The sequence below is a fragment of the Camellia sinensis genome, chromosome 15 (genome assembly GCF_055761805.1).
Source record: "Camellia sinensis isolate YWXY chromosome 15, ASM5576180v1, whole genome shotgun sequence".
Lineage (NCBI taxonomy): Eukaryota > Viridiplantae > Streptophyta > Magnoliopsida > Ericales > Theaceae > Camellia > Camellia sinensis.
This window is the reverse complement of record NC_138975.1, coordinates 104,683,764-104,755,852: the sequence shown is the minus strand read 5'-3', so window position 1 is coordinate 104,755,852 and position 72,089 is coordinate 104,683,764. Positions and strand designations below refer to the sequence as shown.

Here is a 72,089-nt window from a genome sequence, read left to right as displayed (position 1 = left end):
CTAGTTTCAATGCCTTTGATTCCAAGCATGTCTTGCATGCATCATTTGCATGATTTTAAGTCATTTAGCATACTATTTTAGTGATGGAATATATCTCATTGCACTCTATTGTTTTAATCTTTCATTCACCTTGAAAGTGGTCTTAAGCCCCTTGTTGGCTTGAACATGGAATTGAGGCTCATGCCTAATAGTTTTAACCTTCTCTTGAGGGTTTCTACTAATCAAAAGCATGAGGCTTCTTTCATGCTCATGGTGCTTGTGACTGAGGCCATCTTTCCCATTAGAGGACTTATCACATTGGACTTAACCAGTTAAAGAACTAATTGGTAAGCTAAAATGTGTAAACAAGAATTGAACCAAATAAAACATGTGAAAGATAGGCATGTTGTTTGCATTGCATTTTGTTTGGATCAAATGTTAATCCAAACACAAGAAATGTGAGACGTTTCATACTCCAAGTGATGAAACGTGTCACATTTCTTGGTCGCCGACCCTCTTGACCATGCATGATAGAGGTGGAGGTTCTTATGTGTTGTTTGTGCATTCACTAACATTGTGCAAGCTTGACTCTTCAGCCATCATGCATTGAGATGCGTGGTTGGTGGCTTGAGAGCCGAGTACTACGCTCCTTTGAGCTTGAGAAATGATAAGGAGAGTAGTTGCACATACATTTCCATGCAAATGCATTGATGTGCCTTTGTTGATCTCTGTTGCAATAAAATTGGGATTCTGGAAAGGGAAGTGGCCGGCCAGCCGCATGCACTAGCCTGCCGACCACTTGTACTGGTCGGCCGACCAGTTGAGGTAGCCTACCGACTAGTGGAGGTGGCCGGCCGGCCACCTGTGGAAAAATTTTCCAAAATGCTCCTGTTTTTGGGCAGATGCAACCTGAAAGTCCATATGATGTCCTGAGATCACTGCGAGTGCAAACAGAGGCAACTCATGGCAAGGCAGTGCATTTCCGAGCGGAAGAAAACCGAGAATGCATGTCTCCCTCCCCTCGAGGCCATTTTACTACTTTATCTAGCTAGTTAATTTGCCAGTTTTGTAATTAATTAGTTAATGTGCTTAGCTAATTTGTTTCATCTTTGTAAAATTCTAATTAGCTTAGAATAACTAGTTTCAATTCGGTTTGCAATTAATTAGCTAGATTAGTTAATTGTTTAATTTGTAATAAGTAGCTTAGCTTAGCGTAGCTAGCTTAGCTTATTTATTCAGACCCTCCATCGAGAGGGCAAATGTTGTAATAAGTGTGCGTGTGTGTGTGAATGTCTTAGATTAGGGCACGTTTTGATTAGCATACCTTATGCTTTGCATGTTTGCATCATTCATATGTCTTGCATGCACCGAGCTCGGCGCATTATACAAACTGCATTGTATTTCAATACTTATTTGAATACACGTATCAAAGTATTGCATTCATATGCCATTTTAGGTAGCTGAGCCTATTTAGTTGCATTTTGCATGTATTGCATTAGGTATCTTAACATAGTTAGGATCATGCATATTTCTAACTAGTTTTCTGTTTTAGCTCAGAGTACACTGTAAGTGTTTACGCTTTAGCATCCTTGCATAGGTGTAAGTGATTGCCATGATAGTGTGATTGCCATGAGGTTATGTGCTTATATGCTAAACTGCTTGAATGCCTGTGGATGAAGGCTTCATTACTTTAATTGGAACAATTCATCAAAATGTGAGTTTTAAGCCCACTCGGAGTGGCAAAACATCATGTTTTAAGCCCACCTTGTTTGGTGGCAAATCCGCATTTCTAAGCCCACTTGAGGGTGGCAAATTCAAACCACTTTCACAAACAAACATTGAATTGTTTTGTTCCAATTCTCGTGATTGAGTCTAACTGGAATAAGAACACATGTGTTTATGAAATCAACATATCATGCTTAGTAGAGGCTGATCCTTCGATCGGGCGAACGGGGGTGCTCATTACAGGACCTTCCCCTCTCATACCCAAGTTCCCGAGCCGAGGCAACTTTGGTGATGATGGAAACGTGGCCTTAGGCACGAGTCAAGGTTTCCTAAATTTTTCAAATAAAATATTTAGGTGGCGACTCTGAAATCTGGAAAAACAGTCCATGTTTGGCGCTTTTTGATTAAAATCGATTTTCCAAAACGATTTTCCGGATTTGGACTCTTTGGTAATTTATCAGTCTTACATTGCACTTTGTGAGATTAGATTCAAAACCGTGACAGGAGTCCGAACTGTAGTAGCTAGAACCCAATTCACGCCGTCTCCGAAAAAGGGGGCGCGCGGAGAGAGTTCAGGCGGTCTACAGTACCCAAATGCTTTTAACCAGAACAAGGTGTTCCAAGGACAATAATGATCTTACCCAGAATTCCTCTTAATAAACTGTACATACAATATCGTCTGGTTGCACCAGCTTCAAATGAACCGTACATACAATATCGTGCCTGCACAAGAAAGAAACTTTGACAAGTACAATACAACAGGAATGCATGTTCTATGCAAGATGAATAACCATGACACAATGCTTAGAGTGGCATGCTTCATGCACATCATGCGAGGAACGAAACAGAAGCATATTCTATGCAACAAAGACTGTAGCATGTTCTATGCAACACTGAATACATGTTCAATGCAACAAGTATGGACAATTTCTATGTGAATGTAAGGGCATGCAATATGCAATAAAACGCGACATGCATATTCTATGCAAACATGACAACATGTGTAGCGCAATGTAATGCAGCATACACATTTTGTGCACAATAATCAATGCATATTCAATGCAACATCAATAACATGTTCGATGGAAAACACCGAATAAAGAAATGTGGGTCTTAACATGACCAATTCAGTTGTAGCCTCCGATTTACCTCTCGGAGAAGTTGCAACAAGTTAAAACGATACACCTCATACGTGCTGAGCATCACATACTAAAAACACAGTCCTGAGCTTCCGTGGAGGCCACTTGAGCTTAAAAATGTACTTCCCTTGCATTTCCTTTGAGGGATCAAGGCACAAAACAACATCCAAGGAGAGCATCAGAGGCCTGCCGGCCACTCTGGGAAGCCACCGGCCACCGATTGGCCAACACTGGTGGCCGATCGGCCATCGATGACAGATTCAGGGCAATTTTGACATTTCACCATGGGTCTTTAAATATAGGGTTCCAAACCCTATTTCTTCACTTCTCTCTTGCCGAAAAACATTCCCCTTTTGCTCTAGACCATTTTCCCCTTTCGATCCAAGCTTCAAACGCATTTTCCAACGTCCCAAAAACATTTGATTCGATAAACCCTCATAGTTTACAACACTTTGAACCAATTGAAAAGTGATTTTGGTGTTCTCTTCTTGATTTCTATCACTCGGGGTTTGTTTCCCCCGAGTTACCCTTGATTTTAGTGCCCTCTCCCGAGCTCTGACCTTTTCTTTCATTTTTCCTCCCTCGAAGTTGACTTTTTGTTGACTTTCGGCATTCCCGCCCATTTTCCACATTTTTGACCATTCTCTCATCCTTTCTCGAGATGGCGGACGACATCCCATACGACGGAGCTCCTCCGGGGATGGAGATACAACTAGAGTTCGAGCCATTACCGCTCAATGTTCAATCGTTCGACCCGGCGATGTACCATCTCAAGGTACACGTGCTACCTCCCGATAGCATCCGCCAGTTCAGGGGGTTTGCGCGAGGTGCACTAGAGGACCTCCTACTACGCAAGCCGGAGTCACATTTATTCCACGGCGCCTCCGAGGTTTACACTTTCTCTTTATTTTCCACAATGTAGGTTACATTTCTTGTATAGCTCACACTGTCTTTGACCTGTTCATCCCAAACACACTTGCGCACTGTATTTCTTACACTGTCTTGCATCTGCTTGCCCTGAACATACCGTTGCACTATATTTCTTACACTACCTTACATCAGCTTATCCTGCATACAGGGGGATTCACATGCCTTTCGCGGATGCGGGACCACCTCCGCAAGGGAGTGGTATATGTGGTATATGGAGCTTCCTGATGTCGTCCGTCACATTGTCGACAAGGCTGGCTTCGGCGCATTTTGCATGGGGCTCTCACATCTCATCGCGAGCCGGCCTCTACTGGGCGATTTAGTAGAGAGGTGGTGGGATACCACCGATTCCCTCCACTTCTGTACAGCAAGGAAGATGACGATGACTCCCTTTGACTTCTCTACGCTCACCGACATAGCAATAAGGGGTCATTCAATTCCTTACGACACTGACATGGGCGAGTGGGAGGCCGCTCAGATCTACCTGCTAGGGATTCGCCCAACCATCTCCCAATCAGGGATGGTGCGATATACGTGGTTCGCTGATCATTTCAGAAGGACGATGCCGACGACTCGTGAGAAGACTGAGTACGACGCCCGGGGTTTCCTCATGTTCTTGTTTGGCACTACCCTATTCGCCGACCAAGCGAACACCGTTGGGTTCTACCTCATGAGTGCTCTGGTGGACCTGTCTCGCGTCCGTTTCTACGACTGTGGCGGCACAGGCTTGGCCACACTATACGGGTACATGAGCTCCACCTCCTGTCGTAGCGAACATCTGCTAGGAGGCTACTAGAGGGCCTCGGAGGTACGCCTTACCCTTCTGCTTCACATTTTTGCTTCGCATTTCCTGTATACTACACACACTGTACACTGCACTGCACACAATCTGCTTTCTATTTTACCTATACTCATCTGATATATACGCACTGTTATCATTTTGCCTTCTACAGCTATGGGTGTATGCCTATTTTCCGAGGCTCCCCCCAGAGCCAGAGGTGGAGATACCACCTATGGTGCCGTACTCGCACAGATACGACGGGAGTTGCCAGCGGAGGCCCCGAGAGTCATTCTCATTCTTCCGCCGATTCTTCGACACCGTGACCGTAGCAGAGGCAACTCAAACCTTGCAGTTGTTTCATCTTTACTTCATATTGCATCTCTGATAGCAACTGATAACCTGTATATTTACTATTTACAGATCACCTGGTAGCCGTGGGCAGTGATGCCTGACGGGGTCAGATCAGTTTGCCAGTGCTCGGGAGGCTTCCCGATTTCGGATCTTGCTTGAGGGCCCAGCTTGTCGTGCATGGTTCTTAGGGGAGTGATTCTTACGACAGAGCCTCAGCTTGTCTGAGCTGATAGTTTCGATGCTGCCTCCCACATACATGAGGGTCACAGAGAGGTATACCATGCAGGAGATGATCGACTTCACCAGAGGTTGGGACGCCGACTTCTTCAGGCTTGAGGGCGATTGCACTGCCTTCATTCAGATATACCTCATGCCGCCACTAACTGGGGCCCGTGGAGGTGAGAGTGCTAGAGCTCTAGCTATAGGAGAGAGAGCGGGATGATCCAGGGCATCCCGGGCTCATGATATGAAAGGTTCTCAAGTGAGGCAGACGGGACGATGGCCAGAGCTACCTACTTCACTGACTTACTGGGGACATTTCGGGGAAACCTATCAGATTCCTATTGAGCCCGCACCAGTTGGTCACGAGCTTGTCGGAGTTCAAGGCCCAATCCCGGTATGTTCTATACTTTACATTTTGCGCATTCAATTCATTTCAGTTATGCTTTGTAGACCACTGATCATCTCAACACATTTGCAGGTTTCCATAGAGTACATCGGACAGGCCCTCGAGCTGGCAGCTTCTCTGATGGAGATGGTTCAGACGAACCTGAACCTACTCAGTCTCTATAGGATTTCAGTAAGTTTCCTTCAGTCTGCACTTCATGAAATTTTCTGCTAATACATTAGCATTTCAACTGCAATCTGCCCCATACTGATCTGAATTCATTACATTAACAACATTGCATTGATACACTGTTTCCACATACTGCATTTAACACTATACTCATCTTTGCATCCAATATATACCATAGCTGATGTATTTGACAAATTGTCATTTTCAGGTCCCTTTTCAAATGTCAGCCCCATCGGGCATCCCAACGGGAGCTGCAGCAGGACCTTCAGTGCCTCGTCCGACAGCAAGAAGAGAGAGACGAGGGACTCTAATGCACAACCGAGGCAAAGCTAGGCATACTCATGATGAGAGCAGTCCACCAGAGCCTATCCTTGATGATGATGAGATAGATGAGGACAAGGAGCCAGCGAGCCCACAGTTTGAGTCATCTGAGGGTGGAGACGACGACACTTGCTCGGGTTTTGAGGGCGGTGGCGATGCTGAGGATGGCTCCGAAGTGGGGAGCGGAGATACTGAAGAGGGCTCCGGCTTAGATTCAGATAGTGGTGCTGATGGCGATAGCTCCGAGTCCATGCCCAGGAAGAGGACAAAGAGGGCCTCCCGATCCTGAGGTGGCTGGCACCGATTCAAATGTTTTTTGCTTTATTTCTTTTCTTTTTGTTAGTTGTTTTAGCACATTGTACAGCCTTAGGCTGTTTTATTTTCTTTAAACTTGTACTCTCTGTAAAAAGAAACCATGATGGGAATGAAAACAGTTTTTTGTTTAAAAACGTGTTGCATTTTACATTCTCAGTATTCATCGCATCGCACCATTTTACACGAAAACAGGATTGATGGAAATTGAAAATCGTATTGGCAATTGCTTAATCAGGTAGTGAACCAACCAACACATAGCAAACAGAGTAAAACAACTCAATGATCAAAACAATGAATCAACAGTCAAAACAAATACAACTCGATAAACAAAAGAACAACTCGATAAGTAAAACAACAACTCGATAAGTAATTTGACAAAATTCTTAAAGAGAGACCGAAGAGATGCACCAAAAGTGGAACAAAACACAGGTTCTTGGCATTTTCAACACATGGATGGACCAGAGAGCCAAATAAGAGGCAACCATCCCTAAAAAGATGCTGTCGGCCATCAAAAGTGGTTGTCAGCCACTAGTATTAGCCGGTCGGCTACAAAAGTGGCCAGTCGGCCACCAGTGTAAGGAACCTCCAAATTGTTGCCACATGTTTTCCACTCAGCACCTTATCTTCTACAAAAGCTCCAAATTTGTTGTTTCTTCATTTCAGCTCTGTTTTTGCTTCAAATGGAGCCATTCATTACCGAAAAACTTTCGGCTTGGATTGCGAATTTAGATGGCTCAAAAAGTTAAATTTTCGAGGTTTGGGGTAAATGCACTATTCCTGCTGAGTTGTACGGTTAGATGTTGGAACTTGGTTACGTATGTGTTTAGCTTCGGGGGACAAGAGATATGCCCCACAATCGAAGAATTTCAAGTTTTAATGGAATCTCGGCGTGACGAGGAAATCTTGCCCTAGTCTCGTTTTGGCCACATCCAAGCTTTAGGACAGATGTGTGGACTCACTTTACATGATGCTCGATCTTTAGTTCACAACGGAGAACTTGACATTCCCAATCTCATTCACCGATTTTCTGACGTCGGCAATCGCGGTGACCATCTTTGGCAAAGTTTTCGACAACATGCCCTCTGTTTGTGCACGTTGGCCCATTTTTTGTTTTCTCTTGGCTTTGAAGGGTCTAGCATTCGCTTGATCAAAGTTGCCCAAGGCTTGAAAGAGGGCAAGAGCTGCATTGGTTTGACACTAGACGAGACTTTGATGGGTTTAGATGCTTTCCATCGCCGAGAGACGACTAGGTTCACAGGAAGTCCACTACTCTTATAGGCAACGTTTCCCACCCTTCTCACATGTATTTCTCAAGTCACTCGGCCCTCAGGCTCTGTTTTTCTCTCAAAACCCTTTTCTAACTTTTCTCTCCACGTACACCTCTCTATTCTTTAACCTCTCTTATTTTCCATCCCTCCCCGGGTATGGCTCATGGCCAAGTTGAAGGTAGTGGACTCTTGTCCTGCATATTCAGCGTGCGGCTATTTCTTTCGCCCACGGCTAGTTGATTTCCCAAACGAGGGGTGGTGGTGCCAATGGATGTGCAACAGGTCTGCTGTCGACATTGCCTGCCGTTGCCCCTGGTTTGATTTGCCCGGGATGAGCTACAGCTTGTCTCGACAACCTAGCATTTAGTTGATTGGTTTGACACACTACGTCTTCTACTTTTCATTTTGGTTCCGGTGTCAATTTGGACATAACCAGACTTGCCTAGAAAAGGGAATAGAGTACCCAGCTTCATTTCCAATCCGAGGCTCACAGCTAGCTCGGTATTCCACTGCATGGAGGACAAGAGAATTTCTGACCCCTGCTCCCAATTTTAGTTGTGCCCTTTCTGGCGAATGCATAGCTTGGCCTGAAGATGAGGCACAAACCGGGCCCACTTTGGCATCTGAAGCTTCCACCAGCTCTGGGAGGGAAGGCAGGAACACCTGACTCAACTATGCCCCAAGTTTATTGCTTTAATCTATACTTTCAAGTTTTCCTTTTGAATGTAATAAAAAGCAACTTCGATTTGTATCAAGAGTTGGAGAACTTTGTATTGAAATCAATGAAATTGAAGGTTGCGGGTATTTAAAATTTCCTTTTGGTCCAAAAATAGTCTAAGTTGTAAAAAGATTATTTTGAAAAAACTCAACTTTTATTAAAACTTTTCAAAACCATATTCGATAAGGATCATAACTGGACACACTCGGAATCTATCCTTGAGATGAACAACCCCGAATCTAATAACTGGAAAGTTGCCCTTGTCTGAATAACACTGCACTGCATTGGAACCAGCTTTGATAGCAAAGATCACAACCGAACTCTTGGATGCAGAAAAGACAAAGATAACCAAAACAATCACACGGGCACAGCTGATTTGGAAGTGTTTATGGCTGGACTTCAGGATGAAGTTGCCTACGTATCCCAAAGATAGGAAACAAGCCTTACGTAGTTCGGTGTGGGTTCACTCGGGTTTTAACACTCTTCATTTGCGTTCTAACTTTTGCCAAGGCCGCCCTTTCTGGGTTTTCAACCTTGCGAGCCCAGTTTTTCTCATTTTAATTTTTTTGTGCTCTAACTTTTGCCTAGGTTACCCTTTCGGGATTTCGGCCTAGCGAGCCTCTCAAGGGTAGTATTTCTTCAACTTGTCCATGTTGATTGGTTGGAAGAATTCGAGGCCATCTAGGTCCACAAGAATGATAGCTCCACCCGACCAAATTGATTTGATGATGTAAGGACCAGTCCCATTAGGTCTGAACTTGCCCCTAGGGTCATGGATAGAAGCTCGGTTGTCTTTGAGCACCAAATCCCCTTCTTTCAGATTCCTGGACTTAACTTTCTTGTTGAAAGCCCTGGCAATCTTGCGTTGATAACCTTGGACGTGGTACAGTGCTTTCAGCCTCGTCTCGTCGAATAGCATAAGTTCCTCAAACCTACTCTGTTGCCAATCTACTTCCGCTATCTGGCACTCAGCCATAACTCACAGAGACGGAACCTCAACCTCAATCGGCAGAACAGCCTCCATCCCATAAACCAGAGAATATGGAGTTGCCCTAGTAGAAGTTCGAATTGATGTTCTGTAACCCCAAAGAGCAAATGGCAGTTTATCTAGCCAGTCCCTGTAAGTTTCCACCATCTTCTATAGAATGTGCTTGATGTTCTTGTTGGCGGCCTCAACAGCTCCGTTGGTTTGCGGCTAATATGTGGATGACTTATGAAAAGTCACGTTATATTTCTTCAACAAGTCGATCACTTCCTTCTTGAAGTGGGAACCATTATCCCGAAATTATCTCATTCGGGACCCCATAACGACAGATAATGTTATTCCTGATGAACTTGGCTACATGCGAGGTTTTCAACACTGCGTAGGATTGGGCCTCGACCCACTTTGTGAAGTAGTCTATTGCCACCAGGATGTACTCATGCCTGTTTGACCCATTCGGAGTAACTTCCCCAATAACATCAATTCCCTAGACTGAAAATGGCCACGGTGAAATCATGTTGTATAGCTTCGACAGCAGGATATTCATGCGATTTGCATGGATTTGACATTTGTGGCATCACCGAACAAAACTGATACAATCCTCCTCCATGGTTGACCAGTAGTAACCCTGTCTGAGAATCTTCGGCGCTAGCATGACTCCGCTCATGTGCGCTCCGCACTCTCCTCTGTGGATGGCCTCCATTAGGCGCTTTGACTCTTCAGCATCAACACACAGCTTGTGCATTCCCAGATGGCCCTATTTGTACAATTTACCCCCACAGACGATAAACTGAGCAGCCATTCATTGTATTACCCTTTTATCTTTGGCATTTGCCCCTAGTGGATAAGCCTCATTTTCTGAGAAGTTCCAGATGTCATGATACCAGGGTTTCTGATCTTGTACTTCATCTATTGCGGCAATCAGCTCGTAAGTCGGCACATACCTCTGTTCAATAATGATTGGACGCATCCGGACTCCCAAAAGGATGTCTATCATGGAAGATAGAGTTGATAAGGTGTCAGCAAACCTGTTGCTCTCTCTTAACAGATGCGTGAAGGTTAGCTTCTCAAACTTGGGAATTAGAACGTCCAGGGTTTGGTGATAGATGTTCATCCTTTCTTCTTTAACCTTCTAGTCTCCTTTCACTTGAGGCACAACCAGGTTCGAGTCCCCAATGACGTCCAACCATTTTGCCCCTAGTTCCAGGCCGGCTTCCAAGCCAGTGATACATGCCTTGTACTCTGCTTCGTTGTTTGATACCTTGAACCGGAGTTTGAAAGCTAAAGGAATGTGGGTATTGTCAGGTGCTATCAGCAGCACCCTTATCCCATACCCATACTGGTTAGACGCTCTGTCAAAGTACATAGTCCAAATCTCTTCTTCAACCTGCAGAATAGCCTCATCTAGGAACAGATACTCTACTGCTTCATCTCCCTCCACTATGTGATCGGCTAGAAACTCCGCTACCGCTCTCCCTTTTATAGACTTGCGAGTCATGTACTTCAAATCAAATTCAAAGAGAGGAAGCAACCAACGGCTAGCCTACCCGTACGCATTGGTTTCTCGAAGAGATATTTAATGGGATCTAATCTCGAAACCAGAATTATGGAGTGAGCTAATAAGTAGTGCCTCAACTTTCTGGTAGACCATACCAAGGCCACACAAGCCTTTTCCAGCGGCGTGTAATAGGTCTCATATTCCAGCATCTTCTTGCTCAGGTAATAGATGGCCTTCTCCAGTCTGTCCTCAGATTATTGTGCAAGCATGCAGCCCATTGTCATGTCAGTTACTGACAAATATAAAATCAACGGCTTCCCCCGGCTCTGGCGATAACAACACGAGTGGGTTCTGTATATACTGCTTGATCTGCTCAAAAGCAACTTGACATCGGTCATCCCATTGGAATTTCTTTCCTTTCTTCAGGAGACCAAATAGAGGTTCACAAGTCAGGGTTAATTTTGCAATAAACCGTCATATGAATTACACTTTACCCAGAAAGCCTCGCACCTCCTTTTCAGTCCTTGGTGGTGGTATTTCTAAGATGGCCTTGATTTTGGAAGGATCGACTTCAATGCCCCTTTGTGTAATCAAGAAACCCAGCATTTTCCCTGCTATGACACAAAAAGTACATTTCTGAGGATTCAGTTGCAACCAATACTCTCTGATCCGTTGGTAAAATTTCTTCAAGGCGGTGTAGTGGCCCTATCTTTCCTTGGACTTGACAGTCATGTCATCTACATACACCTCAACCTCTTTGTGGATCATATCATGCAAGATTGTGGTTGCAGCCCATTGATAAGTAGCCCCAACATTCTTTAAACTGAACAACATCACCCTATAGTAGTAGGTTCCCCACGGCGAGGTGAAGGCAGTCTTCTTCCTATCCTCGAGTGCCATCAAGATCTGATTGTACTCGAAAAACCCATCCATAAAGGAGAGCAGCGCATGCCCTGCGGTGAAGTCCACCAATTCGTCGATGTGCGGTAGAGGAAAGTCGTCCTTCGGACTAGCTTTGTTCAGATCTCTAAAATTCACACACACCCAAATTCTGCCATCTTTCTTTGGCACCGGAACAATGTTGGCCAACCAAGTAGGATACTCAAATACTAACAGGAACCCTATATCTATCTTCTTGGCGACCTCTTCCTTGATTTTCAGAGCCCAATCTGGGCGTATTCTCCGAAGCTTCTGCTTGACGGGTCGGGCCTCAGGGTCAAGAGGGATCCGGTGCTATACAATCTCAGGATCGATTCCAAGCATGTCTTCGTAGGACCACGCGAAAACATTTTTGAAATCTTTTAATAAAGCGACTAAGCGCTCACGTTCCTCCAAAGACAACGTGGACCCGATCTGGACCAGACACGGATCCTTCTTAATACTAACATTAATTGAAGTGATTTCATCAACCAAGGGTTTTACAAACCTCTACTCCTCTTGATCAATCAAATGTTTCAAAACCGGAGGAATTTCTTCGTCGTCATTTTTATCAAAGTTTTGAAAGTCTTGATTAATGCAATAAACGAGTGGCACAAAAAAGTACTCAGAAATAACAGTGGTGCCATTCTCATTCACAACTTCCAGTTCATCCAATTCCTCAGTTACAACCGACTCAAAAGAAAAGGAAAAAGGCGACCTGGACAAAACAATGGCCTCCGGGTTATCAACCCCACAAATACCGGACTCTGACTCAGAAGAACTAGAATCTGATTCCGACTCCACAGACTCTGTGCAATCAGATTCTGGTTCACTACCTGACTCAGAATTGTTGGACAAAAAGCCTTCCTTGTACTGCCAAACGAGGAAGGGCGCGATAGATGCATCCAGAATGCCAGAAGAAAGGCCCACAGCCGATTGATCCCTAATCATGCAAACAAAGAAGACACCCCCCAAGCTCTCTAGTGTGATCTGAGGATCCGAGAGAAGACAAGCCAGCACTACTCCCATCTCAAGTTATGGGCCACCGGACTCATCCTCTTTGCACTGTTCAACCTCAGCTGGTAGGTCAGTTTGCTCTTCTGCAACTTCATCCCCTTATAACTGTAGCTCGAAAAAGATCTCGAAGCCGGGCAAACGCCACTTCTCAGAATTCAGCAATGGCTCAGGAAAGCCACAAAATGGGAAATCCTCCCCCTTCCGGACAAAGCGGCCGTTCAGGGTTCCTTGAATAGGTCTATGCACCAACTCATAGTGCTTCCCAGCTTGTTTAGCCTTGGTCGTTCCTGCCATTTCCTTTCCCTTTCTTACCCAATCCTCTTTGGTAGGTGTGTAACCTTGACCAAAGGTATAAGGGTTGTGTGGCACTTTGGCCAACGCAATGATGCCCTTCCGGCTGCTCCTTCCCAATCCCATTTCGGGTACATGTTGCAGCTTATTCATGAGGTAGACGGATTGCGCATTAACATACAGTCCTTCATTAACAGCTAGAATATCTTGCACTACCCAAGCCTCGGCCAAGGTGAATCCAGACAAAAAGACTTCCTCATCGCCGTGCACAATTTCCAAGACCGATGTAGTAACCTCCAGCAGCGGATGTATGGAAGAGTTCCCAAAAACAATAGATACCTCCATTCCTATAGAGGTACTTCAGCATCTGATGCATAGTGGAAGAGACAACTTTCACTTGCTACAGCCACGGCTGTCCAAGGAGTAAATTAAAGGTGGCTGGAACGTCCAGAACATGGAACTCAATGTCCTGTTGTGCCAGGCCAACCTGAGTTCTAACCCGAACTGTCCCCATCACTTTCCAACTGGTATTGTCATAAGCCCGAATCACCTGGGTCGTTGGTACGAAGTCTACGGGTTACAAACCAATAGCATAGGTCGTACGCGACGAACACATATTAATTGCAAACCCGGTATCAACCAAGAAAACTAGTATCCACTTCTGTTTACATTCCATAGAGATATATAGTGGCTTGTTGTGCTCAGAGCCCTCAGGCGACAATTCTTTATCTGTGAACGTCAAAGTCGGTGAAGCGCCACCCGGGAAAACCAGTCCCACTAATTACTCAGGGGTTATGTCAATAGAAAGCGTAGCCTTATCCATTGCTGATAGGACAGTTTGTCTATGCACCCATGAGGCCATAAGCAATGCCCAAATGGAGATGTCTGCTTGAATCTTCTTCAGCTGCTTCAGTGCAGCTTTGTCCTCAACAATTTGTCTTTCTGTTTCTCTGCTTCCTTGTCTTTCCTTGATGCCTCTAGTTGGTCCAAGTGTGGGGGCTTAAAGTACTGCCCAATCCGAGTCATGTGATTGACTTCTTCGGTATAACATGTAGCATCCGGCAGATTCTGTCCCCAGTCCTTATCAGTATGGGCAAGACGCAAATCATCGTCTTCCCACCACATTCCTTCGACAACCGACAAATAACTGTTTGGTTCCGCTGTAATCGTTCCTGTGTTCACAACACATTCTATCTCCACAGGGCCTTTGGCTTTTCTAGCCTTTTAACCAGTCTTGATTCTTTTTTGTTCGAACCGCTTCAATGCGGCCTCCTATTCTGTATCGACTGTACAAACGCTACTCAATTCCCGAGAAAAATTCTCAGTACCGATGCTCTCCGGCAACTTCCTCTTGTCGTCGACCGTTCCGGCTATTACAGACGTTCCTATTTCCAATTGTCCCTGCTTTGGTTAAGACTCCTCATCAATATATGGCTCATCACTAAGCCACCATGTATTATCCGTTGATACATTCACATTAAACCAGTTGATTTGTACATTCCCCAGATCATGTTCATCAAAGAATTGTAAATTACTGATGTCCTCCTCAAGATCAGCTACGTCATCCAGTCCCTGGGCTGGCTCATCCTCCCGGACTACATTAACCTCTATCCCCTTCGGCAATTCCACCATTGGTTTAGCCTGATTAGTTGGCGCAATAAAGCGGCAAGGGTTGTATGCTTCCTCAATTAAGCTCATGGTGCCCTCAGGCATACCCTCTTCTATCACAGCCACCACCATGGGTTTAGGTTGGGATACGGACGTGCTCATCATGCACAAGTCTATGCTTTCTGGGATGAACAGCGCCGGTTTAGACAGGTGGGAGGGAGTGATGTATATGTTGGGGTCATATGGGACGGCCATTGTTTGGATAAGGTTTACTTACCTGGGTGGTGGAGGGGGTTGGTTATGTGGTGGGAGAGGATTTGTAGTGACGTTAGGCTTCTCAGGAGGCACTATCACTTTGTTGTCAATGAGATCCCGAATCTCATGACGGAGTCTAAAGCATAGGTCGGTATCATGACCATGCTACTGGTGGAAGGTGCAATACTTGGCCGGGTTGTGTGTAGGAGGGATGGAATTAAGCAATGGGCACGGTTCTAGGGGGTTCAGATGCCCTTTTCTAATCAGGACCCTCAAGGCCGCAGACAGAGACATGTAGAGTGGGGTGAAAACCCTCTGGCCTCGGGGTGGGTACTTTACAGGTTGTTGGGTGGCTACAGATGTGCCCATAAAGGGTGTGGTTATTTTCAGTGTGGTGGTGACCATACCAACGTTAGAGGTCCTCGCAGCTGCGTTGCTACTTGTAGCTGCATTTGAACTGCGTATAAAAGCCCGCTTGGGCTGCTCTTTTTCATGGTCAATCAGACCCTATTTCATCGCATCCTCTATCTGTACCCCCAACTCATGAAGATTAGCAAATGTAGGGAAGGGTAAGACAATCATCTTTTGCAGCAGCTTCGGTTCCAGATTACGAACAACCATTCTTATCTGGCCTTTCTTAGCTAGCCTGGTTGTCATCATGAAGGCCTTGGCCCTCCACTGAGTGACGAAGTCGGAGAAGCCCTCCTTCGGCTCTTGCCGAGTAGCCTCGAGATCATGAGTTGTGACCTCGATTTGAGTGTTATGAGAATATTGGGCGACAAAGGCCTTGGCCATCTCTTCCCAACTCCTCTTCTCAAAATCCTCCAGTTTAGCATACCAAATAACCGCAATACCCGACAGGGTCCGGCCAAAGAGGGATAGCTTCTGCAGTCTAGTCAGGCCCATCGACTGCAAAATATTTGAAAATAGCCTCAAATAAACCATGGGATCACCCGAACCATTGAAGCGGTCTATGTGAGGCATTTTAAATCTATCTAGCAGTGTCACCGTCGAATCTGTGTAGCCGTCCTCTATGTCTGGGCTCGAGTTGACTCTCTGAGCTTGTTTGAAAAGCTTCTCAAGCTTGCTCACTTTTAAGGTGGTAGGATCGACCTAAAACTTGAACGATACGTCTATTGGGTAGGCCGGTGCTTTGGAAGTCTGAGGTGGGACTGGCCCTGCTGGAATGTCCGTATTCTCCTGGACATTAGTAGTATCCCCGAGTATCGGAACCTTAGGTGGGGGTGGGTGCGAAGTAGAAGCTTCTGCTTGTTGTGGTTGTTGTTGCTATTGCTGTTGAAGCCTAGCAATCACTTCAGCTTGTTGGGCTACAACCTCTGTTTAGCGAGCGGTAAGTTTCGCTTGGCGAGCAGCGTCCCACTGCATGGTCTCGATAGTCTGTTGAAGTTGACACATCATATCCTTCATACTAACAGAGGGGTGCTGATATGCCTAAATCGGTGTACACTCTCTTTCTGAGGTAGAACCATAAAACTGGGCCCGACTGCGAACAGGTGAAGCAGATAGTGACCGCTGAATTGGCGACTGTTGAACCGGTGATCTATGTCTGACTGTCCTCTGTCTCGTAACCGGGGGTACTAAAGCGAACACTAGTTGTCCTCCAATAAGATCCTCAGATCGGTAAATCCTCATGACTCTGGTCCAGAGTGCTCGAGGGGTATCTACCTCGTCCGAAGCAATTGTAAAATACTACCTAGCAAAAAGAAAAATAAAGCAAAAGGGAAACAACAATCAGGAAATGCACAGCACCTCAGCTTAGATAGAGACAACACACAGTTGAAATCATAAGCTGGACAATCTATACTCGAACACTGATTTCTGCCCCCCAAATTTTCTACCTTAAAACTGATATCCTCAAACTGATACTCAAACTTACAACTGATACATACATTCCTGTAGAGACACACCCTAACAATACATATCAAGCAAGTGAGAGCCAAAACACCCCTATGATGGGGTAGAGTTTCCCTGTCCTAGTTTCGTCAAGAACTAGGGGTTCACTACGCACACATGCGGTTTCATACAATCCTGCATTCAAGTGAGCAACCTGTCTTAGTTTGGAACAGTCTCTAAGGCTTCTGATATGCAACTAGGTTAATTGGTCCAAAAAGGTGCCTCAGCAAGACCACCTAACATGCCTCTCGCTCCTAACACCAAGAAGTGAAGGAGGATCAAACGGTACAGTGGTAGTCTAGATCCAAGGTTTGTATTCCCATCGTGGCAGATGTAGACACCCCATTTTTGACCGTCCTCAAGGCTTGGACGTTACCGCTTGAACACTCGGTGATCCTCTTTGTTTGTGTTTCGTCTTGAGTTCCTGAAAGTCTTGGCTGCGCGCCTTGCCTCAGGATCTCTCGACTCGACTGTTCCGTGTTTGGTTTTGGCACCAAACACTTGTGTTTCTGCCTTGAAGGGCGGGGAATGGCTTGTTGGCCATCCCCACATTCCACCGGCCTTCCACTAGCATCACCGGCTGTTTATGGGTGCCATCGGCCATGGTTTCTTAAAACCAATGGCTGGTCGGCACTATATTTGTCCGGCCGGCACTTTATTTTGCCGGCGACCTCTTTTGCTGGCCGGTGTGACTCCTTTGCACCCTTGAGGCATGGTGCATGCCAGCTGTGCCAGCTGGAATGCACCATCACTCCTCCCCGTACAGTTTTTGGCTGGTGTGAACCTTTGAACCCCCTTTTCTTCTAGAAGCTTGAACCCTTTGGCCAAGCTTCTTGGGGAAGCTTGGCCAGCAATATTAGATTCTCTAAGAAGCCAAGAATCCTTTGTACCCTTTGCCCCTTTCATCAAGCTTCTTGGAGAAGCCTAGAATCTTGGTCTTTGCCTATATAAGCACTCATCCTCACCTTTTGTTGGGGGTTAGAGCTTTTGAATCAAAAAACCAGAGCTTTTATATCTATATATTTGATATATCATCCTCTCTCTCTATATCTCCCTCTCTCTCATCCTTAGGGTGTGTTTGGAAGCCTAAAAGTGCATTTTGACCTTACTTTTGCACTAACACACAGACCATTACACCTTGCTCCGAGATTGAGAGGCATTGAGGGTTGTTTGTTGAGGTTTTGGACTGATTTTGATCAGTAGAGAGTGACTGGATCATCTGTTCTTCAAGGTTTCTTCAAGGGTGAGACATTTGCTTTAGTTTCCCAATTCTTGCACTAGTTTTCTACCTGTTTTTCATGCTGATTTAGGCTTTGTGTATAACATAAAAAAGTCTTGTATTTTCGTGCTTAACATCTTTCATTAAGGGCGTTTTGGCATTGGGGGTCGAACTCCTCTCCTTAGGCCTCTTTTGGCCTATTTTGGTGCCCTTTTCGTTAAGCTTTGTTTACTTTGTTGTGTTGGTCTTCTCACCACTAAAATCCAGTGGATTTTCAGTGGTGATGGAGTGATTTTGAAGTCTTGTGTAGGGGAGGGACACCCCTCTCCCCTTTGTCCTTCTTTTACCTTTGTTTTGGCTTAAAAGGGCAACATGCATGCTTGGTTGTTTTTGGTCCCATCTCAGAGGTTTTTGGGTGCCTATTAGTCATGTTATGTCTCTGTCCTTGGTCAGATTTGTAGCCCTTAGCATGCATCTTGTACTTGCTTTGTAATTCCTTATCTTGCCTAGAAATGTGCCATGTGTTTAGCCTAGTATATCTTCATGATTTGGCTTAGCTTATTGAAGCTTTTGGTCATGATTTGTCATGCTTTAGGTCTGTTGGCCACTATTTTTGTCATGTTTATCGTGTTTTAAATAGCTCCTTTGCATTATAGAATTTTGGCCTTGAGCGAATGAGTCATTAGCATGCTTTGGTTAGGTTGTTTAAATGATTTGGAGTCACTTCTTATGCTATTTCAGTCCCTATATCGTGCTTGTATGACAGCATTTATCATCCTTTTATGCCTTGAGGTGTTGTAGTTTTGTGCCTTGAAATGGGCATTGTGCATGCTTGTATGTTTAAGTCACTTGGGTTGCCATTCGTGAGGGTTTTGGGGCGTGTTTTAATGCATTAAAACTCTGTTTTTTTTTTTGGTTGTTCCATTCATACCATGTGTGGTTATGACAGTTGTGGTAGAACGCTTCTTTTATGCCTTAGCCTTATGCTCTTTGGTATGCAAGTTTGCATGAGTATTTGCCCATCATTCTATCACTTTTGGCCACTGTTTTGGGGTGTGGCTGAGGGTCCTCCATCTTAGTGTAAGTCCATGGATCATATATTTGCATCTTGTAGTATGCTCATGACATTGCATGTTGTGGTATCCTTATGGTTTGTGTATTGTTGCATGCCCACCTCTTTACATACTTGCCTATCTAGTGTGCATTGTAGTATTGCTTGTAGTGTTGCATGCTAGTGGCATTACCATGTTGTTTGCATAATAGTTTGCATTGCATCACGTTTTACATGTTTTGCATCTTAGCTTCTTGTTGCATTTTTGAGCCATGTTTGCACAACACGCATTGCATTGCTTGGTTTGGGGTGTCAAACCTAGTGTGAGGGTGAGAGGCGTTCATACTACAAGTGATGAAACACATCTCAACCCTCGGTCACCGAGGCCCTTGACTTTGACATGATAAGGTCTTGGTTCTCATTTGTGTGCTGCATGCATTTTACATTGAATGGCGAGTTTGGTCCCTTAGGCTATCATGCGCAATTGATGGCCCAAGGATCAAGGACCATGCTCCCCTGAGTTCAATACATGATAGGGAACATGACCATGCTTACATGTGCTTGAAATTCTATGCCATGGATTACCTGTCCTCTGCTACTGTCAAAACTGTTTTCTATAGGAATTTTTTTGCCGACCGGCAACATATAGTGCCGACCGGCCAGGAATTTGAAGCCGATATATCAAAATGCAGCTGGTGATCATTCCCCGCGGCCGATGACCGTTCCTCCCAGCCGGTGGTGCTCCAAAGTGTGCAAAGAACCTATTCCAAGACTTGTGCAGTCTTCAGAGGAGTTAGGGCATTGTAAACAGAGGCAATAGTGCTATGGCAGCGAGTTTCCGGGCAAGACAAGTCAAACATGCATCATTTGCGCATTCCGAGGCAAGGCTGCGGCCACCTTCTTTCTGCATTTATTTTGTTAATTAATTAAGGGTCTGTAATAATTAATTAGCTAGGATAGTTGATTTGTTATTCGGACTGTATTATTCTTTCGGACCCTCCGAGCGAGGGCAATTGTGTAATAAGTGTGTGTGAGTGTGTGTATGTCTTCCAACCCCACGTCTTTCTTCCCTTTTATTTACCCGCTTATGATGGTAGACTAGGCCATATTTAAATTAGCATACCTTATGCTATGCATGCGTGCATTCATACACTTGTCTTGCATGCACCGGGCTTGGCGCATCATTCTAACTGTATTTGTATTTCAATTCCAAATTGAATACGTGTTAATTGTAGCATTTCACATGCCATTATAGATTAGCCGAGCCTATCTTAGTTGCATTTTGCATGTGTTGCATTAGCCATCTTAACATGAACTAGGATCATGCATATGATTACTAACTAGTTTTTGTTTTGGCTCAGAGTACTCGGTAAGCATTTATGCTTTAGCATACCGCATGCGTGTGAGTGTTGCCATAACAGCATGATTACCATGAGGCTAGCTGCTTATGTGATATAACTGCTTGAATGCCTATGGATGGAGGTCGAATTGCTTAAATTGGGACAACGCATTAAAACTGTGAATTTTAAGCCCACTAGATAGTGGCAAAACCATATTTTCTAAAAGTCCACTCGAGGGTGGCAAAACCTGCATTTTAGCCTATTTGCGAGTAGCAAACCATCTTCAAAACGAACATGTAATGTTTTGTTCCAATTTAGGCGATTTGGTCTATACTTGTTTGCTGCACGCATAGCATAGTAATTCTAGGCTAATAAATGGAATAAGAACACATAACGTTTTCAAAACTGGATATCACGGTTAGTAGAGGCCGATCTTCGATCGGGCGAGAGGGGGTGCTCATAGCTGACCTTCCCCAATCGTACCCAAGTTCCCGAGCCGAGGCAACTTTGGTGATGATGGACACATGGCCTTTGGCACTGAGTCAGGGTTTCCTAAATTCCCCCAAAATAAAATATTTAGGTGGCGACTCTGTATCTAGCAAAGCAGTCCATGTTTGGCACTTCTTTTGAAAAATCTGTTTCTCAAAATGATTTGCCGGATTTAGACTCTTTGGTTCAGATTAAGAACCGTGACGCAAGTCAAGTCCGAACTATAACGCGGGGTCCCTCGCGAGCGCGTTTCTATAGTTTCTGGCGACTCTGCTGGGGAATTTAGAGAGCTTAACTCGAACTCGTGATATCCTATTTTAATTACACTTATGAGTTTCTTTGCATTGCATGTGCATTGGTGCGCCTAGGACACCGTGTTTGCCATCCGCCATTCCTGAATGGTTTGCTGGAGGCTTGTCTTGTCAAGGCATGACCATAAGGCTGACCGATTATGGGCTCTGACAGTATGGGAACATAAACCCCGGTTTTTACCGGGGCACCCTTTTCGACCATTCAACCTAGTGCATATTCGGATCCATAGTGACCATTCCAAGTTAGGACAGGTTGCTTACCCGATTATAGGTTGTTTGAAACTGCTGCGTGCATAGTGGAACCCTAACTCCTGACAAAATAGGATAGGGAAACCCTACCCCAACATAGGGGTGTTTTGGCTCTCACTTATCTGCTATGTGCTTTAGAGTGTTTTCTCTACAGGAACGTACATACCAGTTTGCAAGATTAAGTATTAGGCTCGAGGGCACCAGTATCAGTGTTGTTGAGGAATCAGTTATCTGTGGATATCAAGTTCAGTTTTGGGAACAGTGATTTGAGAACAATGATCAGTATCGAGGAACAGTGTGTTCGGCTTACCAACTGTGTATTATGAATACCCAACTGCGCGTTGTATGTGTTTATTTTACGCCGTTATGCTGTCCGGTTGTCTGGTTATTTATTGCTTTATTTATCTTTTTGCTAGGTAGTTTAGCGCAATTGCTTCCAACCCGGTAGATATTCCCCAAGCACTCTGGATTAGAGGCCGTCGGCTCCATCGATCTGAGGATCTGGTAGACGGACAACCAGTGTACCACTCTCTACCCCCGGTTACTAGACGGAGGGCAGTTAGGCAGAGGATATTAGTTCAGCAGTCAGTACAGAGGGCTTTATCTACCCCACCTGTGTACAGTATCAGGGTTCTGTTTCACCCACAGAGAGGGAACATATACCGATAATTCAGTCAGAACAGAACAGTATGGCTAGTTTAGAGGAGATGGTGCGCCACCTCCAAGAAAGCATGAAAGTGATGCAGCAGGATGCTGTCCGACAGGCAGAGTTCGCCAAACAGCAGGCCACAGTTATGAATGAACAAGCAGAGTTAATCGTGAGGTTACAGTAGCAAACCGGAGCATCTGCTTCACAGCAAGTCCCTCCCCCACTAAGGGTTCCGATACTCGAAGAAACACCGAATGCCCGGAACGTCCAAGAGGATACAGACCTTCCAGCGGGGCCAGCTCCGCCCCCGATTCCACCACAACTATCCAAGGCACCCACGCCTATCAATATGGTGGACTCTCCTTTTGAGTTTGAAGTGGACCCCACGGCTTTAAAATTAAGCAAGTTGGAAAAGATGTTCCAGAAGTCCCAGGGAGTCAAGACCATCCCTGACATCGAAGATGGATACACCGACGCAGCTGTGACGCTTCCTGACAGATTCAAAATGCCGCACATTGATCGATTTGATGGGTCCGGGGACCCCATGGTGCACCTGAGGTTGTTTTCAGACATCCTAAGGCCAATGGGCCTCACTAGATTGCAGAAGCTGTCTCTATTTGGCCGGACCCTGTCGGGTGTAGCGGCCATATGGTATGCCAAATTGGAGGATGACGTCAAGAGAAGTTGGGACAAGATGGCTGAGGCCTTCATCTTGCAGTACTCATACAATACATAAATCGAGATTACGACCCGCGATCTCGAGACAACAAGGCAAGAACCCAAAGAGAGCTTCTCAGAATTCGTAACCAGATGGCGGGCTAAGGCTTCGATAATGACCTTAAGGCCCACGGACAAAGACCAGATTCGGATGATTGTGCGCAATCTTCAGCCGAAGTTGATGCAAAAGATGATTGTACTCCCCTTCCCTACCTTTTCTGATCTACATTAAATGGGGGTACAGATTGAGGATGCCTTAAAGCAAGGCTTGATTGATAATGACCGGGAGCAACCCCGCAGAACTTTCAATCGTAACACTAATGCAGGCCCGAGTGGCGCTACAACTACCAGGGCCTCCGAAGTGAGCATGGTCGCCACCAACCTTCCCCCAAGGACTATGGCGGCCGCACCATTCTCCGGTGCGTTCGGAAGCAACCCACAAACAGCCAAATACCCACCCAAAAACACCAGAACCTTCGCTCCGCTTTATATGCCCCTGTCCAACACTTTGGGGGTTTTAATCAGAAAAGGGCATCTGAAGCCCCTAGAGCCACGGCCCTTACCAGAAAGACTCCTCGCTGCCCACAACCCAGCCAAATATTGTGCATTTCACCAACAGCACGGTCATGACACCGATCTGTGCTTCCGATTACGTCATGAGATTCAAGACCTCATCGATAACGGGGTGATTTTGCCTCCTGAGAAACCCAACGTTACTACAAACCCTCTCCCCACACATAACCAAACTCCACCACCCAAAAGAGTCGACTTCATCCAAACTGGGGTCATGCCTTACGATCCTAGCATTTATATCACTCCTTTCCATGCCCAAGCCGAAAATGTTTCTTCCTGATTGCACCGATTTGTGCATGATGGACATCTCCATAACCCAACCTAAGCCAGCGGTGGTGACTATCGAGAACTGGAGAGAGAAAATTCCAAAGGAGAAGGGGGTTGTTGAGCCAGAGTCTGCGGAATCTGAGAGTAGTGTTGAGAATGCTTATAATCCAGGTGACTACATTTTGTCAATAGGCCAGGATAGGCCAGATATGGAACTACCAACAGAGGAGGAGCTGTGTGTGATCCAAGGGGACAGTCTAGGACACTGAACGGATGATTTAACGGTTGTGGAAGAGGACCTTGCCAAGTTCCAGTTTTACAGTAACCAAGATCCAGGAGACTCAGCCGTCAACTGGTTCGATTATGAGGAATCAACAGAGGCTACGGGGTGGTTGGACGATCAACCAGATGTGGTAGAAGAGTTTCAGCCAGAATAAGGCCCGACAGAGGCAAGAATGTCAGTGATAGCCAGAAGGGTTGAAGAACAGAGTGTATCGCCAGAGAACACCAGTGTCAAGAGTTTCGCTCGGGATTGTAGCATTTCGAGTACTGGGATTATTGAACAGTCAGCTGCATTAACACAGTCGGAACAGGAAAGATTCGAAGGTTCCTAGAGAATCATGAAGGCAAAAGCCCATGTGGGGACTGAGACTGCTGCGAGTACAGAAATGGAGAATGCCGCGAGCATAGGAATAGAAGGTACTGCAAGTATGAGGACAGTCATGCCAGAACCGGACAGGTGCCTGTCGGCTGCAGATGGAATGTGGTGGGAGGACGATGATCTATGTCTTGCCCACACAGACGAAGATTAGGGAAGTAACCAACCAGATGATACCTGGTATATTGGCGAAGTCGATCACATGACTAGGAGCGGACGGTATTTCAAGCCTCCACACCTAGATCAGCCAGAGGCGTCTGGAAAAGATAGGGAGGCAGAGAAGCAAAAAGAAACGCAACTCGAGGATGAGGCCGTATTGAGACAATTGAAAAAGATACAAGCAGACATCTCCATCTGGGGTCTGCTTATGGCTTCTCGAGTACATAGACAGGCTGTCCTTGCAGCCATGGACAAAGCCAAGCTTTCTATAGATACCACGCCCGAACAGCTGGTGGGCCTAGTTTTTTCGGGAGGAGCTACCCCGATGTTGACCTTTTCTGACAAAGAACTGCCGCCTGAGGGTGCGAACCATAACAAGCCACTCTACATCTCCGTGGAGTGCAGAAATAAATGGATACCCGTGGTGCTTGTTGACACAGGGTCCGCCATCAACGTCTGTCCGGCAAGGACAGCCTATGCGATCGGTTTGAAAATCGCGGACTTTGTGCCAACGGCCCAGGTGATTCGGGCATATGACAACACAAGCCGGGAAGTAATGGGAACAGTTAAGATTCAAACAAAGGTTGGGCCGGGACAGCATGAGATAGATTTCCATGTCTTGGAGGTTCCTGCAACTTTCCACCTGCTTTTGGGGCGGCCGTGGCTGCATCAGGTAAAGGCGGTCTCCTCCACCCTACATCAAGTGGTGAAATACCCCTATGGGAAGGGAGTAGCCATTGTTCTCAGAAATTCATCGATTCATCCGCCGCCAGAGGTATCTATGCCTGTTCTAGAAATCGAGCACGGTATGGAAGATGTGTTCATATCGGGTTTTACCTTGGATAAGGCTCGGGTTGTACAGGACATCATGGCAGCTAATGAAGGGGTATATGTCAGTGCTCAAGCAGTCTATCTCATGAACAAGCTCCAACACATCCCCGGGATAGGATTGGGAAAGAGCGGCCGGAAGGGCGTTGTAGTATTGGCCGAGGTGCCACATAACCCACACACCTTCGGCCTGGGTTATCTACCCACCAAAGAAGACTTGATAAGGAAGGGAAAGGAAATGGCTGGAAGAGCCAGAGCAAAGCAAGCTGGAAAGCCTTTTGAGTTGATGCATAGGCCCATTCAGGGTGCCCTAAACGGACGCTTCGTCCGGGAGGGGGAGGATTTTCCGTTCTGTGGCTTCCCAGAGCCGTGGCTGAACGCGGAGAGGAAGTGCGTACCGGGGTTTGAGATTTTCTTTGACCTGCAGCTACCTGAGGATGATGTTGCCGAAGGGCGGATAGATCTATCAGCTGAGGTTGAGCAAAGTAAGGAAGCGTAGTCTGAGGACGCTGAAAATGAAATGAGGGTAGCGCTGGCATGTCTACTTTCAGATCCTCCGATCGAACAGAAGTGCTTGGAGGATGACTTCTCGGTATGCATGATCGGGAATGAAACGGCTGCGGGCCTACCATCAACTATTTTGGATGCATCCATCGCACCCTCTCTCATTTGGCAATATGAAGAGGGATTTTTGTCCAGCAGCACCGGGTCAGGTAGTGAACCGGAATCTGATTCCATCGAGTCTTGTGCGTCGGAATCAGGTTCCAACTCGACTGAGTCTGAATCCGGTATTCCTGGGGGTGATAACCCAGATGCCACAGTCCTGTCTAGGTCGTCTTTTTCCTTCTCTTTTGAGTCTGTTGTAACAGAAGAATCGGACGGCTTGGAAGTATTTAATGAGAATGATGTAGATGTGGTATCTGAGTATTTTTCTGTGCCTTTGATTTATTGCTTAAATCAGGATTTTCAAAATTTTGATGAAAATGACGAGGAAGAAATTCCTCCGGTTTTGCAACGATTAATTGATCAAGAGCAGGAAAGATTTGTTAAACCCTTAATGGATGAAATCATTACTGTGAATGTTGGTACTGAGAAGGACCCGTGGCTGGTCCAGATCGGGTCCACGTTGTCTTCAGAGGAACGCGAGCGCTTAGTCGCTTTATTAAAAGATTTCAAAGATGTTTTCGCGTGGTCCTACGAAGACATGCCTGGAATCGATCCTGAGATTGTACAGCACCGGATCCCTCTTGGTCCCGAGGCCCGACCTATCAAACAGAAACTCAGAAGGATCCGCCCTGATTGGGCCATCAAAATTAAGGAAGAGGTCACCAAGAAAATCGATGCAGGCTTCCTGCTGGTATCCGAATACCCAACTTGGTTGGCCAACATTGTTCCAGTGCCGAAGAAGGATGGTAGAATTCGGGTATGTGTAGACTTCAGAGATTTGAACAGGGCCAGTCCGAAGGACGACTTTCCATTGCCACACATTGATGAATTGGTAGATTTCACGGCGGGGCATGCTTTGCTTTTGTTTATGGATGGCTTCTCAGGCTATAATCAGATAGTAATGGCACCCGAAGACCGGGAGAAGACTGCATTCACTACCCCGTGGGGTACATATTGCTACAGAGTGATGCCATTTGGGTTGAAGAATGCTGGAGCTACTTATCAACGGGCAGCGACCACAATATTGCATGATATGATCCATAAAGAGGTTGAGGTACGTGGACGACATGATTGTCAAGTCCAAAGAAAGAGAGGGCCACTACACCGCCTTACAAAAGTTCTTTCAAAGGATCAGAGAGTTTCGGCTGCGGTTGAATCCTCAGAAGTCTACATTCGGTGTTACAACGGGAAAAATGCTAGGGTTTCTGATTGCACAAAGGGGCATCGAAGTCGACCCTTCCAAAATCAAGGCCATCTTAGAAATGCCACCACCAATGACTGAAAAGGAGGTGCGAGGCTTTCTAGGTAAAGTGCAATTCATAAGATGATTTATCTCAAAACTAACCTTGTCTTGTGAACCACTCTTTGGTCTCCTGAAGAAAGGCAAGAAATTCCAATGGGACGGCCGATGTCAAGCAGCTTTTGAACAGATCAAAGAATATTTACAAAACCCGCCCGTGTTGTCACCACCAGAATCGGGGAAATCGTTGATATTGTACCTTTCAGTAACTGAGACTACCATGGGCTGCATGCTCACACAAGAGTCAGAGGACAAAGTGGAAAGGGCCATCTACTATCTGAGCAAGAAGATGCTGGATTACGAGACCCGCTACACTCCGCTGGAGAAGGCTTGTTTGGCCTTGGTATGGGCTACCAGGAAGCTAAGGCACTACCTGTTAGCTCACTCTATAATGTTGGTTTCATGCTTGGATCCCATCAAATATCTTTTCGAGAAACCGGCACTTACGGGTAGGCTAGCTCGTTGGCTGTTGTTGCTTTCTGAATTTGATCTGAAGTATGTGACACGCAAGTCAGTAAAAGGAAGAGCGGTAGCGGAGTTCCTTGCCGACCACCCGGTTGAAGGGGGTGAAGCGGTTGAGTACCTATTCCCAGATGAAGCCATTCTGCACATCGAAGATGAAACTTGGACGATGTACTTTAACGGAGCGTCAAACCAGTACGGGTATGGGATAGGAGTGTTGCTGATAGCGCCTGACGATTCCCGTATCCCTTTAGCATTCAAGCTCCGGTTCAAAGTCTCGAACAATGAAGCAGAATATGAGGCATGTATTGCCGGCCTAGAAGGAGCCCTAGAACTAGGAGCAAGATGGTTGGATGTCATTGGGGACTCGAACCTTGTTGTGTCTCAAGCAAAAGGAGACTGGAAAGTCAAAGAGGAAAAGATGATAATTTACCACCAGACCTTGGATTTGTTAATTCCTCGGTTTGAGAAGCTAAATTTCACCCACCTAGTAAGAGAGAACAACAGGTTCGCAGATTCACTAGCAACTCTATCTTCCATGATAGACATCCCGTCTAGAGTCCGGATGCGTCCAGTCACTATTGACTAGAAGTTTGCGCCAGCATATGAGTCAATTTCTGCCATAGATGAGGCTCAGGACGACAACCCCTGGTATTAGGACATTTGGAACTTCTTGGAGAAGGAGGCGTATCCACCAGGGGCAAATGCCAAGGATAAAAGGGCAATCAGAAGAATGGCCAATCAATTCATCATCTGTGGGGGTAAGCTGTATAAGAGAGGTCATCTGGGAATGCACAAGCTGTGTGTCGAAGCCGAAGAATCGAAGCGCCTGATGAAGGCCATCCATAGAGGAGAGTGCGGTGCACACATGAGCGGAGTAATGCTAGCACGGAAAATCCTCCGACAGGGTTACTACTGGTCCACCATGGAGGAGGATTGCATCAGCTTTGTTCGGCGATGCCACAAATGTCAGATCCATGCGAATCGCATGAATATTCCGCTGTCGAAGCTGTACAACATGACTTCACCATGGCTATTTTCAGTTTGGGGAATTGATGTGATCGGGGCTGTTACTCCAAAAGGGTCGAATGGGCATGAGTTTATCTTGGTCACGATAGATTATTTCACAAAGTGGGTCGAGGCCCAATCATACGCGGTGTTGAAGGCGTCGCACGTCGTAAAGTTCATTAGAAACAACATCATCTGCCGTTATAGAGTCCCAAACGAGGTCATTTCAGATAACGGTTCCCACTTCAAGAAGGAAGTGATTGACTTGTTAGAGAAATATAACGTGGCTTTTCATAAGTCGTCCACATACCGGCCGCAAACCAACGGAGTAGTTGAGGCCGCCAACAAGAACATCAAGCATATATTGAAAAAGATGGTGGAAACCTACCGGGATTGGCCAGATAAGCTGCCATTCGCTCTGTGGGGCTACAGGACTTCAATTAGAACTTCTACCGGAGCGACTCCGTATTCATTGGTTTATGGGATGGAGGCCGTTCTACCTATCGAGGTTGAGGTTCCGTCATTGCGAGTATTGGCTGAGTGTCAAATAACCGAAGCAGATTGGCAGCAGAGCAGGTTTGAGGAACTTATGCTCTTTGATGAGAGAAGACTGAAAGCACTGTACCATGTTCAAGGTTATCAGCGCAGAATTGCCCGAGCTTTCGACAAGAAAGTTAAGTCCAGGAATCTAAAGGAAGGAGATTTAGTACTCAAAGACAACCGAGCTCCCATCCACGACCCTAGGAGCAAGTTCAGACCTAATTGGACTGGTCCCTACATCATCAAAGCTATCTGGTCAGGTGGAGCTATGGTTCTAATGAACCTAGATGGCCTGGAATTCTCCCAACCGATCAACATGGACAAGTTGAAGAAATATTACCCTTGAGAGGCTTGCTAGGCCGAAAACCCGAAAGGGCGACCTAGGCAAAAGTTAGAGCACAAAAAATTAGAAAATAGAAAAACTAAGCTCGCAAGGTTGAAAACCCGTAAAGGGCAGCCTTGGCAAAAGTTAGAGCGTAAAAGGAGAGTAAAAATATCCAAGTGAACCTAAGCCTAAACTACGTAAGGCTTGATTCCCATCCTTGGGATACGTAGGCAACTTCATCCTGGAGTTCAGCCATAAACTTTTCCCCGATCAACTTTGTCCAGTTGATCATCTCAGTCATCTTTGTCTATTCGGCATTCAAGAGTTCAGTTAAGGTCTCCGGTATAGTGCCTTGCAGACTGGGGGCAACTTTCCGTTGCCATGCAGTGCCACGGTACTCTTCAGACTAGGGGCAACTTTCTAGTTGCAAGGATTCGGGGTTATGCATCTCGGTGACTGATCTCAGATGTGTCCAGTTCTGATCCGTATCGAAAATGTTTTTGAAAAGTTTTAATAAAAGCCGACTTTGTTCAAATTAATCTTTTTATAGCTAAGGCCATTTTTGGACCAAAGCGAAAAATTTTCAGTACCACAACCTTCAATTTCATTGATTTCAAAACAGAGTTCTCCTGCTCTTGCATACAATCGAAGTTGTTTTTTATTACATTCATAAAGAAAACTTGAAAGTACTAATAAAGCAATAAATCTGGGGCATAGTCAAGTCAGGTGCTCCTGCGCCCCCTCCCAGAGCTGGTTGAAGCCTCTGATACCAAGCTGGCCCCGACCTGTGCCTCCTCATTAAGCCAATCCAAGCACTCATCAGATAAAGTGCAATTGAAAATGGGAGCGGGGGCCAGGAGTTCTCTCGTCCTCCACGCGGTGGCCTGCCGAGCAAGCTGTACGCCTCGGGCTGGGAATGTAGTAGGATACTCTATCCCCTCTGGCGGGCAGGTCTGATCATGGCCAAATTGGCGTCGAATCTGGAATGGGAAGTAGAATACATAGTGAGTGAGACCAATCAATTGAATCCCAGTCTGCCGGGACATGTTGTAACTCATTGCCGGAAGGCTGAGCCAAGGGCACTGCCAAGCAATACGGTCTGCGGGCAAGCAGCACATCCAAGCAAACCACCATCCCTCATCAAGGGCATTGACTAGACGATGCCGGAAGAAGTAGCGGCGAGCTGAATATGCTGGGCAAGAGTCTACAACCTGCAGTTTGTCCATCAACCATACCTGGGAAGGGATGAAAAATGAGAGAATAAAGAATAGAGAGATGTACGATGAGAGAAAAGTGAGAATAGGGTTTGTGAGAAAAACCGAGCTTGAGGGCCGAGTGATGTGAGCGATACATATGTGAGATTGGGTGGGAAACAGTAGCTGTAGTAGTAGCGGACTCCCTGCTAATCTGGTCGTCTCATGACGATAAAAGGCATCCAAGCCCATCAACGTCTCAGCCAGAGTCATGGCAATACAGCTCTTGCCCTCCTTCAAGCCTTGGGCAACCTCGGTCAGCCGGACACTAGACCCTCCGGAGCCTGAGACAAATAGGAAATGAGACAACATGCACAAATAGAGGGCGTGTCGCCGAAAGCCTTGCCAACGATGGTTGTTGCGATCACCGACATTTGAAAACCGATCGATCAAACTCGGAATATCCAGTATCCCGTCACAAATCAAAGACCGAGCGTCACGCATACTGAGTCCACACATTTGCCCTAAGGATTGGGCATGGCCAAAATTAAGTTGGGGCAGGAGCTCCTCATCGCGCTCCGACTCCATTAAGGCTCGAAAATCTTCGAAGGTAGGACATATCTCTTGCCCAGCGAAGCTGTGAGGTTTTGAGCAAGAAACTCTTCCATTAGAGCAAATCAGTGTGGAATTGAGAAAAACTACGAAGCTGGGGTCTTTTGTAGGAGATAAGGTTGGGTGGAGGACAGGTGTCAACATTCTGGTGATCCCTTCATTCATAGCCGGCCGGCCAAATATTGTGCCGACCGGCCATAACTTTTTGCCGACCTAACAAATTTCTGGCCGATGGCCATTTCTTGTGGCCGATGGCCTCTACCCCTGGCCGATGGTCTTCCTCCTTGTTCCCTGAGCTGTTTATGCTAGGGATTGGGGAACTCCACCACCCCCATTCTCCCCCCGGTGATCAATTCTTGCGGAGTCACACCTGTCTGCTTATCAAGTTATTGTACATTTGCTTATCGAGTTGTATTTCACTCCTTTTAAGTCTTTGATTTGTTTATCGAGTTGTACTCACACTTGATCGGTTATATCATGCCTTTGTTTTGCTTATTGAGTTGTAAGTCGGTTCACTACCTGATTATTACGATACAAGTACTCAATGTTCAAAACAGGTTCAATTTCGTTCACATTGTAGTGTGATACCTTGCGATGCGATGCATAGAAAATTTACAAATGCAACATCTTCCGAACAAAATGGTTGTTTCATTCCCATTACGTGTTTTGAAAAATATGTAATTTTGAGAAAGAATAAAACCTACCCGAGGCAGTGCAATGTGCTTAAACTACCAGTAAAAGGGAAAGTAAAACATAGAATGGCAGGGTAGCAAAGTGTCGGAATTGATACCAGCAAAACTCCTCTTGCGGTCAACGTACCTTCCGCGCCTTTGTTCGGGCCAACTAAATGGTTCGGCACCTTCATCACTTGAGACAATGCAGGAAAGCACACTTTTGAAACGTGGACCTTCGAGTTGACCTCAAGCCACAACTTCTACGAGCGATGCTCGATACGTACGAAGGACGTCCCTTCCCGTATCCTTTTCATGTCTCGAGGATTTCCACAAATCGTTTCAATTATGCTGTGTTACAGTACTTTACATTCCAACATCGTGGATAACGTGTTTTTACTTACATGTGTACATTCAACTCTTCTCATACACACTACTTGCGTAGACCGCATGTTTGTAATCAATTTCATTACTTGCGTAGACCGCATATTTTACTTGCGTAGACCGCATGTTTTCCTTGCGTAGACCGCATGATTTTCTTGCGTAGACCGCATGTTTGTAATCAATTTCATTACTTGCGTAGACCGCATGTTTTGCTTGCATAGACCGCATGTTTTCCTTGCGTAGACCGCATGATTTGCTTGCGTAGACCGCATGTTTGTAATCAGTTTCATTACTTGCGTAGACCGCATGTTTTGCTTGCGTAGACCGCATGTTTTCCTTGCGTAGACTGCATGTTTTGCTTGCGTAGACCACATGTTTTGCTTGCATAGACCGCATGTCTTGCTTGCGTAGACCGCATGTTTTCCTTGCGTAGACCGCATGTTTTACCTGCGTAGATCGCATGTTTGTAATCAATTCCATTGCTTGCGTAGACCGCATGTCTTGCTTGCGTAGACCGCATGTTTGTAATCAATTCCATTACTTGCGTAGACCATATGTTTTGCTTGCGTAGACCGCATGTCCTGCTTACGTAGACCGCATGCTTATAATGAATTTCATTGCTTGCGTAGACCGCATTATTATGATCAATTTTGTTGACTGCGTAGACCGCGTGCTCCACTTACATGTCTGTGCCTTCACAGCATTGTTATGTTTCCCACTTGCTTTGCGTTGTCACGCATTTCTAAGGACATTAATATGCATGTTGTTAATGACATCGTAGCTGTCGAGTTGTTTTCTTTGTAGGCACGATATTGTATGTACGGTTCATTTGAGGCTGGTGCAACCAGACGAGCCGCACAGGTATTGTATCCTCCGAGTGAGACGTATCGAGAATTGCATAATTCTCTTACATCCCTTTCTGCATTGTAGTGTAGTTTGGTGTATGCTAGCTTAAAATTGTCGCGTGTATGCTTCATTACAGCTTTCTTTGTGTGATCATAAGTTATGTCCGGCTCTGTGTATTGTCTTGCATTTTGCCCCTGCCTTCGGGCGCATATCTTGTTTGTCTTGCATGTTTGTCTGAGTCTTCGGCCTTGTCAAAAATGGGTCATCTCTGGGCTTTGACATTCACTCCCGTCATTATTATGACTTCTGAGTTCTGTCAAAGAGGGGCAACTGTAGACACCCCATTTTTGACCGTCCTCAAGGCTTGGACGTTACCACTTGAACACTCGGTGATCCTCTTTGTTTGTGTTTTGTCTTGAGTTCCCGAAAGTCTTGGCTGCACGCCTTGCCTCAGGATCTCTCGACATGACTGTTCTGTGTTTGGTTTTGGCACCAAACACTTGTGTTTCTGCCTTGAAGGGCGGGGAATGGCTTGTTGGCCATCCCCACATTCCACCGGCCTTCCCCTAGCATCACCGGCTGTTTATGGGTGCCACCGGCCATGGTTTCTTAAAACCAATGGCCGGTCGGCACTATATTTGTCCGGCCGGCACTTTATTTTGCCGGCGACCTCTTTTGCTGGCCGGTGTGACTCCTTTGCACCCTTGAGGCATGGTGCATGCCAGCTGTGCCAGGTGGAATGCACCATCACTCCTCCCCGTGCAGTTTTTGGATGGTGTGAACCTTTGAACCCCCTTTCTTTCTAGAAGCTTGAACCCTTTGGCCAAGCTTCTTGGGGAAGCTTGGCCAGCTGTATTAGCTTCTCCAAGAAGCCAAGAATCCTTTGCACCCTTTGCCCCTTTCATCTAGCTTCTTGGAGAAGCCTAGAATCTTGGCATTTGCCTATATAAGCACTCATCCTCTCCTTTTGTTGGGGGTTAGAGCTTTTGAATCAAAAAACCAGAGCTTCTATATCTATATATCTGATATATCATCCTCTCTCTCTATATCTCCCTCTCTCTCATCCTTAGGGTGTGTTTGGAAGCCTAAAAGTGCATTTTGACCTTACTTTTGCACTAACACATACACCATTACACCTTGCTCCGAGATTGAGAGGCATTGAGGGTTGTTTGTTGAGGTTTTGGACTGATTTTGATCAGTAGGGAGTGGCTGGATCATCTGTTCTTCAAGGTTTCTTCAAGGGTGAGACATTTGCTTTAGTTTTCAAAATCTTGCACTAGTTTTCTACCTGTCTTGCATGCTGATTTAGGCCTTGTGTATAACATGAAAAAGTCTTGTATTTTCGTGCTTAACATCTTTCATTAAGGGCGTTTTGGCATTGGGGGTCGAACTCCTCCCCTTAGGCCTCTTTTGGCCTATTTTGGTGCCCTTTTCGTTAAGCTTTGTTTACTTTGTTGTGTTGGTCTTCTCACCACTGAAATCCAGTGGATTTTCAATGGTGATGGAGTGATTTTGAAGTCTTGTGTAGGGGAGGGACACCCCTCTCCCCTTTGTCCTTCTTTTACCTTTGTTTTGGCTTAAAAGGGCAACATGCATGCTTGGTTGTTTTTGGTCCCATCTCAGAGGTTTTTGGGTGCCTATTAGTCATGTTATGTCTCTGTCTTTGGTCGGATTTGTAGCCTTTAGCATGCATCTTGTACTTGCTTTGTAATTCCTTATCTTGCCTAGAAATGTGCCATGTGTTTAGCCTAGTATATCTTCATGATTTGGCTTAGCTTATTGAAGCTTTTGGTCATGATTTGTCATGCTTTAGGTCTGTTGGCCACTGTTTTTGTCATGTTTGTCGTGTTTTAGATAGCTCCTTTGCATTCTAGAATTTTGGCCTTGAGCGAATGAGTCATTAGCATGCTTTGGTTAGGTTGTTTAAATGATTTGGAGTCACTTCTTATGCTATTTCAGTCCCTATATCATACTTGTATGACAGCATTTATCATCCTTTTATGCCTTGAGGTGTTGTAGTTTTGTGCCTTGAAATGGGCATTGTGCATGCTTGTATGTTTAAGTCACTTGGGTTGCCATTCGTGAGGGTTTTGGGGCGTGTTTTAATGCAATAAAACTCTGTTTTTTTTTTAGTTGTTCCATTCATACCATGTGTGGTTATGACAGTTGTGGTAGAAGGCTTCTTTTATGCCTTAGCCTTATGCTCTTTGGTATGCAAGTTTGCATGAGTATTTGCCCATCATTCCATCACTTTTGGCCACTGTTTTGGGGTGTGGCTGAGGGTCCTCCATCTTAGTGTAAGTCCATGGATCATATATTTGCATCTTGTAGTATGCTCATGACATTGCATGTTGTGGTATCCTTATGGTTTGTGCATTGTTGCATGCCCACCTCTTTACATACTTGCCTACCTAGTGTGCATTGTAGTATTGCTTGTAGTGTTGCATGCTAGTGGCATTACCATGTTGTTTGCATGATAGTTTGCATTGCATCACGTTTTACATGTTTTGCATCTTAGCTTCTTGTTGCATTTTTGAGCCATGATTGCACAACACGCATTGCATTGCTTGGTTTGGGGTGTCAAACCTAATGTGAGGGTGAGAGGCGTTCATGCTACAAGTGATGAAACACATCTCAACCCTCGGTCACCGAGGCCCTTGACTTTGACATGATAGGGTCTTGGTCCTCATTTGTGTGTTGCATGCATTTTACATTGAATGGCAAGTTTGGTCCCTTAGGCTATCATGCGCAATTGATGGCCCAAGGATCAAGGACCATGCTCCCCTGAGTTCAATACATGATAGGGAACATGACCATGCTTACATGTGTTTGAAATTCTATGCCATGCACTACCTGTCCTTTGCTGTTGTCAAAACTGTTTTCTGTAGGAATTTTTTTGCTGACCGGCAACATATAGTGCCGACCGGCCAGGAATTTGAAGCCGATATATCAAAATGCAGCCGGTGATCATTCCCCGCGGCCGATGACCGTTCCTCCTAGCCGGTGGTGCTCCAAAGTGTGCAGAGAACCTATTCCAAGACTTATGCAGTCTTCAGAGGAGCTAGGGCAGTGTAAACAGAGGCAGTAGTGCTATGGCAACGAGTTTCCGGGCAAGACAAGTCAAACATGCATCATTCGCGCATTCCGAGGCACGGCTACGGCCACCTTCTTTCTGCATTTATTTTGTTAATTAATTAAGGGTCTGTAATAATTAATTAGCTAGGATAGTTGATTTGTTATTCGGACTGTATTATTCTTTCGGACCCTCCGAGCGAGGGCAATTGTGTAATAAGTGTGCGTGAGTGTGTGTATGTCTTCCAACCCCACGTCTTTCTTCCCTTTTATTTACCCGCTTATGATGGTAGACTAGGGCATATTTAAATTAACATACCTTATGATGCATGCGTGCATTCGTACATTTGTCTTGCATGCACCGGGCTCGGCGCATCATTTTAACTGCATTTGTATTTCAATTCCAAATTGAATACGTGTTAATTGTAGCATTTCACATGCCATTCTAGATTAGCCGAGCCTATCTTAGTTGCATTTTGCATGTGTTGCATTAGCCATCTTAACATGAACTAGGATCATGCATATGATTACTAACTAGTTTTTGTTTTGGCTCGGAGTACTCGGTAAGCATTTATGCTTTAGCATACCGCATGCGTGTGAGTGTTGCCATAACAGCATGATTACCATGAGACTAACTGCTTATGTGATATAACTGCTTGAATGCCTGTGGATGGAGGTCGAATTGCTTAAATTGGGACAACGCATTAAAACTGTGAATTTTAAGCCCACTAGATAGTGGCAAAACCATCTTTTCTAAAAGTCCACTCGAGGGTGGCAAAACCTGCATTTTAGCCTACTTGCGAGTAGCAAACCATCTTCAAAACGAACATGTAATGTTTTGTTCCAATTTAGGTGATTTGGTCTATACTTGTTTGTTGCGCGCGCATAACATAGTAATTCTAGGCTAATAAATGGAATAAGAACACATAACGTTTTCAAAACTGGATATCACGGTTAGTAAAGGCCGATCTTCGATCGGGCGAGAGGGGGTGCTCATAGCTAACATTCCCCAATCGTACCCAAGTTCCCGAGCCGAGGCAACTTTGGTGATGACGGACACGTGGCCTTTGGCACCGAGTCAGGGTTTCCTAAATTCCCCCAAAATAAAATATTTAGGTGGCGACTCTGTATCTGGCAAAGCAGTCCATGTTTGGCACTTCTTTTCAAAAATCTATTTCTCAAAACGATTTTCCGAATTTGGACTCTTTGGTTCAGATTAAGAACCGTGACGCAAGTCGAGTCCGAACTGTAATGCGGGGTCCCTCGCGGGCGCGTGTCTACAGCAGGGCCTGTAACCGGCCAACCTTATAGCAAGCTTTTCCAAGCGAACCTCCGGCAAACCGCTCAGGAATAGCAGATGGCAAACACTATAACTTAGACGCACTAATGCAAATGCAAATGCAAAGAAACATATAAGTGTAAATAAAACAACATATCATGAGTTCGAGTCAAGTTCTCTAAATCCCTAGCAGAGTCGCTAGAAATTGTAGACTAGACTTTCTCTGCGCGCCCCCCTTTTGGACAGGCGCGAATTTGTCCTATAGTTCGAACTCCTGTCACGGTTCTGAATCTAATCTCACAAAGTGCAATGTGAGACTAATAAACACCAAAGAGTCTAATCCGATAAATCATTTTGGAAAATTGATTTTAGATCAAATAATGCCAAAATTGGACTGCTTTGCCAGATTACAGAGTCGCCACCTAAATACTTTGTTTTGGAAAATTTAGGAAACCTTGACTCGTGCCAAAGGCCACGTGTCCGCGATCACCAAAGTTGCCTCGGCTCGAAAACTTGGGTATGAGAGGGGAAGGTCATGACATGAGCACCCCCGCTTGCCCGATCGAAGGATTGGCCTCTACTAAGCATGATATGTTGTTTTATAAACCTCGTGTGTTCTTATCCGGTTATTAGCTAACGTTGCTGTGTGACGCACACATACAAGTGTAGACTAAATCGCGAGAATTGGAACATTTCAACTCATGTTTGTTCGAAAATGGTTTGAAGGTGCCATCGCAAGTGGGCTAAAACGCTGATTTGCCACCCTAAGGTGGGCTTAAAAACATGATTTGCCACTTCACAAAGTGGGCTTAAAACTCATATTCATCGAATTGTTCCAATTCAAGCAATCAAGTAGACTAAATATGCATGATCCTAACTATATAGAATGTCTAATGCAACATATGCAATAATGCAATTAATAGGCTCGGCTACTTAATCATGGTATATGATACAATTTGAACAACAACTGATAAACACATATTCAAATAAGTGTATTGAAATACAATGCAGTTTGAATGATGCGCCGAGCCTCGGTGCATACAAGACAAACGAATGATGCAAACATGCAATCATAAGGTATGCTAATCGAAACATGTTCCCTAATCTAACCATCGAAAGAGGATAAACAAAAGGGAGAAAGACGTAGGGTTGGAAGACATGCACACACGCACGCACACTTATTACAACATTACGCCCTCACGAAGGAGGGTCCGAATAAATAAGCTAAGCTACACTACGCTAAGCTAATTATTACAACACAAAACTAATTAACTATTCTATCGAATTAATTATTACAAGGCAATTGAATAACTAGCTACGCTAAGTTAATTAAAATATTACAACACTTGAATCGAATAAATTAGCTATGCTAACTAATTGAAACAATTAAATAATCTCGACGGCGAGGGACGCATGCATGCTCGGTTGGCTTGCTTCCGAAAATCCACCGCCTTGCCTTTGGATGCCTTTGTTTCCACTTTGCTTTGATCTCTGAAAATTACACCAATTTCCAAACTGCTTTTGCTCCACCTCAGTAACACTTTGAACAAATTTTCCACTGATGGCCGATCGGCTACCATAAGTGGTTGTCGGCCACTACTACTGGCCGGTCGGCCACTGTTTGTGGCTGTCGGCCACCAATGGTGGCCAGTCAACCACCCTTTCCTTGGGATTCTCCTTTTTGCTGGAATGGAAAGCAAACAGAGGCAAAGCAATGTATTCTCAAACAATATATGTATTATTACCCTCCTTATCATTTCTCAAGCTCAAATGAGTGTAATTCTTGGCTCTTAAGCCATCAATCAAACATTTTCATGCATGATGGCCAAAGAGTCAAGCTTGTACAAAGTCAATGAATGCACAAATAAGACTAAAACAACCACCACCCTATCATGCATGATCAAGGGTGACGGTGACCAAGAAAAATGACACGTTTCATCACTTTGAGTATGAAACATTCCACATTTCTTGTGTTTGGATTAACGTCCGATCCAAACACATGCAATGCAACACAAAGATACTTATCTTTCCAAGTTTTACTTGATTCATTTTGTTTACACATTTTACATTACCGATTAGTCCTTTAACCGATTAAGTCCAAAGTGAAAGTCCTCTAATTGGAAAGATGGCCTAAGCCACAAGTGCCTTGAGCATGAAAGAGGCCTCATGCTATTGGTTAGAAGGAACCCTCAAGAGAGAGTTAAAACCATTAGGCATGGGAGCCTCAAGTTCACACTCAAGCCAACATGGGGCTCAAGGCCACTTTCAAAGCAAAACAAAAAGAGAAGAATAGAGGGAGGTTGCAGACTTTTCAGTGCTAAAATGGCATGAAAAATAATACTACAACATGCAAACAACTCATCTACAACATGTTCAAAACCTCAAAACATTAAACTAGGGAAGAGCACTACACTAGAGGCATGCAATACCAAGCTCAAATGATCAAACCAGCTCAAAATAGAGCTAAAACATGCCAAAACTGTGGATAAAACATGCTGAGATTGAAGCATAAAAGGCAAGAAAAACATGCTCGCATGTTAGCCCGCAAACAAGGCTCAAGGCACAACTCTCAAAAGCAATGAAAGAGTGAAATAAGTGAGAGTGTGACAGAGCTATACACACTGAATTCACATGTAAAATGATGCTACAATATGCAATCCTCTCAAGCAAAATATGTTAGAGGCCTTAAAACACTAAGCTAGTGAAGGCATTTACACTACAACCATGTAAGGCAAGGCTCATATGAGCAAGACAACTCAAAATAGAGCTAAAGTAGGCTAAATCAATAGGTAAAACATGCTGAGATCAAGTCACAAAAAGGTAGAAAAACATGCTCACATGTTGGGTTATCTACACTTGCAAACAAGACACAAGGAGGGGAGGCCACCCCCTCCTATTTTGGACCTCAAAACCAAGGTTTTTACCATTGAAATTCCCCTGGAATTCAGTGGTTAAAAGACCAAAAACAATTTGTTTTAAAAACTTGAAAGATGGTACAAAAGGTTTCACAAGCCAAAGAGTAAAAGAAGACAACCCCCTTTAACTCAACAAGGCTTAAACCAACATTTTGGAACCTTAAAAACAAAGTTTTTTATGGTTTGAAAAACCAGGTCAAAACTGTGTAAAAAGATGGCCAAGCAATTGAATAAAACAAAGTTTTAAACAGGTAAGCCTTATACCTTTGAAGCATAGCAACAAACAGCCAAAAGTCCGAGCTACAACCAACCTTAGAAGCTCAAACAAGGCCTCGAAGAACCTCAGCTCCAAGATGAAGGTGTTTGGTCAAGGGGTTGTATGCAAAGATATAGAGAATTCCCACTTTCAAGCACAAAATAGGAGAGAGGGAGAGAGAGAGAGAGAGAGAGAGGATTCTAAAGAGAGAGAGAGAGAGAGGAAATTTGCTCATAAATTTTTGTAACCCCTCAAATGGGGGAGAGACCCCCCATTATATAGAAAAACAAACCAAAGGCTTGCCTTCATCCCGCCGTACATGTGTATAGAGATGAGCATCAATGATCAACAGCCGGCACAACTGGCAAATAAATATCTAAAAAGGAGAAAAATGGCCGTCGGCCATCATTAGTGGCCGACCAGCCACCACTGATGGCCGGCAGGCACAAGCTATGGCCGATGGACATTGGGGATGGCCGACAAGCCACCCTCTTCACTAGATTCAAAGCAATAAGCTATTGGTCCACAACCAAGCATAAAAATAGACAAGATTAGAGGCTCCAAGGCAAGGCGCTCAGTCGAGACCTTTAGAGACTCAAAATGAACACGAGCGAGCACAATCATTGGGTGTTGAAACGATGACGTCCAAGTCTTGAGGACGGTCAAAAATGGGGTGTCTACAGCAGAGTCAATGTAAAAGACTGGTGAGGAACCAATAGAGAAAATAAATGCAGAGAGAGATACATAAATAGGAGACGTGGCTGGCTCTCCTAATAAAGAGAGAGAATTCCAAAGACCAAAGAGATGGTGGTTTCAGAGATGGCAGACTGAGAAAACTAAATTAGGGCTAATGAATCAGAAAGAGAGGCAAAAAGAATGGGAAATGAAGAGTCATGTTGTGTTTGGAAATTCTATCTTGTTTGGAGAAGGGAAGAATTGTGTCTCTCTATTCATGGGTGAGACTAGAATTAGCGTGAGGATTGAAAATTTTATTTTATATATAACTGCACGTTAATTAAAATGTGTGATTAAAAAAAAAGATATAATGGCACTTATTTGAAAAGTGACATAAAAAATAAATATAATCACATATTAATTAAAAGGTGTGATTAAGAAAAATTATATATAATCACACTTAATTGAAAAATGACATAAAAATTAAATATTGTCACACTCAATCAAATCAAGTGTGATTAAAATATCAATCTATTTTTTTTTTTTATCATACTTCCAATAAAAATGAGATATTTTCATTTGTTAAAGTGTGATATTTAATTTTTTTTTTTTTTTTTTTTTTTTGTAGTAGTGGTGGTTTTGAAATTCCAAATCCAGATTGCACAAATTTACTCAGTTGTCTTACAATAACTCTGTCTCCAACTGTGTTGCATGTGGAACATTGTTTTGAGGTTTGGAGTGGTTTGATCAAGCGATTCACAACTCTTTCTCGATCTCACATCCATCAATTCAAAAATTGGTTGAATAATGTTTCCAAAAATTCTGATTCTATGGAACTTTATTTGGCTCAAATTAAGGAAGTCTCCAATCAATTGGCCTTTGCATTTATGATCATCGCTGATGAAGACCTTGTAGGAATCACTTTGAATGGCCTTCCTAATGAATCTGATTCCTTTAAGACTACTATTAAAGCTTAAGCAAAGAGTATTACCATGGATGACTTGTGTTCTTTGTTTTGTTTAGAAACAATTCATGTTGAATCAAAGAACAACAAAGCTACATTTCTTGAGCAACCTAATGTTGCATTTTCCATGACTCGTGGCTCTCACACTGTAGCGATCCCGATCTTGACCCGTCTCTTTGTGGTGTTCCGGGCTCGGGTTGGTATGGTTTTGAATGGTGTTACGTATCTTAGTTCCCTGCATTCCCCTTATTTTGGTTATCAGGTTGTAGCGGTGTGTTTGAAATAGGTAATGTCTCATGTTTGTATCAGGTTATAACGTATCTCTCATGTTTTGCCACTCCGTTGACTATGTCGGGGATCGAGCTGCCCGATCAGCTCACGGGAGTCCAAGGGGCAATGCCCTGGTGGGGTCAAGGGGCAACGCCCCAAAAGCAAAAACGCAAAATGCATTCGAAGTTGCTTGTCTGCTCGAGCTATCGTTTATGCGCTCGAGAGCAGAATGTTTGGTTCCAGAAGTTTGACCTGTTTGCAAAAGTACTGGAAAGGTGTATTCGACGCTCGAGCGAGCCTTTCCACGCTCGAGTGGATCATGTTTTATCAGTTCGTGAATCTGGTATTTCAAATCACTTTTGTATATCTCTCTCTCTAAAAACATTTCCTCTCTTCTCTCTACAATTCTCTACACAAACTAGATCAAAAACCTTGATTTCTCAAGATCCATTTTAGGTTTGCCATTGCTTCTTCATCAAAGTGGGTTATCATCTCGAGGGCTTCGTTGTGTGCGGTGAAGATCGAGTTTAGGCATCGTTGATTTTGAGGTTTTATCTCTATTCTTCTTCAAACTTGAGGTAGGGATTGTTTTTGAATTATATATATATTTTTGCAAGATCTAGATAATTTTCGAAATCATCCTTTGATAGCTTTTGACAATTGATTATTGATTCAAGAAGTTGAGCGATTTTGAAAGTGGATTTGTCTCTTGTTTTTTAAAATGATCTTCTGGGTCTTGATCTTCGTTGATTGAAGATAAGATGATTTTGAAAAGTTTTCTTTCAAAAGATTTGGGTTGTATAGTTTTAATGAGAAAATCTAGAATTAGGAACTTTTAAAAGAGATTGAAAATCCATGAATGATATTGTTATATTTATTTTGTGTGTCAAAATAAATGGATGTTTGGAAAAAAAATTATTTATATTTATATAAATGGTGAATTTCATGAAATATGAGAATTGTTGTTCATTTTGAAAATTACTATTCAAAACGTTGAAATAGTCTTGAAATTACTAATTGTTGAGGATACTTGAGAAGAGGAAATTGTGTTATTTCTTGGATGATGAATTGGAATAAAAGTATTTATATTCATCTTGTGAAATTGGCATATCAATTCATTTGATTACATTAAACTTTGAAAGTTGATTTGAAAACTTGCATTGAGAAAAGAATGTTGAAAAACAAGTTTTCATGGAATGGTTTTGGGGTAAATACACTGGTAAGTCTTGATAGGTGGTGTAGATGATATTGAATAAGTTGGCCTGAGAGTCCGGGGTGAAAGACCGAAAATCCGCGTAAATAGGTATTGAGTCTTCCGGTTAATACCGGTAAAAATGATAATTTGGTAGTACTTGTATAGTCTACTTGCAGACACCAACCTAGCAACTACCAGAGTCGTATTTATCACCTTTGAAATAAATTTTTAAGTTTTGAACAATTGAAATTGCATGACATTATTGAGCATGATGGTTTTCAAAAGATGAAAATGTGATTATCTTCAAAAAGGGCATAGCATGGCACATGCATTTCATCTCTTGAGACTTGTATAAAATGTATATACTTTGTTAAGAATTTCCTACTGGGCTTTATGCTCACCCCACGGGATTTTTGTGCAGGAAAAGATATGGTGATCCCACCCAACTAAGGGCATGGAAGTATGTGTATTGGGAGTACAATGCTCTCATTTTGCGTGACTCTGTTTTGTAAGCCAATGGTTGTATTTGTGTGGGCTTGAATAACCATTTTGTGTAACCGGGCCTAAGCCTTGGAAACTTGTAAATCCTTGGGGGTATCTATTGGTTTATTTATTTGGTTTTAGATTAAACGTATAATCACATTGAGGAATTAATTGTATCGTGTAATGCAAGTGTGGAGAATTATTAATTCTTTCTTTTAAGGAGCCATGATGGTTGTGTTATCATTTGGGCATAGGACATTGGGGCGTTACACACTCCAGTTCTTCTAATGCTTCTTCTCGAGGACAATCCACAAGTACTAGAGGAAGGTACTCCCCTAGAGGGGGAAGAGGTCGACATTTTACTTCTTATAGAGGTACTTGTCGATCGGGTTTTAGGGGTAGAGGAAGATTTGGGTCGATTTGTCAAATTTATGGTCTCTTTGGTCATTCAGCTTTTGATTGTTGGCGTCAATTGGATCCTCAATACCAACCTCAGGTTCAGTCTTCTCTACAACATCCTAAAGCTTTTGTTTCTTCCACACCTCATCCTAGCAATGCTTCTCAGATTTTCAACTCCACACCTTGGTATTTTGATTCTACGGCTACTGATCATATGACCAATGATTTACATAATATGAGTCTATATTAGCCTTATTCTGGATTTGATAATATCACCATTGGAAATGGTCAATCCATTCCTATCCATCACACAGGTAATGGTAACTTGCATACTCCTCACTTTTCTTTTTCTCCCAACAAGGTGTTACATTCTCATTCTATTGCTTCTAATCTTCTATTTGTTCACAAACTTGCTAAAGATAATAACTGTACGATTACTTTTGATGCTTCTCACTTTGTGATTCAAAACAAAGTCACAAAGAAAATTCTTCATCAGGGTGCTAATACTCATGGATTGTACCATTTCCAATCCCCTCCTTCAGCTATTTCTTAATCATTAGATTTGTCTTGAGCTTATTTTCATAATGTTTCTAATAAATGTGTGTGTCTGCTGAAATTTGGCATCATAGACTAGGACATCCTTCTTCTTAGAAATTTGATTTTCAAAAGAAGATTTTACCTTGCACTTTGCATAAGCATGGTTCTTTTATTTCTTGTACAAACTGTTGTGTGTCAAAGAGACATAGATTGCCATTTCATCTGTCCAATTCTACTATTCATCATAATGATGTATTTGGACCATTTATTAAATCTACTTCTGGTTTCAAGTTTTATGTGATTTTTGTGAATGATTTTTAGTCGATTTACTTGGGTATATCCTTTGGTTTATAAGAGTGAAGTGTTTTCTAAATTCCTAGAGTTTAAAGCCTATGTTGGAAGGCAATTTTCCACTTCTCTTAGAGTGTTTCGTACTAATGGTGGTACTGATTATTTTAGTAATAAAATGCAACATTATCTTCACTCTTATGGTATTGTTCATCAACATTCTTGTCCATATACTTCCCCTCAAAATGGTATTGCTCAGAGAAAGCATAGGCACATTATTTAAACTTCTATTGCATTACTTCATCATTCTTCTCTTCCTCTTCATTTTTGGTTTGATGCTATTGCTACTTCCAGTTTTCTTATTAATCAAATGTCATCTACTGTGCTTGCTAACAAGTCCCCATTTAAGGTCTTGTTTCACTCTATCCCAGATTTCTATTTTTAAAGAGTTTTTGGTTGCCAATGTTTTCCTTGGTTACGTCTGTATGCTTCTTCTAAGCTTCTTCCTCGATCAGTGGCTTGTTTGTTTTTAGGATATCATACTTTTGCTAAGGGATACAAGTGTTTTGATCCTGCCACTGGAAAAAACATATCTCTCTAGACATTTTATTTTTAATGAGTCTATTTTCCTATTTTCATCTCATATCTCCTCTGTTCTTACTTCTTCATTGCAGGTTTTACAAACTTTCTTTTGGTCCTCTCTACCATTTTCTGCTAAATCTATTCAATCTATTGCAGCCTCAACTGCACAGCCTGTTACACCAACTGTTTCATTCGCTGTACCATCTGTTCCTCAGCACGTTTCATCTACCGCACTAGCTGTTGCACCTGTTCAGCATGTCTCTCTACCTATTACTTCAGCATGCCATCTTCTATCAACTTCTCAATCTATACCCATTCACTCTCTCTCTCTCTCTCTCTCTATTGCCTTACTTCTTGCCCCTCTTCTTTCGTCTATTTCTAATTCTCACCCTATGATTAGCATATCTAAATCTCATCCTCCTGCTGCCTCTGTTACTATCTCTTCTTTTTCTTCTTTTTATATGGATATCAGGCCTCTAACATATCAAGCTGCTTTTCAATCTCCTATATGGTAGAAAGCAATGACGGAGGAATATGGTGCTTTACAAAAGCAACAAACCTGGTCTTTGGTCTCTTTGTCCCCATCTAAGAAAGCTATAGGCTACAAGTGGGTGTTTAAGATCAAAAGAAACTCACATGGCTCTATTGGTTGGTACAAAGCAAGACCCATTGTTAAGGGCTATCTTTAAGAAGAGGGTGTGGATTTTCAGGAGACTTTCAATTTTGTGGCCAAGTTACCTGCTATCAGGGTTCTTCTATGTCTTGTTTTACATCATAATTGGCCTCTCAAACAATTGGACATCTCCAATGCGTTTCTATATGGCAAGTTTGGAGAGGAAGTGTTTATGATTCAACCTCTTGGGTTTGTGGATTCTTCTTCCACCTATCTTGTTTACAAGTTACATAAAGCCTTATATGGCCTTAAACAAGCTCCAAGAGCTTGGTACTATACTTTTTGGCTTTTCTTCTCTCAGGGTTTTCATAGCAGTCACTGTGATAGTTCACTTTTTATTCACAAGACCTCCTATTCCATCACTATCTTAGTTGTCTATGTTGATGATATTTTGCTTACTGGCGGTGATCCCATTCACATTAAATCTTTAGTTGCTCAAATGCATTTGGTTTTTTCTATGATAGTGTTCGAAAATGTGTCTTAGTTTCTTGGCATTTATGTCCAAGCTACTGGAAAGAAATGTTTTTCGTCTCAGCAAAAATATACCCAAGATATTCTCCAAAAAGCTGGTCTCACTGTGTATAAGCCTTGTTCCTCTCCTATATCTGTCAAACCTGGGTTGTCTTCCAATGCTTCTCTTTCATTTTCTAATCCAGCACTTTATCGATCCATTGTTAGTGCATTACAATATCTTACCACCACTTGTCCAAATTTGTCACTTGTCGTTCATCATGCTTGTCAACATATGCATAAATCCACCAATGTTGACTTTGCCTCTGTTAAACAATTACTTCACTATGTTAAAGGCACTCTTACTCATGGCTTAACTTACACTTCTAGCACTTTTGATCTTCATGCATTTTTTTACTTTAGTTGGGCCGGTGATCTCACTGATCGAAAATCTACTTTTGGTTATTGCATCTTTCTTCGTTTAAACCTTATTTCTTGGTCTGCCAAGAAACAAGCTACGGTGTCCCGGTTATCTACTGTAGTTGAATATCAGGGTATTGGCTCACGCGGCTGCCGAACTTAGTTGGCTTCAAATGTTTTTGACTGATTTGTTCATTTCCTCTCATACTTTGCCTCATCTATGGTGTGACAATCTGTCTCCTATTGCTCTTGCCACAAATCTTGTCTTTCACTCTTGTTCTAAGCATATCGAAATAGATTGTCATTTTATTTGTGAGAAGGTTCTTGTTTAGCGTATCTTACTGAAATATGTCCCTACTATTGATCAGTTGGTCGATATATTCACCAAGCCATTGTCTATTTCCCATTTTCAATATTTGAAGAACAAACTGATGTTGTTTTTCTCCCCCATCAGTTTGCAAGGGAATGTAAGTGTACCAAAGACAGGTGGCACAACTGGTTCAACTAAGGCAAGAGAGGAAATTAGTTACTTAGGATTGAAGTGGTTGTTGTATATATGAGGTCAGCATGACTAGTGTAGTTGAAGAATATAGTTATAATAATACATACAACTATAACAATATATTTGTATATAAAATATGTGCAGAGTCTCATATTCTTCAGTAATGAGAATTGAATTGTATATTTCTACAGTAGAATTGAGTTAAGGTGTTTGATACTGATCTTGTTAGCATGGAAGAGACCTCGAATTGTTGGACTTGTGTTGCTTCTTCAAAAGAGCAAAAAGGACAAAGGGACATATTGAAAAGGAATGATCTGATCAAATAAAGAGAGCTTGTAGTTTTTGAGATTAGAAGGAGTAGGTGAGGATGGTTTGATAAGCTCTCTAGAAATTATGTCAATCTTCATTATCAAAAAAATCAGAAAGTAAATTAGTTGTGTGCTTCGATTAAGTAACTAAACTTCCTAAAAAATAAAATAAATAAACAAATAAATTGTTCAGAATCTCAGTAGAATTGTGCAAAGACAATTTTTTCGTCAAGACAATTGATATGTTAATAAGGGTTTCAGAACACCACAAAGGTAATATGGTACTTTATCATCAAAAGCAAAAGTTTAAAAGATCCACAAAAAATTATTCATAATAAACAAATATTTTTTTTTTAACAATTTTGAATTGCATCAATCATTTTAAATTCTAAAATATAAAACAACTAAAATAATAATAGCCAAACTCACCCTGCATAAAAACTTCTCAATAAAAATTTGATTTAACAACAGAAAGTTGCATATGTACTAGGAAGCATGGATACATAAATGATATACAGATATAATACTGGAGCTCGACTTTCTTCATGCCCCCTTTTGGAGAGCTCGAATTGGTCCTACAGTTCGGACTCCTGTCATGGTTCTGAATCTAATCTTACAAAGTGCAATATGACACTAATAAACACCAAAGAGTCTAATCTGGCAAATCATTTTGAAAAATCGATTTTGAATCAAATAATGCCAAAACTGGACTACTTTTCCAGATTACAGAGTCGCCACCTAAATATTTTGTTTTTGGAAAATTTAGAAAACCCTAACTCGTGCCAAAGGCCACGTGTCCGGCATCACCAAAGTTGCCTCGACTCGAGAACTTGGGTACGAGAGGGGAAGGTCCTGCAATGAGCACCCCCACTCACCCGATCAAAGATCGGCCTCTACTATCATGATATGTTGTTTTATAAACACATATTTTCTTATTCTAGTTGTTAGCTAACTTTACTACGTGACGCGCACAAGCAAGTATAGACTAAGTCTCAAGACTTGGATCGAATTCAACTCGTGTTTGCTTTCAAAAATGGTTTGAATTTGCCACCCTCAAGTGGGCTAAAATTCGGATTTACCACCTCAAGTGGGCTTAAAACATGATTGGTCACTTCGCAAAGTGGGCTTAAAACTCATACTCGTTGAATTATTCCAATTCAAGCAACAAAGTCTTCATCCACAGGCATTCATGCAGTTTAGCAATTAAGCACATAGCCTCATAGCAAGCATGTTATCATGGCAGCACTCACACTCATGCAAGTATGCTAAAGCGTAAAAGCTTACCGAGTACTCCAAGCCAAAACAGAAACTAGTTAGAAAACAATGCAAGATCCTAACTATGTTAAGATGCCTAATGCAACACGTGCAATATGAAATTGATAGGCTCGGCTACTAATATGGCATATGCAACACTTTGATACACGTATTTAAAGAAGAATTGAAATACGATGAAGTTTGAATGATGTGCCGAGTCTCGGTGCATGCAATACAAATGAATGATGCAAACATGCGAGCATAACATATGCTAATCGAAATATGATCCTAAACTAACCATCGAAAGCGGTTAAATAAAAGGGAGAAAGACGTGGGGTTGGAAGACATACACACACACAGGCACACTTATTACAACATTATGCCCTCGCGAAAGAGGGTCTGAATGAATAAGCTAACTAGTTACGCTAATTAAGCTAACCTAATCAAACTAATCTAATTAAACTAATTAGACTAATTATTACAAACCAAATGAATAACTAGTAAACTAATTACTAATTATTACAACACTTTAATTAATTATCAAATTAGTTAATTAAAGCAAATGTACACTAACTAATCATGCAAGATATTTAAACTGCACCGCCTCAGCTCTACCTCGGGAAATGGAGGATGCAGGCACTCGGTTTTCGCCCCGAAAAGCCCTCCGGTTTGCTCTTGAGAGGCTCTGTTTGCAGGGTTGACTACACTCCAGAACCTTTTGCTCCACCTTACCAAACCAATGCTGACGACTGTACCAATGGCCTGCCGGCCATGAATTCTTGCTGTCGGCCTCCTGCCGACCAAAAATGTGCCATGCCGGCTAAAGATAACGCACTGCCTGCCATCAGTGAGCCACTGCTGGGCACTAGTGTAATGAATCATCACACCGCAACAGAGCACAAACAGAGGAAAATTGAGGGTTTGCCAAGGATATGTTTGTACCGTGCCCCTCCTTATCATATCAAAACATCAAAAGAGTGGCACTCTTGGATCCAAAACCACCAATCAAGCATTTTCAATGCATGATGGTCAAAGATCCAAGTTGTACACTTTCAATAAATGCACAAAAACAAGACTCTAGACCACTACCTTGTCATGAATGATCAAAGACAACGGAGACAAAAGGAGATTGGTTCATTTCATCACTTTGAGTATGAAATGCTCCAATCTACCTTGTGTTCAATATAACGCCCGATTGAACACATGCGATGCAAGCACAACATACTTATCTTGTTCATGTTTTACTTGGTATGTTTTATTTACTCATTTTACATTACCAAATCATTCTTTAACCGGTTAAGTCCAAGGTGATTGTCCTCTAATGAGAGAGGGGTCAACCAAAGGATGACTTAAGACATGAGAGTGATCATGTCGTTGGTTAGTAGAAACCCTCAAAAGAGGATTAAAACCATTGAGCACAAGCTCTATCTCAAGCTTAAACACAACCTTAAGGTTAACCAACCTTCAAAACAAATGGAAAAGTGAAGAAATGAGGGAGGTTCCAGATATTTTAGTGCTGAAATGGCATGAAAAATGATACTATAACATGCAAGCAACTCATGCACAACATGTTCAAAAGCCAAAAACACTAAACTAATGAAGAGCACTGTACTATAGCCATGCAATATAAAACTCAACTGACCATACCAGCTCAGAACATAGTTAAAATATGCCAAAACAGTGGCTAAAACTTGTTGAGATTAAGGCACAAAAGGCTAGAAAAACATGCTCACATGTTAGGCTACAAACAAGACTTAAGAGCAACTCTAAAAAGCAATGAAAGAGTGAAGCAAATGAGCATGTGACAGAGCTATGAACACTGAAATTACATGTAAAAAGACACTTCAACATGTAAACATCTCAAGAAAATCAAGTTTAGAGGCCTAAAATGCTAAGCTAGTGAAGCTATTTGCACTACAACCATGCAAGACAAGGCTCATATGACCAAGACAGCCCCCACAGAGTTAAATCATGCCAAATCATTAGCTAAAACATGCTGAGATCAAGTCACAAAAAGGTAGAAAAACATGCTCACATGTTAGGCTATCTACACTTACAAACAAGACACAATGAGGGGAGGCCACTCCCTCCTATTTTAGACCTCAAAACAAAGTTTTTATCACTAAAAATCCCCTGGAATTTAGTGGACAAAAGAGCCAAAAAAAAGTTATTTTAAAAGCTTTGAAAGATGGCATAACTCTTTAATAAATAAGCTACAAAAAATGTGGACTACCCCTAACTCAAATCAAACCTCAAACCACCATTTTAAACCATGAAAATAGAGATTTCAGAGGTTAAAACCAGCCTCAAAACAACATGCAAAGGTGGCCAAACAAGTCTTTAAATTAGGCTTAAAATACAAGTATTCTACCTCTTTGGAGACAAGATGCTATTTAGGCAACAAAGGCAAGTCAAACCAAGCTAATATCCTCTTCTAGAGCTCAAATAGGACCTCAAGAAACCTCAACACAATGGTGATCAAGTTTGATCAAGAGCTCACAAGCAAAAGTGTAGAGAATTTAGGCTTTAAGGTAAAATATTTAGAGAGAGGATTCTACAGAGAGAGAGAGAGAGAGAGAGGGAAAAAAAATTGTGTCTTCAAAATTTCCAACCTTAAGCATGCAAGAGGAAGGCTTCTATATATAGAAGATACAAAATCCTCTCAAAGAGATCCAGCCATACACGTGCAAGCAGATGGCTCAACCTATGCAAACAGCTGGCACAAAATATCAAAAAATATCTACTGATACACTGGTGGCCGGTCGGCCATCAGTGATGGCCGGTAGGGGCTCATTGATGGCCGGCAGGGCGCATCAATGGTCGGCAGGCCAAAATTCATGGCCGGCAGTGCATCAAGAATAACATGTTGGAAGGACCAAAACGTGGTCCAAAAATGAGATAGAATTGATGCAGGGTTTGAAAAGCTCAAACCGTTGACGTTCCGCCGCGGAGTTCGAGCGCTCGATGAGCAATCAAACTTGTCACTGGGTGTACCTGCAAAAACATCCAAGTCTTGAGGACGGTCAGATACAGATAGGGTAACATGACAAAATCTAAAAAATTAGGATACATGTACATTGTACGATTAGGATACAATTACGAAAAATATATTTTTTAAAATGATTAATGGTGAGTTACACACAAACTAAAGAATGTTGAGAAATTACAATGCAATTTTATAATGAAAATACTAACATTTAAGAATTTGGTATTAATTTAAGCTAATAGCTTATTTACCTTTTAAATTTTTAAAAAGTATTGCAAATATTTTATATTAATATGAAGTCTAATATGTTTATATTACAATAATAGATCAATCCACAACTTGTTCTTGTGCATTTCCCTTTGGCACTAGCAAAAAAATATTGTATTCAAGATTACTTGCTTATTTATTTATTGATATTTCATTTTACTATTGTTATATCCTCTTGTTAATCCTTACTTTCTTTGTAGTTACAGTGGATATGAAATAATTAGAATACATCAATTTGACAAATTGTATTATTTAACTCACTATGTTCTTCTTATCAAAAAACTAAACAAAATATTAAAAATATATTTTTATATTTATCCGTACAATTATATTACATTATAATACTATGTAAGAAATATTACAATTCTAATTTCGTAAAACAAATAATACATGACTTGGAGTTTCCGATACTCCAAAATTAATGAAAAGTTAATTAAAAAGTATCTAATACGTATCTAAGAGTATCCAAGGAATACCTTATATAAATACGATACAGATACGTCACCCTATTTGAAATATGCGCATGTAGCTAGTTTTGGATACAAGATTAGACATGGGCAAGCATTATTATTTGCACTCTCTTTTATGCTTCTGGTATCTCATATAGTATGCATTTTTACAGAATATATGAGAATGGAATTCTGGAATCTTGGAAAAAGGTATGCCAATAGGAACTCTCAAGAATGATTGCAAAAATTTACAAGAATTTATAGAAATGGATTTGTGTATGCATTTATTTATATGAATATAATTAAGTACCTTTCAATAAATTTATGATCATATCTTAGATGGGTTTTCAAATCAAACCCACGTCTACAATGACTTCATATGTGACAATAAAAATAATTGCATGATTGTCAAGTTAGATCATGGTTTTTAACTATGAGATCCTCTGATTTTCATTTCAACTTCAATAGGAAAGAAGATGATGTACTGGACAAGATTACTGGGCTAGAGCTAAAGGACAAAGACAGATTCAAATAGGAGGGTTTGGTCTAAGAAGGATGTTGGATGGCAACAAGTAAGCATAATCGGAGCATTCAGTGGGTTATTAGCTTTTGTTAGCTAGTTTTTGGGTGGTGGCATCAAGTGTTAGTGGTCTTGTGAGCTAATGTTGGTTTCTCACCAACACTATGTTTGGTTTCCTTTCTTTTCCTTTTTTCTTTCTCATCCTCATTGATGCAATCTCATATGTAATGTATGGCTTCTTCATCAATAAATATATTCTTTACTGATAATAAAAAAAAAAATAATGGTATGCAAGCAACTCCAAGGCCTTGAAGATGTAGTTTTCACTTGAAAGTATTATTCATTATGACATATAGCATCAATTGGCTTTACGAGTTTGTCCTTTATATGTGAAAAAGCATCTTTAAAATTGTGTTTGCATTATAAATTTGAGAAAAAATTTGAAAACTGTAAAAGAAATGGAAAGAGTGAAGAAAATGTAGATTATTTTTTTCTCCATTTCTCTTTTTCTTTACAAATTTACAATTCAAACATAATGTAAAAATAAGTATCTTCAACCGACTTTATAAATTCATCATGTACATAATTCAATTTGCAACCCAAACTTTTTCAGACCCAAAGGAAAAATTTTAAATGAGGCATTTTGATGTTTAAATAGTAATTATAATTTTTAATATTTTATTTTTGTCTATAATTAATTTTTCTTGCTTTTTTTTAGGCAAAATTACTAATTAAGCTTGTCCTTAAGTTTTTTTGACATATCTTTTTAATTAATAAAATAGATAAATCTACTTAATATTTATTCATGACGAGCTAAAATTTTTCTGTGAAATTTCTCTTTGAAGAATTGAAATAATTTCCCTATGAAAAAAGAAATTTCTTTGTGAATACCTGGAAATTTCTATTTGTGAAAATGTTGAGGAATCCCAACTATTACGAAAATGTTGCATATCATTCATCTTATAAAATCCTATTGACCTTAAACTGAAAACAACTTTTAAGTAAGATTTCAATAATTTTAAATTTGATTTTTTTTTTTTTTTTTGCAAAATTATTGATAATAATATTTTGTAAGCAAAAGCAATCTAGTTTAGATATTATTTCGTATGTCAATTGGTGTGTCTTTTCTCTTATTTGTATAAATTTTTAAAAATCTTTTAACTTATAAAATAAATTAATTATCAAAATGATTAAAAAAAATTTAAAAAAAAAAAGCATCATGTTTCAGAAAACTTTTACGATTAATAAAATATTTTTTAAACTATCATCATGAGTGATTTTAATTTTTTAACATTAAATAGAAAATAAAAAGATAATTATAGTAGTAAAAATATTTGAGGTTTACAAGACAAACATTAGAAATATATGAATTTTGTTAACATTGTTTTCAGAACACTAGTTAAAATTTTGAAATACTTGTACATTATTTATAGAAGCATGTTGTAAAAAATACATAATTATTTTAAAATTTGTTAATTAATATTTTTATAATACTAATAAAAAAAAGTATAACTAATATAGTATATTATGGATAGTGATTTATAATTAATGCAAGTTAAAAAATTTACGATAATAAATAAATAAGTGAAAATGAGCACTAACATTGTGTTTAGATCATTGATTTGGAGAGTGATTTAAAAAGAGAAAAGAAATTGAGAAGACAAAAAACAAAAACAAAAACAAAAAGGAAAAATTAATGAAACGTCCCTCTCCAACTTTGTGTAGTAGGAGAGATCTAAGATTTTTATTTATTTATTTTAATTAACTATGGTCCCACAACATTTTTACAAAGGAAATTTGACTTAGGGAAATATTGCCCAATTCAGAGAAATTTCGGCATCGACGTAGAGAAATTTTAAAATTTCTATGTGAAATAAAAGAAATTTCTTTGAGTCGGGCAAAATTTTTCTGAGTTGAATTTTTTCTCTAGAAATTTGAGGGATCTTAACTACTATGAACATATTGTATGTTCTTTATCTTATAAAACCTTAATATCAGGTACCTTAAAAAAATTCTCTAGAAAAAATTTATATTTCACATTTACTCAACTTTTCAAAAAAAAAAAATTCGCTCTCTAAATCTCTATTCAAATTGATGATCCAAATACAATTTAAGTGTAATATTTTGAATTTTAATTTTATTATATTGAATTTAAGTGTAATGGAGGTTGGATTCCTGTTGTGAAGCAGCGGCGAGGAGGTGGAGCTCGGGGCAAAAAAGTAAAGCAGGGCCTATGCACAGTATTTGTGGACAACCTTCCAAGTTCAATGGATGCTAAATCCCTATTCAAGCTGTTCACCAAGTTTGGCATAGTTAAAGACGTCTTTGTCCCCTTCAAAAGAAGAAGAGTGTCCAACTCAAGATTTGGTTTTGTGAGATTCGACTGTCCTGTAGCATCAGATATTGCTATTCAAAAAGCAAATGGTCTTTTGGTGGATGATAAGATTCTCGCAGTCAACATGGTTTCTTATGGCAAGAGTAACAGGGATGTGCAAACTAGGAGGCAAGCCCAGAACTATAGAGGTGCATTTGAAACAGCAATAAGCAGGGATCAAATACTATTTGTTGGCCCCAGATCGTTCGCAGAGGTACTAAAAGGGGGGAAAATCACTGGAAAAGCTAGCACGACTATCGAAGTAAATGAAGATGGCCATGGGTGGCTCTATGACGTTGTTATAATCAGACTTAATATGGATTATTCTGCTAACATCATCAAAAAGGCCCTAAAGGAGAATGGGCCACCGCAAGCTGTAGTCAGAAAGGGGGGAGGTCGTGATGTAGTTGTGACTTTTAAATCCCATGTGGAGGTGCAATCAAACATCCACAATATTAACGAATGATTTAAAGACTGGAGTCAGTTTGTTAAGGTGTTAGAATGGCAGCCAGGACCCCAAATTCAACAAGAGAGATGAGTGTGGTTAAGGTGTTATGGCACACCCCTTAACCTCTGGAATAGGAATACACTAAACAACATTGGAAGCTTGTGGGGGTCAATTCTTAGCTTGGAGGGTGATATCAGTCAACCTAAGTCCTTCTCCTACACCAAAATCAAAGTGGTTACATCTTGCATGGAGTTCATCTCTTCAACAATGAACTTGGAGTGCAAGGGCATACTCCACCCTATCCTTGTGTATGAGGACCATTTTGACAACCCAGTTAAGTCTTTTAGCAGCTCACACATTGAGCACGATGACTGCAACTCCATTGTAGGCTTCTGTAGGGTGAAGGCCATTAATTTTCCAGAGAAGTATGGCATGGAGAAGGTTGATGATGCTGCAGTGGCACATGGGTATGATCACTCAGGTGATGGCGGGCTCACACAGTGCAATAGTGGTGAGAAGGAGGATATAGAGGCTGGGGAGACCTGTTGTGATAGGTAACTAGGTGTGAAAGTAGCTGGTGCGGCGGTTGCTGGTTCCAATGAGGTAGTGCATAGGAAAGGACTTAATTAGTGCTATAGTGGAGAGTTTGTGGACACAGCAGTTGAGAAGACTTTGTGTGATGGGAGGCTCAGCCATGCTAGTGTAGTAAGAGTGAAAGTAACAATGATGGAGGAGCGAACAACCTACCCAAAAAGCTTTGTTGTCCTACTGAGGAGTGCTGAGGAAGTTTTGTCTTCTGGTTTTATCAAAAGTCTTAGTGGACCAAAAGAAGATCTTGGACCTGGCATTACTCTTGAGGTAGATTTAGCCTAACCACATGGTATGCAACGAATACAAGGCCTTACTATTTTTAAGTCGCCTGAACCCCCTGTTACTAGGCCTAGCAACAGTAAAGCTCTGTCCTTAGGCCACATGTTAATGTTGGCCCATCTAGATTGGGCATTCAGGGACTTCAGGATCAAAGCCTTGATAGATCATCTTCTTTCACCCTTAATCCCCTTCGGAAGGCTAAGAAATCTGGGAAGAAGAAGGCTCATGTGGAGGGCTTCTCCCGTTTTGCTAGGCTTTATGGTCAGAAAGCCGCAACCATTAGTAAACATACATCCAGGTCTGTTATCTTCAGACTTGCTGCCGTTGCTTTTGCTCAATCAAATCTGTCCGAGGGAGACTCAAGCTCAAATAGCCTCATCCTCAAAGAAGCTAAAGCAACCATTAACTTGGGGGAGCAACTAGGTATTAATTTTAAGGGCAAAGAAGTTGTTGTGCTGGACAAGATTATCGATCTTGAGCTAAATGATAAAGAGAGAATCAGTGAAGTGGGCTTGGGAAAGTTGTGATAGCAATGACCGGGGCCTCACAGTGTATCAATTGGTCTCTAGGAAGCTACTCTCTTGGAATGTCAGAGGCATTGGTAAGCCCGAAAAGAGGGGCTGAATCAAACGTCTTTTGAAAGATAGACATATTGATGTTGCTTTCTTTTAAGAAACTAAGAAAGTAGTGGTTTTAGATTTTGTTGCTCGTGGGCTTTGAGGAAATAGGAAAATGGAGTTTATGTCTGTGGACCCTGTTGGCACTGCAGGAGGCCTCCCTTGCATTTGGGATCAGGATGTTTTCCAACTATCTGGGAGTTGCTGCAACAGGAGGTTTATTCTTCTCTCAGGTACACTCTACAATTCTTTTGATTGTGTTCTTCTAAATGTGTATGCACCTAATGATGTCAGTAGCCGATCCACTCTTTGGAATTCCATAATTAAGCTCAAAGACTCCTTCCCTAGCCCTTGGTGCTTGGGTGGTGATCTTAATGAAATAAGGCACATGGGAGAGAGAGTTGGATGTGTAGAAGAGATAGGGGAATGCACCATCTTAATGAGTTTATAGACAAATGCAAATTGAGTGACCTGCCCCTTCTTGGACGATCATACACTTGGTGTAACTCTCAGGAGGCCCAAAAATGGAGTAGAATTGACATAATCATGCTCAGCCCAGAATGGTTGATCCACTCCAAAATGAAGCTTTGGGGCCTGCCTAGTTAATATCACATCATTGCCCTCTTTTGATGATGGAAGATGAAAGAGATTGGGGCCCTAAGCCCTTCAGGTTTACTAACGCTTGGGCCTTGCATCCCAATTTTTCTCATCTTTTCATTTCTTGCTAGGAGAACACTATTGTTACTGGTTGGGCAGGCTTCGTAATCCAGCAAAAACCCAAGCACCTTAAGGTTGAATTAAAGATATGGAATACTGAAGTGTTTAGTAATATTACCACTAAACTCGAGGCTACAGAGGAGGAATTGCATGCCTTAGACAGAATTGCAGAGGAAAGAGTACTGCTTCAATCAGAAATGGCTTGAAGAAGAGAAGCAAGATGTGAAGTGTGGAAACTCTATAGAATGGTGGAATGGTTATGGCATCAATAATCAAGAATGAACTGGTCTCTATATGGTGACAAAAATACTAGATTCTTTCATGTTGTTGCAAGTACCAGACATAATAGGAACATGATAAATTCCATCTCAGTAAATGGTGTGTCCTTGGAGGAACCTAGTAGAGTTAAACATGAGGTCTTCCTTCATTTCAAGAAATGCTTCAAGGAAAGTTGGGTTAATAGGCCTGTGTTGGGAGGGGAATTCAAATTAATTGAGGGCACTATCTCCCACCATCTTGTATCAGATTTCACTGAAGCAAAGGTATGGGCTGCCATTAAAGAGAGTAATAGCAACAAGGCTCCCGGCCCATATGGGTTTAACCTCCTATGCTATCAGAAGTTTTGGAGAATAATGAAACAGGAGATCATGCAATTCTTCTAAGATTTTCACAATCACAGCAGTCTTAACTATGGAATCAACAACTCTTTCATTACACTTATCCCCAAGACTTCTAATCCTATTAATTTGTCTGACTACAGACCCATTAGCTTGGTGGGTTCTATATACAAGATTTTAGCAAAAGTTCTTTTGCACAGATTGAAGTCTGTGATGCCCTCCACTATTGGTGATAGTCAGACTGCTTTCATAGAGAGAAGGAACATCATAGATGCGTTGTTTATTGCTAATGAAGTAGTCGATGGTTAGAAGAAGGCTAAGCAACAAGGGTTGATTATCAAGCTGGATTTTGAGAAAGCTTTCAATTCAGTAAACTGCGAGTTCTTGTTCTCTTTGATGTCTAGCTTTGGATTTTGGCTAAATGGGTCTCTTGGATAAAAGCCTGCATGTCTACATCCAAAATTTCCATCCTCGTCAATGGTTCACCAACTAATGAGTTCTTACCGCAAAAAGGACTCCAGCAAGGTGAGCAATTGTCACCCTTCCTTTTCAATAAAGTGACTAAGGGGCTTAATATTCTTCTGAATAGAGCACTAACTCTTATCATCCTTCATGTTTTTTCGATTAGGGTTAATGAGGTTTTTTTATCTCACCTTCAATTAGCTAATGACTTAATCCTCTTCTGTGAGGCTGATATGGACCAGGTGGTGATTGTCAAAAGACTCCTTCGATGCTTTAAAGTTCTTTCTGGGCTCAAAATCAATTATCACAAGAGCGTTGTATGTGGTGTAGGTGTGAATGATGTGTCTCTACATGCCTTTGCAAAGCTTTTGAACTGTAAGGTGAAAGCTTGCCACTGAAATTTTTGGGGCTGCCTTTAAGAGCCAACCCAAGTAGAGAATCAACCTAGAAGCCTGTGCTTGATAATATTAGATCTAGACTATCAGGCTGGAAGAGGAAAATACTGTTCTTTGTAGGGAGGTTAACCTTGATCAAGTCTGCTCTCTCGAGTCTCCCTGTGTACTATCTTTCCCTCTTCAAGATGCCTGAAGGTATGGCTCATGAAATTGAAAAGATTGAGGTTACTTTCTTGTTGGGTGGTAATGGTCTAAAAAGAAAAGTTCATTTGGTAAAATGGGTTGAGGTTACAAAGAGTGTTGCCCAAGGGGGCTTGGGCATCAGAAGGATTAGGTATATTAATCCATGCTTGATTCTTAAATGATGGTGGAAATTTGGAAATCAAATTTCAGCATTATGGAGAAAAGTTATTTGCAGCAAGTATAAAATTGAGATAGAGTGTTGGCATCCTCCTATGCAATCCTCCTACAACCACTCTAGGGTATGGAAAGATATTACCTTTATAAGGGTTCATAGTTTGAATACGTTTCATTTCTTCTTGGAAAACTGCTAAATCAAGGTTGGGGACGGTAATCATATCAGATTTTTGCATGATAAGTGGTGTGTATCTGCATATCTCAAGGATGAGTTCCCCTCTCTCTTCAACCTGTCTGCTGATAAGAATGGATCTCTTCAACAATTTTATGCTAGGAAAACCAGCACTACAATCTGGAACTTTCCCTATAGAAGAGTCCTGTATGCTTGGGAAGTGGCCGCTAAAGCTAGGTTGATTATAACATTATCCTCTGCTCCGCCCTTGAGCCTTAACAATGTTGACAGCTTGGTGTGGTCCTCTGCAGCCTTAGGTTCTAGTGTTTTCTCCGTGTCTTCTTTATATTCTCTTTGCAATTCTCTCATCGGGCCTCATCTCATCATTAGCAAGTTTGTTCTGAGCAATATTTTACCTTCCAAAGTTCATTTTTTTGGATAGTTAGCATGGAAAAATAAAATCAAAACAGCTGTGTTTCTACTCAATATTGGTTTTCTTGGCAGCAATGTTTCTCCCTTATGTCCTTTCTGCAAAATGGCTCCTGAATCTGCTTCTCATGTTTTGCCTCATTGCCATTTCTCTTGGACCATTTGGTTATCTGTGTTATATGACTGGGGGCTCTGTTGGTGTATCTCACAATCTGTGGCAGCCCTGTTTAATTGGTGGAAGGGTGGCAAATTTAAGCGCCCACTCAGAAAAGTTTGGAGAGCAATTCCACTAGTAGTTCTCTGGTCTCTTTGGAATCATATGAATGAGTGTGTTTTGAGAGATGCTCATCCTAATTCTGCAGACTTGAGGGAACTTATTAAGATCATATTAGCTCTTTGGCTCAAAGCTTCTCTCAAGGACTTCCCTTTCTCAGTCGAGGACGTAGTTCTCAATTGGAGACAAATTAGGCTCTGCTATTGAGTTTAGAAGAATTCCATCGCTATGTTGTAGGGCATCAGCTGCTGCATTCTCTGTGTTGTTTTCTGTCTTAAGCTGCTCTGCAATCTGTTAGTGATTTTGCTGGTTGATTGATTCTGTTGTTTTGCTGGTTGATTGATTTTGCTGTCTTGCTCTGTTAGTGATTGATTTTTCTGTTGGTAGTTTGCTAATTGCTCTACTGCTCTTCTGATTGTTTTTGCTGGTTGATTGATTCTGCTGTTAGTAGTATGTTGTTAGTGGCTAAGAACCTGATCTAATTTGTTAGTTATCTACAATCTGGTGGTTATTTGTTGGTAGTCTGCTGCTGGAGGTTCATGTGAAAGCCATTTTGTTATTATGTTTGTTCTTTCTTTGTTACTTGTTGGTCTCTCACCAACTGGAGCTGGGAGCTTTTGCTAGCTCCAAGCTCCTTTTTATTGATATACTCTTTCATACTTTGTATGTTCCCATCAATAAAGATTTTCTTTTGCCTATCGAAATAAATAAATGGGGCAGGAAAAGAGAAAGCAAAATCTATCCTAACAGCACTTCTTCATTGAGGCAAAAAGAAACTCGTGCGAACTGAGTCGAGAGACGCAAGGCAGAGTGAGATCGAAAAATTGACCATCCTTAAGATTTATATATATATATTACAAAGAAGTGTGATATTTCCCATTGAGAGGCCTAAGACAATAATAGCCTCACTGGCCTTACGCTTATGGAGATGTAAATACCAAATATTGATTCTTTGCAGGGTTCATAGTAGATGCTTCCTATTAGAAAAACAAGATTTCTTCTGTCTGATACAAAAGCCTGGCTTTCTTTTCTAAATTATATTTGAATTATAAGTTTAAATTTAAAAAAATGAAAAGAGAAATAAAAATTGAAGAGAAAAGTAAATAAAATAGGACACTCGGTCCATAAATCCAATTTTAAATTTCTTCCGTCTAAGGTTCGCTAAATTACTCTACTCATATAGACATGTTTATGCAAAATGATCAAATTACCCGTTCTCTTGTCTATAAAGTCACACTTATAGAACATACAAAATAATTATCTGTTTTAATAATTTTGTTTCATTTCAAATTTTAACAAACTGTAAATAACAGTTTGGCTAATAACTTTGTCTTAAATCAAATCAAATCAAACCATACTCACTGTAATTTTAATTGGAGTACTCATTTAATAGTGAAGGTTGGTTGCTGATAAGAAGCTCATCATATGTTGAATCTCTTGATAAGATTTTAATCTCTTAATAAGACTTGTTTATTTTTAGAATGGTTAAAAAGCATTTCACTGTTGATATTTAAAAATAACTAGATAAATATTTTTCCTTGAACATCAAAAACATTACAAGAAATATTTCTTAAAATTGTAAAAGACATAATTGACACCCTCAACAATGAATTTATAAGAAAAATGATCACAATAAAATAAGTGAGTTTCTTATCATTAGATCATTTCGAATGGAAGCAAAGCCATGGAGCCGAATTCGACATTTTAGCCCTCACTTTTGAATTTATTAAAAAAATAAATGTATCACAACAAAATAAGTTACATTTGGATAGTTGGCAATCAATTTTGAAATTTTAGCCCTCGCATTTGAAATTTTACTACTTTAAAATACTGAAAGTTCACTATTCGAATGCTACAAGACTGAAATTTCATCTTTCTTTCTATATATATATATATATATATTTCATATGTATTATAGGTCTACTCCAATAGACCTGAGTGATCCAATTTTAAATTTTGATATCATTCAAAACTAAAACAATGTTCATGTTGAAGTGTTAATGTTTGAATTTTGTAATTTACAAACAAATTTTTTTAGGAAAAAAAATGATAATAGAAGGATTTTGTAAATTAGCTACTATTTCATCCACTTTTCACTTAAAAATCTCTCTCCAAGTAGACTCTCTCTAAAATGAGAGCTTCTCTCTCTAAAATGAGAGCCATGGCCTAAGGGCTTTCTTCTGGTTTATCTAGAGTCTCTTTTCTAGTCTCACCGTCTCTACCTCGGTTATACACTTTCATTTCTTTGATTGCTCTTCTTATTCCTCCTTCCCACAAGTTTTTCTGTTACTCTTTCATGGCCTCGTCTACCCAGCTACCCTCCTCCTCTTCTTTTCTGGCTGAATCTTCTGGCTTAGTCTTGGAGAAAGGAAGTGGGGAAAATGACGACCTCTCTCATCTTTGTCTGGTCGGAAAGATTCTGGCCCCTAAAACTCTTAACAAAGGGGTAGTAACCACTATTATTCGAGCAGCTTGGCGGATTCAAGGGGACCTCACTATGTTCCCTTAGAATGATAACATTTTTCTATTTCAATTTAGTGAAAAGGAGGATAGACATCGCATCCTTCGCAATAGTCCTTGGTCGGTAATGGGATGGCTTTTAGTCCTTCAACCTCTTTCGCCGGGGCAATCAGTCGAAGAACTCAATTTCAAATGGTGTCAATTCTGGGTGCAAGTCCATGGCCTCCCCGTTCAGAAGCTTACTAAACATAATGGTGAGATTTTGGGGAATCGTATAGGTAGGTTGGTCCGGGTTGAAGCCCACACGGAGGGGCTGTTGTTGTATCGAAGTTTTTTAAGGATCCGTGTGGGGATTGATACATAGCAACCTCTACCCAGGGGCCTTTGGTTGCAATGGGGACAGGGGCACTCCGACTCTTGGTTCATATTCAAATACGAAAAACTTTTAGATTTCTGTTATGATTGTGGCAGATTGGGTCGTGAGAGCCACACCTGCAAGTTCGTCTCCAAAGAACAGGGAGCTTCTTCCAGTTATGGCCCTGCACTTGGAACCGGTAGTGCAGGAAGCACTGGTCTACCAATTGAACACTGTCGCCGGAAGTGGATGAATTAGAGGCCAGTCTGTCTTCTATTACCTCCGGCCAGCGAACAACAGCTACACCGACTCCCTTAAGCACACCGGCATGTGACAACCCAGACCAAGGACCAACATCTCAGTCAGAGCCGGTTCCCCCACGATCGTTATCCAGTACACAAGGTACATCCATGCGCACTACCCCCGCGCAGGAGCAGCATCAACATCCTCCTAGCCCTATGTCATGGGCCGACTCCTTTAGAGGCATAGCGGATCAATTTTTGCTTGTGTGGTGCTCAAACTCCACCAAGTTTAAGCCCGCCATAGCTCGTTGACAAATCGAGTATTGATGATCTCACCCGTTTGAACATTAGGGCCTAATGCTTTGTAAAGCAAAACAACTTCACATGGAAGCTCCATCTTCACCCGGATACCACAAGTAGGCCTGACGCCTCAAGTGCACCAAGCACGGCATAAGTCGCTTCATAGCGCCAAGCTTACCTCAAGCAAGGTGCTCGCCCAACTTAGGTTTATGTCATCAAGGTGCCTAGCCACACAACAATGTGCTAGCAAAGGTCCTCAACTTGGCCGACAAGCCAACGTTGCATGTTGGGTCTTTAGTATCATCTCGAAGTGTCGTAGGGTCTAGCATGCCTCAATAGGTGCATATTGGATGGCCACTCGGTCATGCAAAGCCCACAAGCCACCGAGGGTCAATCTCTTGCCCACGGCGTAGTCCTCGTGCCAACACGTGTGCTAGATTCCGCCTAAGGCCATTGCGCACCTTAGCGTTGCACCAACGTATAGCTTGAGTAAGGCGACGTCTCGATCCGTAGCTTGCTTGTAGCATAATGTAGCCCCTCAATGGATGTAGTCATTGCATAGCTTGATGCCTTCATTCGATAGCCCCCATATGCGGTGTCGCCTTCCAACCGCTTAGCTTAAGCCACGGGATCCCCTCGTGCAAGGTCGAACCCAAACCAAGCACTAGAGTTGGTACACGAGGCCTTTAGTGGTGCCTCGATAGCCCATTCGGTCCAAAACGAGTCCCAAAGATACCATATTGCGTGGCATAATGGAAACAACGTAGAGGACCTCCCCTCGGGAGGACACGCGCAGTGCTTACATTATTGCACCGTCCACGGGGCTCCCAAACCCACATGGAGACTCTAGACACCCCTCTGGATGCCTAAAGCCCGCCCTGGAGTTACCCCAAGGTTGCTCACTTCAAGCCCAGTTTGGGCGAGGAGGCAGGTAGGTAGCACACCATACCCCCTTATAATAGCTTGTTAAGCCATTTTCCATCTGGCAGGAGGAAACATCATACATGTCCGAGGATTCATAATGATTTTTCATAAATTCCACAAATTAAGAAAAATCACGAAACTTGGTCGGGAAAACACTTCCCCTAAGACCTATCTCCAGTAAAAATTTCAACTCAAAACTCCTTCATTTAAGTGCCGAACCAAAGCGCCAAAACTCTGCACTGTTAGTTGCCATTTCTGGTTGCTGGCAGCGCTGGTTGCTGCTGCTGGCAGCGCTGGTTAGCTTCTAATATGGGCTGCGGCTTTGTCTTTTGTTGGCTATTGGTGGCCTACATGACTTGGGCTACTTGGGGCCAATGTTAGGCCACGTTGGGGCACTTCCAACGGCCACTCTTGAGCACTCAAATGGCCACACCACCGCGAGCGAAACGTCACGGAGTTAGCCTTGCAAGGCAACCCGTGACACTCTCCTCCACTTCAACCATCAACGTCCTCGTTGATATAGCACAAAGCTGGTGCTGCAGTGCGTGTATCGGCTCCTCTGATGAGTCCAACACCTCTATGTTGATGGCCTACCTTCAACGTCCAACTCTTTTAGCCAAGCTCCCCTCTGAAAATGGCCTCTGCCAAAGCTCCTCTGAGCGTCTCTAACTCTGCCCCTTGCCAATGTTCTTGAAATTCCAAGCCCTCTTCTCAAATGACCTCTGCCAATGCTCCTCCGAGCAAACTCCTCTGCAAACTCAAGCTCCTCTGAGCTAACTCATGCTCCTCTAGGCAGACTCCTCTAGACAATGTTCCTCTAAACTCAAGCTCCTCTGAGCTAACTCAAAATGGCCTCTCTGCCAATGCTCCTCCGAGCAAACTCAAGCTTCTCTGAGCAAACTCAAACTTTGAAGCCCTCTTGGCTGTTGCCCTCTAGCACACTCAAACTCTGAAGCCCTCTGGCTATTGCTCTCTAGCAAAATGAAGCCCTCTGGCTTAACTCAAACTCGTGCCCTCTGGCAAAGTGTAGACCTCTGTCTCACTTGTATTTGCTGGCTAGAATTAACTCATGCTGCCCAGTACCTCGGCCACTGCCTTCACCCGAGTCAACTATCTCACCAAGCTCAAAGATTTTGCCTTTCAAAGGCTCACCGCTCCTGCCATCCACGAAACTAGCCATTTCAACAATATGCTCAAAACGGTGCGATGATCCTGGCACCAACTCATGTCTTGACTTTACAATCCCGCTACATGGTTGTCCTCCAACAACGATGATTTCATCCATCACCCCGCTCTCTAGCAAGCATGTACACTTGATGCCTCTGCACACGGGAGTCAAGACTTCAAATTTTGTCCTGAAAATTTTTCCGAACAAACCCTCTAAGAAGTCAACAACCATGCGTCTGAAGATGCAAAACCAATGACAAGCACAAGTTGCAAATACCACCACGAACGGTCGAAACATAGGCCCCCTGAAGCAAACCAGTGATAATGCCATAGCACGTGCATGGCTGCCAATGAAAATCCGTCTCTAAGGCTCAATAGTTGAAGATCACATGCCCACAATCAGACACAAGCATTCCACAAGTCCAAACTGTAGTAGAAATCCCCATGTAGCCAACAAAGTAACACAATCATGCCAACCATGCTGGTTAGGAAGCAACCCGTCCACAAATGTGGCATACTTCTTCCACATTGTGCCCACAGTGTAGAAATGCTCATCAAGTCCACAAAGTGAGAGGAAAACACCAAGTTAGCAAGGAAACACTAGATGCCACAATGCTGCTCAATTCGCACCCTCAAGAACGGTTGCTGCGTTCAAGGCATCGCTAAAAAATAACACAATAGGCACGAATACCCCAAGACATCACCAATCAGCTCCCACAGTTCAAACATGACTAGAAAACCAACGGCGGTCTTGTTTAGAGTCTCGGATGTCATACACGTCCCCCAGGTTGAGTTTCATGCATACTCCTTCAAACAGCGACATCGGGGTCCACGGAAGAATGATATCACAACATAGCTGCATGTCCGCTCTAGATCGAACTCACCCCAAATGAGTGATCTAGCTCTGATACCAACTGCCATGGGCTGACTCCTTTAGAGGCACAGCGGATCAATTTTTGCCCATGTGGCGCTTAAACTCCACCAAGTTTAAGCTCGCCATAGCTCGTTGACAAATCAAGTGTTGATGATCTCACCCATTTGAACATTAGGGCCCAATGCTTTGTCAAGCAAAACAACTTCACATGGAAGCTCTGTCTTCACCCGGATACCACAAGTAGGCCTGACGCCTTAAGTGCACCAAGCACGGCATAAGTCTCTTCATAGCGCCAAGCTTACCTCAAGCAAGGTGCTCGCCCAACTTAGGTTTATGTCATCAAGGTGCCTAGCCACACAACAATGTGCTAGCAAAGGTCCTCAACTTAGCCGACAAGCCAACGTTGCATGTTGGGTCTTTAGTAGCATCTCGAAGTGTCGTAGGGTCTAGCATGCCTCAATAGGTGCATATTGGATGGCCACTCGGTCATGCAAAGCCCACAAGCCACCGAGGGTCAATCTCTTGCCCACGGCGTAGTCCTCATGCCAACATGTGTGCTAGATTCCGCCTAAGGCCATTGCGCACTTTAGCGTTGCACCAACGTGTAGCATGAGTAAGGCGACGTCTCAATCCGTAGCTTGCTTGTAGCATAATATAGTCCCTCAATGGACGTAGCCATTGCATAGCTTGATGCCTTCATTCGATAGCCCCCATATGCGGTGTCGCCTTCCTTCAATCCTTCATGTGGACTTCAGCAGGGGGACCCCCTGTCCCCATATCTGTTCCTTTGGTGGCCGAGGTTTTGTCTCGATTAATTGATGACAGCATTCGGAATCAAGAGATATCTAGGTTACTGATGAAAACCACTTGCCCCATTTTGTCCCACTTGTTTTTCGCAGATGATGCCCTACTCTTCCTCAAGGCTAGTAGATTGGAGTGTTTGAAAATGATGCAACTTCTCCAAGTCTACAGCCATGCTTCAGGGCAACTAATAAATTTAGAGAAGTCCGAGGTTTTCTTTTCGGCAAATGCTTCCATTGAGCTCAAAGGGCTGATCTGTGGTGTCTTGGGAATCTCCTCAGCAAGACCACATGTGAAATATTTGGGGATTCCGTCTTCGTGGGGTCGATCAAAGTCCGAGGCATATGGTTTTTTGGTGGATAAAATGGTTGCTAAAATGCAAGGGTGGAAGAATAAGCTGCTATCCCATGCTAGAAGAGAGGTTCTGATTAAGGCTGTGGTGCAAACTGTTCCCTCATATGCAATGGCCTGCTTCTCTTTCCCGAAATCTTTCTGTAACAAACTTAACATGGCCATTCGCAACTTTTGGTGGAAAGGTGATCCCACGAACAAGGGCATTCCTTGGACAAAATGGAAAACCATGTGTTCTTCAAAGCTACACGAGGGAATGGGGTTTAGAGATTTCTCTGCTTTCAATCAGGCCATGCTTGGCAAGCCAGGTTGGCGGTGCATCACAAACCCTCACTCGTTTTGGGCCCGTTTGCTAAAGGGACTGTATTTTCCTCACTCTAGCTTCATGAATGCGTCTCAGAGAGCTAGAGGGTCATGGGCTTGGCACAGCTTAATCCATGGGAGAGAGTTACTCAAAAAGGGGACTCAATAGCAAATCCAAAATGGTGAATCAGCTCTTTTTTGGGATGACAAATGGATTCCCGACTCCAGAAACTGTAAAATTTCATCCCCGCCTCCTCCACACAGTACCATTATTCATGTATCAGATGTCATTGATCCAATTCACAAACGATGGCAGATGGATCTTCTTCGCCCGCTTGTCTCGAGGGCCGATTGCCGTGCAATCCAATCTATTCCTCTTTCTTACGAGGATAGAGCTGATGTATTGGTGTGGTATCTATCCAAATCTAGAGTGTACTCAGTGAAGTCGGGTTATTGGGTTGCAAAGTCTCTTATCACAGAGGAATCACCATCTCACCCGTCTAGCTCGTATCAAGTCCCTATAGATTTCTGGAAGCACATTTGGAAAGTCGAAGTCCCTCCGAAAATCAAACACTTTTGGTGGCGAGTGTGCAAAAATACTTTGGCTACCAAAGCCAATTTACATAATCGACACTGCTCCCCGTCTAGTATTTGTCCGATCTGTTTATCGGAAGTTGAATCAATGGAACATTTGTTATTTGACTGTGCTTGGACCCAATCAATTTGGTTTGGTAGCATGCTTAATCTCTGAATAGATAGAGGATTGGTGACTAATGTTGTGGTTTGGACAGCAGATTGGATTGCAGCTGAGCAGGAGGGTAGAGCAGAGTGCAAGGTACTGTCTCAGGTCTTTCTCATTGGATGGTACATCTGGAAAGCACGAAATGATTTCATTTTCAATCATATCCCAGTTAACCCATCTGCGACTCTTTCCAAAATAGCGGGGGGCTGGCTTGAAGGCCAACAGCAAGGTACAAACGACCCCAATTCCAACATTGTTTCCCAAAGGCCAGCGTGCAATAGGAACCACCGATGGCTCCCACCTCGGGTTGGGGAGTTTAAGTTAAACTGCGACGCCAGTTTTAGAGCAAACGGGGAAAAGGCATCAGCTGCTGTCCTCCTTCGAGATTCCGAGGGGCACCTGCGGGATGGCAGTGCTTCAGTTTTCTACTCCTCATCAGCCTCTGCTGCCGAAACTCAAGCTGTGAGTCTAGCAGCTCAAATGGCAATTGCTCTTCACCTAGATTCAGCCATCATTGAGTGTGACAATCAAGAGGTTATTAAACTAGGTGTCTTAGAACAGGTTCCTCCTTGGGAAACTTTGGCCATCTTTCTTGATATTCGTCAACTTGCAAGACAGGGCAACTTTCAGTTGAAATGGACAAACAGAACCAACAATAGGGCTGCCCATTGGGTAGCACAAGCTTGTGCCCATAATGTAGTTCCAGGGTTGGGTTTCCCATCCTCCATTGGCTCTTGGTGAAATTGTCCGGCTTGATGGTTTTCCTGTTTCCATGTAATTTCTGGTGGTGTAACTCTTTCCGTTCAAAAAAATATATATATATATAAGATTCAAGCATAACCTTAAATTGGCATCCAAGACATTATTGGAAGACAAACATTAACTGAAATCCCTAATTTAAGAAGTTGGAAATGATGAAATGAAGGTTTCTAATTGATCGAGTATAGCCACATCTTGTTCATGCACAGTCACCCATGCCTCTACTCCACCAGGATATTTAGAATCCATAATGATGATAGAGTTCTTAGTGTCCATGGTAGCAATACTCACCCAACTGGGCTTTCCCCACCCAATTTGTAATTTACAAACAAATTTTTTTAGGAAAAAAATGATAATAGAAGGATTTTGTAAATTAGCTACTACTTCATCCACTTTTCACTTTAAAATCTCTCTCCAAATATAAGATTCAAGCATAACCTTAAATTGGCATCCAAGACATTATTGGAAGACAAACATTAACTGAAATCCCTAATTTAAAAAGTTGGAAATGATGAAATGAAGGTTTCTAATTGATCAAGTATAGCCACATCTTGTTCATGCACAGTCACCCATGCCTCTACTCCACCAGGATATTTAGAATCCATAATGATGATAGAGTTCTTAGTGTCCATGGTAGCAATACTCACCCAACTGGGCTTTCCCCACCCAAAATCTGCTTCATAGATTGGAAACCCACACCAACTACTGAACCTCAACACCTGCACTTTCCCTTTGGAAACCAGTTCACCTATCTTCTTCAAATCATTCATGACCGCTTCAAAACCATCCTCCCCTTGTCTTTCTTTTACATAATCACAATCAATTTTTTCAATTGCAACCCTCAGCTTAGTCACCAAGGTAGCCAAATCTGTTTCATCATTCGAAACTGCATTCGCCATCAAAAAGAGATTGCCAAAACAATGTTCTGGCAATGCTGGGACCATCCTTTTCCTTATATTCACTGGATGAAATGCCATCGATGTGCTCGCAATGGAACCGTACTTCTTCCATATTA

At 42.4% G+C, this 72,089-nt stretch overlaps 2 protein-coding genes across 2 annotated transcripts in view; one reads left to right on the top strand and one right to left on the bottom strand.

The window, feature by feature from the left end:
- The first annotated feature begins 59,368 nt into the window (after positions 1-59,368).
- Positions 59,369-64,864, top strand: LOC114285459 (uncharacterized). Its single transcript, XM_082908451.1, has 7 exons — positions 59,369-59,709; positions 59,908-60,001; positions 60,112-60,232; positions 60,371-60,544; positions 60,655-60,898; positions 64,335-64,534; positions 64,728-64,864. The coding sequence occupies exons 1-7, from the start codon at positions 59,369-59,371 to the stop codon at positions 64,862-64,864; spliced, it is 1,311 nt and encodes a 436-aa protein (XP_082764577.1).
- A 6,603-nt stretch (positions 64,865-71,467) lies between these two features.
- The window catches only part of LOC114278444 (stemmadenine O-acetyltransferase), a 1,941-nt gene continuing 1,319 nt past the window's right edge, over positions 71,468-72,089 (bottom strand). Inside the window, exon 1 of the mRNA XM_082908726.1 lies at positions 71,468-72,089. This exon is cut by the window's right edge and continues 1,319 nt beyond it. Coding sequence (XP_082764852.1) covers positions 71,569-72,089 — 521 coding nt within the window. The 3' untranslated portion in view covers positions 71,468-71,568.

Excerpts from the sequence above, each read along its gene's own strand:
- LOC114285459 (XM_082908451.1), top strand. The coding sequence starts at position 59,369 with ATGAACTGGTCTCTATATGGTGACAAAAATACTAGATTCTTTCATGTT. Across the intron at positions 60,233-60,370 it reads GCAAAAAGGACTCCAGCAAG|CTAATGACTTAATCCTCTTC; the intron begins GTGAGCAATTGT and ends ACCTTCAATTAG. Across the intron at positions 60,545-60,654 it reads CTTTGCAAAGCTTTTGAACT|GCTGGAAGAGGAAAATACTG; the intron begins GTAAGGTGAAAG and ends CTAGACTATCAG.